At 39.3% G+C, this 72089-nt stretch overlaps 1 pseudogene; it reads left to right on the forward strand.

Annotated features, from left to right (window-relative positions):
* The first annotated feature begins 14371 nt into the window (after positions 1–14371).
* On the forward strand, positions 14372–44856 carry LOC144252118 (chromodomain-helicase-DNA-binding protein 1-like; annotated as a pseudogene).
* Positions 44857–72089: the final 27233 nt, after the last annotated feature.

A 72089-nucleotide genomic window follows, 5' to 3' on the forward strand; every position in this document is an offset into this window, starting at 1 on the left:
GACAGGAGCAGGTGCAGAGAGTGGTTGAGGACTGGTTTCTTGTTGTGTATTGAGGCTTTTTTTTCTCTATCCCCCTGGGTCCTAGGCAAGTAATACCTTTTTAATTCAGTTTGTATATTTCTATGATATCTTTGACAAAAATGTTTGTTTCCTTGTTTTTCAGGGTGACAGGAACACCAGGGCCACTTAGAGCCCTATATCACAGTCTCCAACTTGAACTCTTGAAGAGGGAGGTTCAAATGGATTCCCACTGGGGCTTCCCCTCAATTCAGAGTCTCCCCATGGATCTTTTCTAGATTTACAATCCTGTTCATCTGCTCTCAATTCTACATTCAAAAGTCATCACTGTAAGGGAGCAGAGATTCACCATGCATAAGCACAGGGTGTGGCCACACCTGCTCCTGTGAGTGACCTCACAGTGGGACACACAATATCCAGAGCCCTCTGCAGAGTTGTTGACAGCACTTTCTGAGACACACAATCAGTCACAGAGTAGACTTGCTACTCTGGATTCAGAGTGAGGCAAAATGGACAGTGGGGTCCAGACCCAGCTCATACTAGGACACACAAAGGTCGCAGCTCAGGCCCATCATCAAGGGTTCCTAAGGGAGGGCCTGATTCCATGTACTGTCTCTGAAACCAACCAGTTATCAGAATTTCTGCTGTCATCAGGTTGCAGAGACACAGGAGAGCTCCATAGTTCAGCACAGGGCAGCCTGGCCCATGTCACAGACAGAGCTTATGGAGCCTGATCCCTCCAGAGAGAAGAGCCTTTAGCAGCCAGAGGAAGAAGAGGAGATAACCAGGGTAAGGGGGCTCCCGGGTACTTTTCTGCTCTCAGCACTGTGTTTGAGCCCTCCTGCAGAACCATGAGGGACTTCTCCACAGTGATGTCCAGGCTGGGGCCTTCCACAGACACAGAGAATTTGAGAGACACTTTGAATTCCCCACAGTGATGCCGAGGGAGTGCTGGACTCGTGCAGCAGGACTCAGCTGTCCTGGGGATAGGGGAGAGAGCGAGCCCCCACAGTGTCAGGGGTCAGCAGGGAAAGTTCCACCTGGATGGTCAAGAGTAACCAGCACCAGAGGAAGACATGCTCAGGAGCTTTCTCAGCTCCATGCCCAGAAGTGAGGCCAGTGGGGCCACTGGCTTCAGAACCCTGAAGACACACTGTGCACAGAACCACCCTGACTCCATCTTGCTATGAGGTGATCTTGAGTCTGAGAAGCCCCCGGCCATCTGGCTGCTGGGCAGAGGCACCTAGGACAGTGCCTGGGTTTCCAGCCAATGTGGCTGGATTTCAGGATCACAGAGAGGGACACATAGGTGCCTACCCTATTGAGAGTCCAGCTCCAGTCTGGGTGAGGATGAGCATCACCAATATTTAGTTCCACAATACTCCCAGGCAACTCCTGCTTCACTTCATGAATTTAAATTATTGTGCCTTTTCCAAAAGATTTTATTTTTAATTGATTTTTTTTTCCCAAAAGATTTTGATTGAGAGTCATAACACTTTTTTTGTATACAAAATAGATAAGTTTCTAAGTAACTTAGAGTTTTATATTTTATATCAGTGGAACCCATTTCTGTTTCAATCAACAAAACTTTTATATTTTTAATTATTTTTAATATTTTATATTGAGCATTATCATCATCTTCTCAAATTATAATTTATTTTTTTCATACCAAATACAAATACAATGATTTTCTTTTGCTGTATATCCCTGATGTTTTCATGTATACCTAACTAACAATCATACCTTGTACAATATTGTTTTCATTGGTGAACAGAAGTGATTTTGCATTTGATAAACATAGAATTTTTTCATTAATTTTTTTTCCTTAGTGGTTGAGTTTATGTCTCCTTTGCCTCATTCAGAACTCAGAATTTACTCTGGGAATCTTGCTCAGCTTCTTCCTGAGCCCTGGTGGATGCTGAGATACCATTCCCTAAATATGGTACCCTTCACTTTCAGACAGTTTGAGTTCGATAGCTTAAGCCTGTTTTTCTGAGTAAAATGTTTGGACAAAGTTATATACATTAGATTTGGGATATAACAGTGGAATACATATTGAAACCCGAATAAGCATTCATAGTGTATGTTGTTGTGTTTCACACAACTTGCTGAGACTGCTTCATGTCCCTCTTGTCCTCTTTTCTGATCTCAGTGTCCTGTCTTGTTGGGCTTGGCTTGGATTTTATGTTAGCAGACAGGCATTTTGTTGGATTTCATGTGTTTTATTATAATTTATTATAATTTCAGAAAATTACTTTAACCTCCTTTTTTCTTTTTTCTGCTTTTTATTAAAAGAGAGAGACAGAGAGAGAAAAAATCTTTAATATTTGTTTTCTAGTTATCGGTGGGCACAACATCTTTGTCTGTATGTGGTGCTGAGAATCGAACCTGGGCTGCACACATGCCAGGCGAGCACGCTATCGCTTGAGCCACATCCCCAGCCCCAGACCTGCTTTTTTCTAAGTGTTCTATATATATCATCTTGAACCTTGTCCACTCTGTATGTGGAGATTTCTGTTGTATGGGGCCATCACTAGCATTTGGTTTCTGTCTTATGAAAACATTCCTTGGAACCACCCTGTGCTTTGATCCCCTCACATCTGGTTCCTGGCTCCTTAGATGACATCCAGCTCCCCTACTTCTTTCTGCACCTGAAGCTCTGTAACCTGATAAATTTTATTCCAGGCCGGGATTGCCTTAGGGGACTTGCTCTGAGCTTCTCTCCAGCCTGGCTTTGGGCTCACATGAAGGGCCCCTAGGGAGGCCCTTGTCTATCCCTACTGCAGTGGGGAGGTGGTCTTGGCCCACATTATCACCTCCCACCCACCACAGAAACCTGCCTCTCCCTGTTGCCACCTCCCTGTGATGCTTCTCCTCTGAGGACTCAGACTCTTGTTCTGGACTCTTCAGCCCAGGATGCTGTTCCTGAGGACAAGGAGGGGTGGTATGGGGAGTATTTCCCCCTTCTGTTCCTACTTTCTGTGAGGTTCCAGAAGAGCCCCTGGTATTGGATTGGTGGGTTGCCCTGAGTGTAACTGTCGCATGTGACAACATCTTTCATTAACTCACTTGGTGAGTCTTACTTTTTTCTCCAAGCATCATGTTCCCAATTCAGTCCATTTTCCAAGAAGTGACATTATTTATCTCTTTCTTGTTGTTGTGGGAACTCCAGTGGGCACGCAGGTCACATTTTCTCTGTCCACTCTTGTGTGGACAGCACCTGGCTGGTGCTACACCTGGCTCCTGGAGCTATGCTGGTATAACATTGGTGTGTGTGCATCACTATTCTCTGCTGATATTAGGTCTGTGGATCAGTACTGAGGAGTGGAAACTGGTCCCATAGTAGCTTGACTCCTAGTCTCCTGGGTCCGTGGGCTCTCCTCACCCAGGAAGGAAGTCCATGGTACAGGGTAGAGGAGATTATGGCTGCAGAGTCACTAATCAAGACCTTTGGTGACCAAGCAAGAAGCAGTTCTGATTTTATTGCACAGTTACCATGTATATATACTCAGGCAGCAGCTAAGCAATTTACAGGTAGTCACCAATATAATTTCTGGCCAACTTTCCTCCACAGCCCTGGTAGCCAGGTCAAATTTGCAATCAAACCTATAGTATGTTTGCTGTTATCCATGGACATGAACTGCCTGGGAAGGCAATTCCCCCCAGACATCCATTCCCAGGAGGTTCCCTCTACCCATCCTCTTGTTTCTGTTTCATGCTGTGAACAAATATTTTTCTGACCAGCAATGGAGGACCATGTTCCCTGCAATGTCTCTGCATTGTGATTTTATTATTTCAAATTGTCCCCAAGAATTATGTTTTATGAATCCCTGGGCTTCAGATGTGAAAGAACACTGGGATGTGCCTTACACAGAAAGAATGTGAGAAACAGAATTTTTTTTTTTCAATTGTGACTCAGAAATCTTGGCCAAGGCTCTAGTGTCAACAGGTCACCAATTTCAATCATCCATGAGTAGGAGGAGAAATCACCTGAACTGAGCATGAGGCCACTCAGGACAGTTCCAAAGGTTATGGGAGAGGAAGTCAAGGAGCCTGCAAGACCAAAATATTGGATCTATGATATTTTGATCATAGCTTAATGAAAGATCCATAAGTGAGCATGATGTTAATGTAGTAGATGGACATGAAATCTCAGGTAGGGCCAAGTAAAACACTGGGTGCTAGAACCCACCGGTTTACACCTGGATGAGGGGAGGAGAAAAGAGTGTCATGCCAAGGGTCTAGGTACATTGCTGTGATGGTCTAACTTGAAGAATAGCTTTCTAAATCAGATGATTTGCTAGGACTTGGAAACTACATATAATGGCACACCTGGCTTTTTGGATGGTGAAAACCTGGAGACCAGCAGGTCTTACCTGAGCCACCCCAATAACAAGAGGTGGGTGCTGCAGGCTCAGTGTTTGCAGGAAGTTCATGGTCAACACCACAGGGAATAAGGGGAGGAGCCCACAAGTCTTATTAGGGTGCTGTGCTCACTCAAGCAGGAAAATAATTCCTGAACCTCATCAGGAGGTCAGCAACTACACCTGCCCTCTCAGTGACCCACCTCACTATAGACAGTGTCCACTATTTTCTCCAAATGCTGGGCTGTGGGCAAGGCAGGTCTCACTGCAGGGATGCTGCACAGGGAGGGGGACTGGGCCTCCTCCCTCACCCAGCCTGCCCTGCATGCCATCCTGTCTGCTGTCAGCCTGGCTCTGCTGCTCTGGGGCACTCAGGGGCTCTGAGCCTCAGGCTGCAGCTGAGAGCTGCCTCTGCTCCCAGGACTCTCACCTGGCCCAGCACTTCCATCCTGTCCTCTCCTGGTGAGAGGAAGAGCTCAGGAATGTTGGTTTCTCCTCTGAAAGCCTTCCAGCACCCCTGAACCCAACTAATTTCCTCTCACAGGTAAAGCTTTACTTGGTTTCCAAGGAGGGACACACCTCAGGAGCACAGAGGACCTGGGCAGCCTGACCTCAGCCTCTCCAGATGTAAGAAAAGCCTCATCCACAGGCAAAGTCCTTCTCCTGCTCTGGGTTCAAAATGCCCTCTGAGCTGTGGGAGATCACAGCTCTCTGCTCACACAGGGCTGAGGTCTCTGGGAAGGCAGGAGTGTGTTCTAAAAGATGAGGCTGCTTAGTCTCTTCTTTAGCTGGTCACACCTTCCCAAGGTGAGTGTCTCCAGTGTCTGACCTGGGTTGATGCAGAGGTTGTGATTGCAGGTGACTGATAGCATGTGACTGTCCTTGTCCCCAGGTGTCCTATGCAGGTTCAGCTGCAGAAGTCAGAATCTGGCCTGTTGAAGCCCTTACAGACCCTATATGTCACCTGTCCTGTGTCTGGATTGTCCATCACAACTAGTGGTTATGGCTGGCACTGGATTGATCCTTCAGCCCTCAGTAAAGGTGCTGAATGAATAGAGTATATATAAAATAATGGTGGTACTAACTAGAGCCCATATTTCAAAAGCTGAGTGAAAGTCCAGAGACATGTTCAAGAATTAGTTTTTCCTGCAGCTGAACTCCCTGACTTCCCAGGACACAGTCATCTATTACTGTGCCAGAGCCACAGTGAGGGGACCTCAGTGTGAATCTATACATAAACTTCACTGCAGGGTGCCCAGGGCCATCAGGGTGTGCTCAGCAAGCTAAGGAGCAGGTTCGGAGGGAGGAGAGAAGAGTTTACCTCAGTCCTTGAGGCTCTTCCTCAGCCAGGACCTGCCAAGACACAATCTTGTATGGAAATTCTCTAGTTCATTACTGTCTCAGAATCTCATTTGCTTTTCCTCCTCTAGATCAGGCTTGTCTATAATTCCATTGCTCAGCATAGGCTACTCAACATTATTTTCTGATGAAAATTAATTTTATTAATATTTACTGCTCAGTGTATTTAATGTGAACTTTCTAAATTTATTTTTTCAGTACCAGGTATTGATACAATGGTGTCATAACCCTGAGTTCCATTATAACCCACTTTGAGTCTTATTTAAGTCAGGTTCTCCCTAAGAAGCCCAGGCTGACCTTGAACAAGTTGTCCTACCTCAGCATTCTGAGTACCTGGGGTTAGAGGTGAGCTCCACCACACCCAGGTTAACTTTATAAACACTTGATGCCATATCTTACCCTCTCCATTCTCAGCTGGATCCCCTTTCTCTCCCCATGATACCTTTTCATTCCCAATCTGCTCAGTGTACTTCCTGTCATGGATCAGGTCACAGAACACACTTGACAGCAAAGCCCACATAGTGGGCCAGAAACTTCCACCCCTGTGGACCCTTGACAATGTCTGGATTCAATTTTATTTTCACTTATGTTAAGAAAGCGTTTTGCAAGGCAACCAGTTGTTAGAAACCATTGTACCTGCCAAACCTCCAGTCATCACTCAACACCACCCATAGCAAGGAATTATCTGAACCAAATATCTATGGACTGAACAGAGAAGCAGTGACAGAAAGCCCTAAACCTGATCAATGCACAGAAATATGCATATTTAGAGTAACTTTGGTGTATGTGAGCGCCTACCTCTCATGATGAGGCTCTGTGACATCCACACTCCACACCCAGGGATCCAAGCTGTACATGGCCTGTGGACAGGGGTGAGAGAAAGGGGCACCCTTGGCAAAGACCCAGGAGGGAGAGTGGACAGCTCTGCGTAGACTGTGGGAATAACAGGTCAGCTCTGCCACTGGCCTCAGGACCCTGAAGGCACAGTTTGCCTAGTGCTGCTCTAACCCCATCTTGCTGGGAGATGACCCTGAGCCTGAGACACCTGGCTCCTGGCAGAGTCAGCTTGGATCCTGTCCAGGTTTCCAGCCACTGTGGCTAGATTGCAGGATTAGAGACAGGGACAACCTGGGCTGTGTTCCTGCTCACGTCAATGCCCATCCTGTCCTGAGAGTTCAGCAGCAATCTGGGTGAAAATGGTCATGGAAAATTGTTATATCCCAGATCATCTTAAGTTACTCCTGGTTCATTCCAGAAAATTAAGTGTTTTTTTTTTTTTTTTTTGTATTTGCCAAAAGACGTTGATTGAGTGTTATAACACTGATTTTGCATATAAACCTTATAAGTTGCTAAGTAGAGTTTTATATTTTATATCAATACAAGCCATTTCTCTTTCAATAAACTATATTTCCATATTTTAATATTTTATTTGAGAATTTTAATTATGTAATTGTGTTGCTTATTTTGGCATATTCATAGATGTATGAACAAAATTTATTGAAGAGTCTTTTGTTTCCTGCCTGTATTTTCTATATGAAATTTCTCTACCTGTCATTATCTTCTCAAATTATTATCTATTTTTATTTATACCAAATACAAATACAATGATTTTTCTTCTTCTTCTCTGATGTTCTTACATATACCTAAATAATAATCATAGTTTGTATAATACTTTTTTCATTGGTAAAGAAAAATGATATTGTATCAGATTAACAGAATTTTTTCAATTGCTTATTTTCTCAATAGTTTCATTTCTGTCTACTTTGGCTAACTGAAACATCAGGATTTGCTCTAGAGGGCTCACTCAGCTCCTTCCTGAGTCAAGGAGGATGCTGGGATCTCTTTTCCTAAACATGACACCCTCACTTTCACACAGTCTGTATTTGATTGGTTAAACCAGCTTTATTGGTGGGAGGTACTGGGGATTAAATTCAGGGACTCTTGAACAATGACCCACATCTGGGGAAGGGACTGTCCTGAGTTGTAGCCTTGAAACCACAGACATATTTGCCACTTGAGCTTCCAGATCTGAAACAAAAGGTGGCACCCCCTTTGGAAGACACCTTTGGTGGCCTCAGATGGCCCGGGGCCATCTCAAGCTGGGGATTGGCCATCTTGGCCTGCAGATTCCTTCACTCCACGTTCAAGTACCACCCTGCTCCATCCCTGGGGGGCCAGCAGGAGGCTGTCGCTGCACTGGGTGCTGAGGGGCATCCCACCCAGGAAATGCCTGGGTCAAGGAGAAAGGACAGGCAGGTTTTACCTGGTGGCAGCTGTGCCCTGGCACGAGTGAGTCAAGGACTCCTTCACCTGTGTACATGTTCCCACCTTCACCAAGAGCCCCAGCTGCCTTGATTTCATAATTGTCAAATTAGAATCACTTCCTGTCTCGTAAGGAGATGACTGTCCTTTTGAGAAGATTTGTCCCCTTTCAGGTAGCTTCTTCATTTTACCTATCTTGGGTGTCTTGAGTGGTTTTCAAAAAGTTAATGAGTATTTGTCAAAGCCAAGGTCTGTCCAGCATGGCTGCATGGATTGTTTTTTTCATAATCTGGCCCTTCCCAGTATTTAGGGTCCCAGGACAGGGGACAGCAGGGGGCAGCAGGAAAAGATCCCTACTGCCAAGGGGTTTGAGTCAGGACTGGGGTGCAGCCTGGCACTGCAACTCCCTCTGCGTTCCATGGGGCTGATGGGAATTCAACAACATGAACCAGAAATCCAGCTGTACACAAGGCAGGCGGGGAATTGGAATCTGAGGATGAAACCATCAACCCCAAAGTCAAAAGTACTTTGGAGAGTCTGAGAGGCCACGGAAGACCCTGCCTATGTGGACAACTTAACTCTCTGATAAGCTGTTAGAACTTTCGTTGGGCCGTAGCCTTTAAGTCTGATGTGGTATGTCCAGCCTTGACTCCATTTGCTCACAGCTTTCAAAACTCAGTCAATGCTAGCCAAGGACGATGCTGCATCCTGAAGCCACAAAATAAAATGACCACAGCTATCAGCTCCTGTGTGCCTGGTATATGTCACAGACGGGCTGACGTATCACAGTGTGTTCTGTAGTGCTCAAAGCCCTTCATGATTGTAATCTCAGCTACTTTGGAGGCTGAGGCAGTAGGATTGCAAATTTGAAGCCACCCTGGCCAATTTTGCAAGTACCCTGTTTCAAAACTTTGACAAAGCACCTGCCTAACATATACAAGGCCCTGAGTTTGATTCCCAGCACCTCAAACAAAACAACTCTACAGTTTGGATGTTATTAATGCTGTTACACAAAGAAACTGAGACTAGAGATGAATAACTCACACAGCAGGGCCCCACAGCGAGTGACAGGGCAAAGCCCCTCCTCTGACCAGGCCTGGCTGGCAGGTGCAGTAGGTGACGTCCCCTGCAGCCCATTCCTTAGTGTCCCCATTGGTGCTTACCCAGCAGGTACTTTATGATGGCTTGATTGTGTTCCCAGAAGTTGCTGAAGGTCCCCCAGCGTGAGTGGCCATCAGGCACGGGGTTGGCCTTGATGCAGCCCCCACAGGCATAGCTGAAGAAGACCTGGCAGGGGTCCACTGTGGGGTCCATGGAATTCAAGATGGAGCTGGTCACTGAGATGCAGGCCTCACTCAGGCACACTGGGGGTGTTCCTGGAGGGGTAAGGGAAAAAAGTCAGTGATGGGCAGGGAGGAGGGTTGGGGAGGGCAGCGCAGGTAGCCTAGGGCCCCCAGCACACAAGCTCCACCCTTGCCCTGACCGAACAGACTAGGAACTGGATAGTCACTAGACCCCGAACAAGAAAGGGTTCAGCAGCTTCATGATCTTCTGGTTTGTGAAATAAGACTTCTGCCCGTTGCCTAAAGTCCCTTCTGTGGCTTAAAAGAACCTAGAGCCCAGGTGCTTTTTTCTCTTTCTAGGGATTGAATCCAGGGGCTCTTCACCACGGAGCTATATCCCCAGCCTTTTTACTTTGAGACAGTTTTGCTAAACTGAGGGTGACTTCAAATGTCCTATCCTTTTACCTCAGCCTCTGACATAATCTGGGATTACAGGAGGGCACCAGCACACCCAGGGGTGCTTTTCCCTTAATCAACCCTTCCTCCACAAAGATTCTCTAACTTCTTATTATTCCCTGATGCTCAACACACTTATCCACTCATTCACACACTCAGCTACTCCACAAAATCAATACTGAGGCCCTTTGCCGAGTACAGAGTGTGTGCGAGGCAGGGAGACAGGAGGTAGTCCTTCCCTTCAGGAGCCGACCCTTTTCTGTTGGGGTCACACATGTTACATAAGCAAAGTCAAAACACACCAGGAGAAACTGCCACTTATTTACAAAACTAAACTGAACGTTGACTAGGAGCCAACTGGGAGATGCGGACATATGGTACTAGGACTCAGGGACAGGGAAAGGACTAGAAGAAGCCATTCCCTCACCAGGCAGGAGAGCTGCTTGTCCCAATTGGGGGGGGGGGTCGGTGGCTGAACAACCTGAAAACAAAACAATAAATAAATAAACAGAAACAACCTGAGAGGCTGGTTTGCCAAAGGTGTGAGCAAGGGCCAGACCCTGCCTCAAGGCTGTCTGATGAGCTCTTGCAAGGGACCAATCTGGCAGGTACCCAGAGGCTCATGGCCTGCCCACAGGAGCCACCCAGGCCACAGGGGGGACTGCTTCCTGAACAGGCTGGGCACCAGGACCACCACCTACGTTCACGGTCTTTCAACCCTTGCTCTAGCGTCAGATGCGGATGGGATATCCCTGAGGAAACTGAGGCTCTGAGAGAGAGAGCAGATCAAGGTCATCCAGCCGCATAGGAGAGCTGAGAGCCAACGCTGGCCTGTCCTGGCCCAGCAGCCCCAAGGCTGTGTTTTCCTGCTGTCCGTCTCCTCTTTGGTGGCCACAGCAGGGGTTGAAGTGGCCTGATTGGCAGGATTGGTTCTTTCATCACACAGGGAGGCAGTGAGCCCGGGTAACTTTGGAGACTGGTAGATCTGGGTTCAAATCTGGTGCAGAGACCTCCTGTAGGAGCCTGGGTTGGGGGCGCAGCTCGGCAGTATGCATCTGCCACCGAAGGCTGAAGCTAACCCAGTGGGCAATCTACCTACTCCCATAGCGTCCTTGAAATGCCCTTGGTGGCAGCAACATTTGGAGGCTTTCGCTTGGCCTACAGCCAACAGGGAACAGCTCAGGGGGCTTCAGAGTCTCCCCCAATTTATAACTAGAGTCAACAGAATTGAGCTTACTCCTGAGAGCAGAGTAGCCACCCAGGGCTCCAGCCAAGAACTCCAGGACTGACCTGTGGTGGACCCCCAGCTGCTCGCCATAGACGTCCTCAGCGGGCGCCCCCTGGCGGCTGCGCGGCGCTCCTACAGCCCTGAGCGGCGCTCCCAGGGTCCTCCGCTGCTCACAGGAAAGGCTGCGCACGCACGGCTCGTGGGGCGGAGCCTCTTGCAGCCAGATGGAGGGCCGAGTGCCGGGCTTCCAGGCGAAGGGCCCACCGGAGGCGGTGAGGACGCGAGTGCAGGAGCAGGACTTACGGCAGTGCTGCCTGACAGGTAAGTGGGCTTCAGGAGAAGGGCCGCCCAGACGCGCCACCTGGTGCACACCAAGTTTTCGCGAGCCGAGTCTCGCGAAAGGAGGTTTTCCTGCGGGCGCCAGGGCTTCCCCTCCGCCGGTAGGGGGTGGGTGGAGCTTGGCGCGAGTCACTTCCGGGTACCCGGGCGGTGGGCGAGGAAACGTGCCCGGTGGGGCGCGAATCCCGGGTCCAGGCGCTTCGGCTGTGCGGGTGGCGCTGGTCGGACTCGGAAGACGCACCGCCCCTTTGACTCTCCTGACGGAGCCTGCGCGCGCCGCAGGTGGCTGGCCGCTGGGTGGTTCTCCCCGCGGCGTTCCGGCCACTCACGCTCGCGTGGTCCTGAGAGGTCAGTCGGGGTCCCGTCCTGCCCTGGGGAGCCACTGCAGCGACCATCGCCGGCCTCCCCGCCCCGTTCCTCACGGGAGCCCGGGACCGTTGCGGCGCCTGTGGGAGGCGGAGTCGCCGTCAGTCGTCTCATGGAAGCGCTGGTGGAGCGCGGGGGGGGGGGCGCGGGGCGGGGGGGCGGCGCGCGGGGCGGGGGGGGGGGCCCGCGGGCCATGGCAGGACTTGGGGGGGCGCGCCCGAGGTTCCCGCCTGGAGAGCAGCGCTTCTCGGTGGAGAGCGCTCGGCCCGCCTCTGACTGTGGGGTCCCACCCAAGGTTCAGTGGCTCTGGGGAAACGAGGCGCCGTGCGGCTTCCCTCAGAGGGTGGTGGGCGGGTGGAGAGGGGCCTGTGCGCGGCTGGTCCGCCGCAGTGACCCGGAGAGACTGCAGGGGACTGTGGAGGTGGCGGGTCGCCGGGGAAGCCTTGGGAAGAGCAGTCGGGGTGTAAACTACCAGGCAGTGCAGGGAAGAGGGGGAACACCAGACCCAAGGGTAGCGACTGGTCATCCTGTTTGTTAAAGTAAGTGGATATTTTGGGAAACTGTTTGTGAGCTAAGATTTTTCTTTTCCTGATTCCAGCAGTCGTGTGTGTTCTTTGTAAAACATTTGGGGAAATAGCCTATGCCTTTGGTGGGTTCCTGGATTCCTGGTCCTGGAGGTAGATACCACCTTCATGAGCCAGTTCTGTGATCGTTATCCAGCAGTTGTACCAGGAAGCTAAACCGGGGGCTGCTTTTCCAGCCCTTCCAACAAAAAAATTTATGGTGACCTAATTCTCAATATTAAATCCTTTTCTATCTAACTTCTTTTTGGATAATTTTTTTTTTTTTACTTTTGCAGTCATCTTCTAAGTATTAAATATTGTTATATTTGTATAGTTTCATATCATTTTAATTAAACATGTTATTATATACTAATTATAGATTCACATGCAGTTTAAAAAAAAGTTCCCATAGAACCTTCCTCAGTTTCCCCAGTGATAATATCTTGCAAAACTTCTGTAGAATATCATAGCCCAGACATTGACTGGAGTTTTAGAACAGAGGTCTGACTCTGGAGAGCCAACAGATCATTTAGAACAAGAGGAAGCTTCAAACTGCAAGGCATCCTGATCTCACAAGAGGGAAGGTTAATCATGGCAAGGTCTTCTGGGCGGGAGTACCTGGACTGCCTCATTATAGTCACCTCCTCCTAATCATATCTGGTAAAGGGTCCATTTTCTAAAGGGTAACTCAGTATCGTCTCCCCACCTCCAGGCCCTCAACCTTAGTCAGGGCTGTAGAGTCCTTTTTGCCAAATAAGGTAACATTCACTGATTCTGAGGTCTGTGCATGAACTCTTTGAGGGTCACTCTTTATCCACCACTTCAACCTTTTACTTTTTTAAATATATATCTTTATTTTTACTTATTATTTTATGAGGATCGAACCCAGGACGCAAGTGCTCTTTCCACTGAGCTACATCCCCATCCCATCAACCTTTTACTTTTGACTATTTTATAGATATAATTATAAATATATATATATATATATATATATATATATATATATATAACATAAATATTTATAGTGTCTTGCCATTCTTGTTAAGTTTTAAACACCCTTCATGTAGCAGCGTCTCCATTCTTAACCCTGCTTCTCTGTTGGCGCACAGTGTAGTCCTGTTTTCATTTTGTCCTTTAGCAGGGGCAGTCTACAGCCCAGTTGTACTAGGTTGTGGGGAGGCCAAATAAGGTGCTGGAGACAGCATGGGAGACATGGTTTATCCGGGAAAACTTCTAACAGATCAATGACGGCTCCAGGAAGAGTTCCGTGGCAACAGACTGAACAGATAGCATCTGGGTCCCTGAAGGTACTTCTCCAAGCAGTACCTCTCTTGCTCCTGGTGTTTTGCCTGGTGGCTCTGGCCAAACAAGTGATATGTATCCTTTCCACAGAGCCCTCAGTTCTCTGCCCAGCCCCATTCAGGAAGGAGGCTTACATGTTAGACTGAGGAAGCAGTGACATCAGCATTAGTTTGTGTGTATGACCAGCATACATGCAAGAAAGTAGCTTTTTACAGATAACACTAACTTGCCCTAGTTCCCAGTGTGCATAGAGAAAGCCAGTGTCCTTCAAGATGATATGTATCTGGACTTTCCAGCCTAGGCTTGATTTCATTGGTCCCTTAATTTGCTAGGTTTTTGTAAACAGAAAGGGAGCATTCAGGATCATGATGTTTTACTGTCCCCCTTTTCTTTAAGGGACAATATAGCAGGAATGGCAGATTTAGATGAGTGCCATTAAGCAAGCATATGAATAGTCCATGTGTTGTTTGTCACATCACTTCCAGGAATACTTATTTCCAGAAAAGGACAGTGGCTTGAGACTGGGTATTATAGAACAAATCCTAGGCTGAGTTTCTCATCAATCAAGAAGATTATGTAACAGTGACTGGTTATTTCAGGGCTTTGAATGGTAACCCAAGTCTGCCCAAAAAGAAATTTGGAAATCAGCTAATGTTTGTATACATAGAATGTCCCAATAAAAGATAGAACCAATAAAGTCTGACATTAAGGGAATGTAAGCCATGTTCTTCATTCAAAGCCTTAGAGCTTAGCCCACATATGTGCTGAAATGTCTACTCTCTGGTTTTGCTCTATTTTTTATTTCTAGGAATTCATTTATGCCCTTATCAACTGAAGGGAGTCAACTGGCTAGCCCAGGGATTCCACTGTCAAAATGGCTGCATCCTGGGAGATGAGATGGGCCTTGGTAAGACTTGCCAGGTATGTTACTGTGAAGAAGCACTGTTTACCTACACCGAAACACCTCCTCACAACTCATTACCATATATATATATATATATATATATATATATATATATTTGTTTTGGTACCCCAGATTGAACTCAGGTGCACTTAAAACCTTAATCATACATCCAGCCCTTTTTTGTATTTTATTTGAAGACAGTGTCTCACTTAGTTGCTTAGTGCCTCGCTAAATTGCTAAGGTTGGCTTTGAACTCATGATCCTCCTGCCTTAGCCTCCGGAGCCAATGGGATTATAGGCATGTGCCACCACACCTGGCTTAATACCATCTTTAAGTGCTGTTATATATGTGTGTGTGTGAGGGTGTATGTGTGTGTGTGTATGTATATATATACTAGAATACGAAATGCTTAACTTTTAAGAGATCACAACCTTGGGATTGATTTTTCTAGTTGTAGGGGCAGTTATTAATTATATCATTACCTTTATATGAGCATTGACATGTGTCTGTGAGAAAAGTTACTTGAGTTACAAGTGCAGTTAATGGGCCCAGGTTTAGGGCTTTTCTCTGTGTGAAGCATGTGTACTTGCCCAAGGACCAAATTGACTGTGCTCCTTAGTAACACTATATGAAGTTAACTGTATTGCTTCTAATATTACTCTCTCTTTCTCAATGGGGGTGGGTTGGGGTCGGGCTGCTGTCCATTTTTCTACAGTGATAGAGAAATATGGAGGAAGTACCCTATGTTTTCCAAAATAAAACTTAGACTCTCTGACCTTAAAAAGGGGAGAATGAGATGTGGCCCCCTCGGGCATTGATCTAGTGATTAATGGTGGAGTGATGAAATTGATGCCTTGCCAGAATAATAAGCAATACTGCCCTGGGTTGACACATGGCCTTGGATTAATGGAAAATTCAGTCACAACACCTCTTGGGTTAATCACATAAGGATTACTTATCTGAAGGATACAAAAGATATCCTGGTATAATCACGATATATGTCAGAGGCAGCTTGATCAGAAATCAGGAAGATAAAAACTTTTCAATCCCAGGAAAGTTTCACCAGTGGTCACTAGAGAGAATGAGCAAGGGTCTCATCATCCTTTCAGAAGTTCAACTGTCCCCTCCAACGCTCACTATATATATAAACTTTAAGCTGGAGCAGTGGTGCACATGGTGCACATAGGCTAGTCTGATCATATGTTGAAGCCTCCTTTACTTAGGCCAGATGTACCTCATCAATCTTGGCATTATTCAGAAACACTGCAACCACTTATATAAGGTCCCCTGAGATTCATCACTTCTCTCTCTTGGGCAAACAAATCTGTTCCTGGTATATTCCTGAACAAGAAATATGAAACTAAAATCAGTTTCCTGGAGGTATCCTTCCTATAATCTCCTTTGTCTCAGTCATTGAAATTGTCCTACTGACTTCACAGAGAGCCAGCAAATTCCACTTGTCCTTTGCCTTTCCACCTCTACTTTAAATTCTCTAAAAATATACCAACTCCAAGTCTGTTTTGATAAAAGAATGTTTAGAAATTTTGCATCTACATTTTGAAGGATATTGTTTTGTGATATTCCTTTTTTATACTAATTTTGTCTGGTTTTAGTATTTGGGTAAAGCTGGCCTCATAGAATATATTGAAAAGTGTTCCTCTTCAATTTTCAGCAAGAGTTTATGTAAAATTGTTCTCATTTACGTTTTAGATGTTTGATAAAATTCACTAGTGACTCTAAATTTATTTGGTAGACACTTCTGATTTGTGGTAATAAAAGACAAACTTTCTCTAAATTGCTTCCTCAGGGAGCACTCAACAGAATGGTTTTAATCCAGTTAAGCCACTTATTAGAGGGATGCTCTGGGCACAATTTGGGCTGGGATAGTTAAATGAGAAAATCATTTCCTTTATAAGATTAATATGATTGTGTCAAAAAAAAATGAACTGCCACTCTGTCATCACAGCACTCTAACCACAGCCATAAGCAGCAAGGTATGTTTTACATCATTGAAGTTACAGTGCACACCTAGCCTATATGGTTTCTATTCATTAATGTAACATTGGCACTGTAGTTTTGCATTTTATTACATTCACAATCATTCAACTGGCATCGAGAATTTATAATTTGCTTAAACTTCCTATTGATGAGGAATCATGAGTTCCCCCTTTTTGGGGTTACTTAAATTAATTTTGATGTGAACACCTTTGAGCCTATAGTTTTCTCAGGATTTTGAATTTGATCCTTAGGGCATATTTTTTCCTCAGAAATAGCACAGTATTTGGGGATGCAAGCTCTTCACGTGTTTTTGTTTGTTGAGAGCAACTTTAGAGACATAAGTGTACTCAAACATGTCCTGAAGTATGCACATTTGGCTTTGCAAAGTTTCATTTCATACTCCTACTTCTTGTGAGAATGATTTATTGTCTGTTTTCTGCATTTGAATGTGTGTTATAGATATATGCATGTACAACTATGGCATATGGATCTCGCTATACAGTATGATTACAATGCACCCATTATGAAAGACCAAAGGTTGTATCTGTTTTGTTCACATATAACTTGAGCTTAGAACTTGAGCCAGTAGAAGGCACCCTCTAAATGGTTATAGAAGGAGGGAGAAAGTTGGGGAGGAAGGAAAGCACTCTCATCAGAGCAGCCGAGCCAAGGGCCAAGGCTGTGATGTGCGGGTACTGTTTGCTGTCAGGTCTTAGCACTTCTAGCTTAATAGTTTCAAAGTACTCCTGCTGTTTTCCAACAAGTGTATTGGTTTCATTGATTTTTGTTCTTTCCTGATGTTTTTCCCTTTGGTTCAGTTACATAAATATTGAGCCTCATTGCTCGTTAACTCTTGAAGTAATTGAACACCATCAATTTCCTTAGCAAAGTCACTGAGCTTACCTGATGTCGTTCTAAGAACGTACTAGTTTCCTAATACGTGGAAGATTGTATGGAATTTCTTTATAAAGCAAGTCATGTATAACAGATTGTGTTCTCTGCCTATGGTTGTGGGAACTTTATGGTTGTGTCTCCTGGAAAGGTGATCAAAACTGCCTGCTTTGTTTCAGACGATTGCTCTCCTCATTTACTTGACGGGAAGGTTAAATGATGAAGGACCATTTCTGATTCTCAGTCCTCTGTCTGTTTTGGACAACTGGAAAGAAGAAATGGAAAGGTACAGAGTAGATGTAGCTGAACTTGTATTGTTTATGTTAAGATATTTTTCTAGATGATGGATAAAAGATCATGAAGCAAAATCTTGTCATATTCAATGATTTTATTCCAGAAAGGTTGAACTGAAACAGTGTAGGCAAGACACAAGATCTGATAGGGGAGGATCCAGTGGGTGTTACTGTTACCCTTCTACAATTTAAAGGCTAGTACTTATTCTCAGTAAATTTTGCTGATGTAAAGGATAAACTGTCCTTCTCATAGTAACATAGGAAGTAACTAAAGTGAAAAACATCATTGCATTTTTAGTTAGCACAAGACCCTCTTAGACCTGATCCTTCTCCCTGCTTAACACAGACCTTACCCTGGGGTTTAACCATTATTCTAGGTATAGTTCTGTGACCAGCACCTAATGAATAGCGTCTGCACACTGCAGTCCGTCCATGACATGCACACACTATCTCATGGCTGTGGCATTTGGGTTCATCTGCTTCTTTTCTTGGATTTAGATTTGCTCCAGGTCTTTCTTGTGTAACATATGCAGGGGACAAGGAGGAAAGAGCCCATCTTCAGCAAGACCTAAAACAGAAGTCACGTTTTCATGTGCTGCTGGCTACCTATGAGGTATTCATTCGTTTCTCCTAACCTGGGTCCTTAGAAGTTGTAGAACCCACTGAATTGTATTGACTTTTTTTTGAGAGCACACATTTTTCTAGGAGGACATCCACCTTCATCACATTGTCAAAGAGGGACTGTGACCAAACGAAGTGCAGGATCACTGTGCTTCAAGGTAGCTAGACATATTTCCCTCTCTACTGGTGGATTAAGGGGAAAGCTTCCCAGAAAGTGGCACTTTAGCTGCCTCTTTGTTGATGAACAGGAGGAGGCAGGCAGCAGGGCAGAGGGTTTCATGTACAGAGGCATCATGTCTGATAACCGGGGGATAGGAATGCAGGATGCCTAGTTTCAGTCTTGTTTTAAATACTTATCTAAGTAAGTCCTTCCCCCAGCTCTTCTTGGCTACTTAATATCCAACTTGTCTTGTTTTGAAGTCTCTACTTAACCATAATTTCTATCTGTTTGTGTGATAGTGCTACTTAGAAATTGTGCTTAGTTTTTAACTTAGTAAACAAGTTAAAGGCTTAGATCCTGTGGTTTAAGAGAGTTAACAAGAAATAAGAAACTAGATTATTAATAATCAGAATTTATCAATACCAGTCTTTATTTTTTTAATTCTAACTTTTTTATTTTGGTACCAAGGAATGAACGTAAGGGTGCTTAACCACTGAGCCAATCCTCAGTCCTTTTTATTTTTGAAGACAGAGTATCAGTAAGTTGCTAAGGCTGGCTTTGAGCCTGCCACCTTCCTGCCTGAGTCTACAGAAGCTGCTGGGATTCAGGTGTGGGCCACCATGCCCAGCAATACCAGTCTTTTTAATGTGTCTTCCTTAATTTTTCAGATTTGCTTGAAAGATGCACCGTTTCTAAAATCGTGAGTATACTGTACCCTGTCAGAAACTGTGCTGAATGTGTGGAAGTCTTGTCTTGTCTTACGTTTTTTTGATACTTGGCCTCTTTCCTGATATGTCTGGTCTGTCTTCTTTGGGTCCTGTTGATGTATAGGCAGGCATGGTGGGAATTCTGTGATCTAACCTCTACTCATTAGCTATGTGTTATTGGGTTGGTTTCTTAATTTCCATCAACTTCAGTGTCCTCATCTGTAAACTGGGGGTAGTTACCTTTTTTACTTTGGATGACTGTTGTGACAACTGAGATTAAATCTACATGGTTGATGTTTAGGAGATTACTAGAGATTTTTATTACTAGCAGATTTTTATTGTTTTTTGGTTTTATTTTGGTACTGGGGATTGAACCCAGGAGTACTCTACCACTGAACAACATCTCCAGTCCTTTTTATTTATTATTTTTTTAAATTTTGAGACAGGGTCTTTCTGAGTTGCCAAGGAAGGCCTTGAATTTGTAATCCTCATCCGTCAGCTCCCAGAGTCTCCAGGATTACAGGTGGGCCACTGCATCCAGCCTGGACACTGGATTCTTTACACTGTAACTTGCACAGACACCTGTCAGGACTGCTGCTTGAGATTTCACTGTAGTATAGGAGCCTTTTCCTGGCAATTACCAAGCAGCAGTCAGTGCTGTAGAACTGACTATTTGGAAAAGAAGTTTGAAGTATACTTGTAATTTGTCCATTTAACTATGTCTTGGTACTGGGGATTGAACTCAGGGGCATTTACCACTGAGCTGCATGCCCAGCCCTTTTCATTGTTTATTTTGAGATAGTCTCACTAAGTCATTGGGATGGGACTCAAATTTGCAATCCTCCAGCTTCCCAAGTAGTTGTCATTGTAGGTGTGCCCCATCATACCCTGTGTGCATCTTTCATACTCAGAAGGTTTTGTTCTCAAAGGGCCTTATCAATATTTTAAATATTTTTTCCTCATCCAGATTGTTGTGAATGAGTTTCTGTTTTACTCTTACTTTGATGACTGGGCCCAAGATTTTATGATTCCATCCAGTATTTTGTTTTACTTAATTTACATTTAAATGAGCATATGATGTATTCCCTCTTTTCCTTTTTACTTTATTTCATTTTATGTCGTGTCACGTTATTTCATGTCATTTCATTTTATGGTTCTGGGCATTGAGCTGAGAGCCTCCCAACTGCTCTTCCACTCAGTCCTTCCCCCAGCTCTTCTTGGCTACTTAATATCCAACTTGTCTTGTTTTGAAGTCTCTCCATGGAAAGGGAGTTACTGGTAATAACCAGGAAAGTAAATTATAGAGCTGCCCCATGGTCTGTACAATAGAGGGGTGAGGAGTACAAAGATATCCATGAAACATGGTACTATCTGGCAGGTCTCAGAAGGTAATAAGATTGGGACATAAATGTTCTTGGGTACTTTAGGTAAATTGTCCCATTTTGGTTTCATGAAAATCCTAGTAGGCAGGGATTATTATTCATTTTACAAATGAGGAAATTAAGAGATTAAGAATCCAAGTAAGGCAGAGCAGACATTCAAACCCAGCACTTGGTGCTTTTGGCCTCTTTTTTTTAATGTTTATTTTTTTAGTTGTAGTTGGACACAATACCTTTATTTTATTTATTTAGTTTTATGTAGTGCTGAGGATCAAACCCAGGGCCTCGCACATGCTAGGCAAGTGCTCTACTGATGAGCCACAGCCCCAGGCCCTGGACCGTGTTTTTAAGAGAGTGTCTCTAAGTATGTAGAAGCATTGAAATGTCACCTTATTCAGCAGAAACACATTTTTATATTTCAGTCTGTTCTGAATGCATTTCTGGGTGGATTTAAGAGCCTTAGTAATAAAGGGACATTTATAATATTGACTCATAGCAAGAATCCCAACAACATAGTTGTTTCTTTTAGTATGTTTGTTAATGTTATATTTCTCCATTGCTATATTTTACATTCTGAAAATAGGCAATGTGATAAAATCTGCACTCAAGAGGTTTATGAAGGCCATTTAAAGTTGTATGTTATCACCATGAAATATTGAAATCTTTTGGACAACAGACAGTAGGCTTGTAAAATCTTGGATTGAGAAGATCAGGAGTTCCCTTGTTTGACTCTCCATTCTTGTGTTGGAATTCCCTCTACTTTTGTTTCTGGGAAACAATCTTTAATTTCCTTTGATGAGTGATTCAATCCACTTTCACTCATTGAACCAAAATCCACTTCACTTAGCCTTTTGCGTTAAATAAGCATTTTTAGATGTTTGTGTATATACATATCTGTGTCTAGTCCTTCCAAAGGCATCAGACCTAGTCTGTTTTGAGTGGAACTATACTATGGACGCTCACCACCTATGTCATAACCACCGTCCAACCTCATGGGTACCCTGTCTCCTTATAATCCTAAATATATCCCCTGCTTATTCTGCCCAGTGCTCTCCTTGGACTTCCTGCCCTCTCTTTGGATCCCCAGTTCAGTCTTCTCCTACTCCACTCTCATTAGCTGAGTGTCTGTCTCTGGCTCTCTTCCTCATTTTCTCTGTAGCCTGAGGAGGAAGGCTTCCTTTGTTTTTGTTGTTGTTTTTCTGCAAATATTTATTGAATCATGGTCCAGATGAGGCCATAGGGATAGAGAAGATTAAGACATTGACCTTGACTTTCAGGGGTGTGTAGTCTTGTAGCAGATGCAGACAAACAGAAACGAAGGCAAAAGGGTGGCATGTGCTCACCAGTAGGTAGAGTGCCAATGTATTTATTAACCTGCCCACTGCCTATACTGTGAGCCTCTGTGATCAGATTTCCCACATTTAATTCCTTCCCTCCAAAATTCCTCTGACAGTGCTTGTGGGACACAAGAACTGTGTAAACATATTTATTAAATGGTTTAAATAAGAGGGAAAAATGAGAGATGCTTAAAAAAGAGTTGAGTAAAAGTGAGGAAGAAGATGATATTATTAACAGCTAGTACTTATTGAGATTTACTGCTATAGTTTGGATCCTCTATATCTCCCAAAGGCTCATATGTTAAAATCTTGGTCCCCAGCATGAAACTGGTGAGAGTGTGTGGAACCTTTGAAAGGTGAGCCCTCATGGGATGTCTTCTGGTCATTCATTGAGGGTGTGTCCTTGGAATGGGTAGCAGGGATCCAGCCTCATCCTCTTCTTTGCTCTCTCTGTCCCAGCCTTGAGATAGCTGGCTTGCTCTGCCATGCCCTTCTGCCATGGTGTGCTTAACAGCAAGGGGGCCAGCTGATGGAGGACTGACCCTCCAAAATTGTGAGCCAGAGTAAAACTTTTCTCTTTATAAACTCATTATCTCAGCTACTTGTCACAGTAGCAGAAAGCTGACCAACACATTCATTATGGGTTAATTATCTTTCTTTGTATTAGTTTTTTTTTATTTATGTATGACAGCAGAATGCATTGCAATTCATATCACATATATAGAACACGTTTTTTTCATATCTCTGGTTGTATACACAGTATATTCACACCATTCATGTCTTCATACATGTACTTAGGATAATAGTGTCCATCACATTCTATCATCACTTCTAACCCCATGCCCCCTCCCTTCCCCTCCCACCCCTCTGTCCTATCTAGAGTTTGTCTGTTCCTCCAATGCTCTCCTTCCCTACCCCACTAAGAATCAGCCTCCTTATATCAAAGAAAACATTCAGCATTTGGATTTTTGGGATTGGCTAACTTCACTTAGCATTATTCTCCAACTCCATCCATTTACCTGCAAATGCCATGATTTTATTCTCTTTTATTGCTGAGTAATATTTCATTGTGTATGTTTGCCACAGTTTTTAATCCATTCATCTACTGAAGGGCATCTAGGTTGGCTCCACAATTTAGCTATTGTGAATTGTGCTGCTATAAACATTGATGTGGCTGTGTTCCTGTAGTATGCTGTTTTTAAGTCCTTTGAGTACAGACGGAGGTGTGGGATAGCTGGGTCAGATGGTAGTTCCATTCCCAGCTTTCCAAGGAATCTCCATACTGCTTTCCATATTGGCTACACCAATTGCAGTCCCACCAGCAGTGTATTTTCTCCCACATCCTCGCCAACACTTATTGTTGTTTGTATCCAGAATAGCTGCCATTCTGATTGGAGTGAGATGAAATCTTTGAGTACTTTTGATTTTTATGTCTCTAATTGCTAGCGTTGATGAACATTTTTTTTTTTTCATATATTTGTTGACTGATTGTATATCATCTTCTGAGAAGTGTCTGTTCAGGTCCTTGGTCCATTTATTGATTGGGTTGGTTATTTATTTATTTATTTATTTATTTATTTATTTATTTTAGTGTTTAGCTTTTTGAGTTCTTTATATACCCTAAAGATGAGTGCTCTGTCTGATATGTGAGGGGTAAAGATTTGCTCCCAAGATGTACACTCTCACAAATTGTTTCTTTTGCTGAGAAGAAACTTTTTAGTTTGAATCTATCCCATTTATTGATTCTTGATTTTAATTGTGGCACCAAAGGAGTCTTATTAAGGAAGTTGGGGGATAATCCCACATGATGGAAATCAGGGCCTACTTTTTCTTCTATTAGATGCAGGGGCTCTGGTTTTATTCCCAGGTCCTTTTTCCATTTTGACTTGAGTTTTGTGCATGGTGAGAGATAGGGGTTTAATTTCATTTTGCACGTGGATTTTCAGTTTTACCAGCACCATTTGTTGAAGAGTTTATCTTTTCTCCAGTGTGTGTTTTTGGCACCTTTGTCTAATATAAGATAATTGCAATTTTGTGGGTTAGTCTCTGTGCCCTCTATTCTGTACCATTGGTCTACCAGTCTGTTTTGGTGCCAATACCATGCTGTTTTTGTTACTATTGCTCTGTAGTATGGTTTAAGGTCTGGTATAGTGATGCTCCCTGCTTCACTCTTCCTGCTAAGGATTGCTTTAGCTATTCTGGGTCTCTTATCTTAGCAGATGAATTTCATGATTGCTTTTTCTGTTTTTATGAGGAATGCCATTGGGATTTTGATTGGAATTGCATTAAATCTGTAAACTGCTTTTGGTGGTATGGTCATTTTGATAAGATATTAATTCTGCCTAACCTAGAGCGAGGTAGATCTTTCCATCTTCTAAGGCCTTCTTTGATTTCTTTCTTTAGGGTTCTATAATTTTCTTTATACAGATCTTTTACCTCTTTCCTTAAGTGGATTCCCAAGTTTTTTTGTGTGTGTTCTGGGGTTTTTGTTTTGTTTTTGTTTTTGTTTTTGTTTTATTTTTATTGTTTTTGTTTTAAGGTTATTGTGAATGAGATAGTTTTTTTTTTTTCATTTCTTTGTAGAGGCTTTGTCACTGATATACAGAAATGCTTTTGACTTATGAGTGTTGATTTTATATCCTGCTACATTCATTTATTTACTAGTTCTAGAAGTTTTCTGGTGGAACTTTTAGGGTCTTCTAGGTGTAGAATCGTATCATCATCAATTAATGCCAATTTGAGTTCTTTTCCTGTATGTATCCCTTTGATTTCTTTCATCTAATTGCTGTGGCCAGTGTTTCATGTACTGTGTTAAATAGAAGTGGTAAAAGAGGGCATCCCTGTCTTGTTCCAGTTTTTAGAGGGAATGCCTTCAATTTTTCTTCATTTAGAATGATGTTGGCCTGGGGCTTAGCATAGAGAGACTTTATGATGTTCAGATATGTTCCTGTTATCTTTAGTTTTTCTAGTGTTTTGAACATGAAGGAGTGCTGTATTTTGTCATATGCTTTTTCTGCATCTATTGAGATGATTACATGATTCTTATCTTTAAGTCTGTTGATGTGATGACTTACATTTATTGATTTCTGTTGAACCAAACTTGTATCCCTGGGATGAATCCCACTTGATCATGGTGCACAATCTTTTTGATGTTTTTGTATTCTATTTGCCAGAATTTTATGAGAATTTTTGTATCTTGTTCATTAGAGATACTGGCCTGAAGTTTTCTTTTTTTGATATGTCTTTGCCTGGTTTTGGAATCAGGGTGATATTGGCCTCATAAAATGAGTTTGGAAGTGCTCCCTCTTTTTCTATTTCCTGAAATTAATTAAGAGTATTGGTATTAGTTCTTCTTTAAAGGTCTTGTAGAACTTGGCTGTGTATTCATCCAGTCCTTGGCTTTTCTTGGTTGGTAGACTTCTGATAGTATCTTCTATTCTGTCATTTGAATGTTTTTTTTAAGAGAGAAAGAAAGAGAGAATTTTAATATTTATTTTTTAGTTCTCGGCTGACACAACATCTTTGTATGTGGTGCTGAGGATTGAACCCGGGCCGCATGCAAGCCAGGCAAGCGCGCTACCACTTGAGCCACATCCCCAGCCCATCATCATTTGAAATTGATCTGTTTAAATTGTGTATTTCATCCTGATTCAATTTAGGCAAATCATATGACTCTAGAAATTTGTCGATGCCTTTGAGGTTTTCTATTTTATTGGAGTACAAGTTTTCAACATCATTTCTGATTATCTTCCTATATGTCTGTAGTGTCTGCCGTGGTATTGGAAGGAAGGCTTCCTTTTTATAGGCCAGCCTTTACACAGACGTTTGTTTTAATTTTTCAGGTATTGTCCTTCCTTACCCACTTTTTTGTTTGACACACTTAGTTTTACAAGTGCAAAAATAATGCAGTGGGATTCCATAATGTTTACCAGTAAAATTAAAAACTGGTAAAGTCTTATAACGCCCACTTTATTATCTTTTGCATGATTTTCACATTTTTAAAAGGATATTCAATATTTATACCTTTTTCATTATTGTATTTTGCAGCTACCATTTATCATTTTATCACCTATTATTAGATAGTTTATTTTCATTTTTTTGCTATTTTAAGTTAATACATCTAGAATATCATCCAATCTTTTTCCATATTTTGGATTTTTTTAACAGCTTTTCACCAGTAGCATCTGTTAAAAATATGATTCTAGGACTGAAACTTCTTGAGAAATTGCTCTCGTGATATACTATACTATAAACATGCTGTGGCAGCAGCCCCCAGTGACCTCCACGTTAACAAGTCCAGTGGCTGCATCATCCTGGACATCTCCGTGATCCTGTTCACCACTCTCCCATTTTAAAGTCCTACTCCTTTAGCTGCTGTGACATCGCTGTCTCCTGATTTTTCTTATGGGTTTGAATCTCTGCTCTGCCCTTATGATCTTGACCTAGTTTCCTATCCTTTCAGAGTTTTAGTGTCTTTGTTGGCACGATTATGATTACTTGTCTTATTCCTTGGATTAAATTGCACACAAAGCCACAAGCACAATGTCTGTTACATAGTACAATATGATAAACGTATCCTTTCATTTCTGTCTCCGGCTCCTTACTTTCTGCATAGATCTCTCTCATCTGAGGGGAAAACAAAGCACATGGTAACCTTTCCAGATAGGAAGGTCACGATGCCAGGTATGCTTCTAACAGAGTGGGCTGTTAGTCTTTCTAACACGTCATAATTGTATAGTAAGATGTGGTTGTGAAATATGTTTGAGCTACACGAAGCTGAAAGTTTGGATTTTCTCTCACAGCTTCTCCTGGAGTGTGCTTGTTGTGGATGAAGCCCACAGATTGAAAAGCCAAAGCTCTCTGTTGCATAAGACACTCTCAGAGGTAAACTCAAAGGATAGTCTTAGTTTTTACACACCCCCCCTTCCTTTTTTAATAGACTTTATTTTTTAGAGCAAGTTAGGTTTACAACAAAATTGAATAGAAGGTACAGGGAGTTCCCATATATCCCCTGCCCCTTTACAAGCCTTGCTTCCCCTATCTCAGCCTCTCCCTGAAGAGAAATGTTAAAACTAATGAAACTACATTGGCACCGCAGTGTCACCAGAGTCCGTAATGCTGGATTCACTCGCTGTTGCGTGTCCTGTGAGTTTGAACAAACAGGTGATGGCATGTTTCCACCCTATAGTATCATGCAGAGCAGTTTCCTGGCTCAGAAATCCTATACCCATCTGTTCACCATTCCTTCTCCCCTCTAACTCCCCTTTAAAACCACTTAGTTTAGTCTATACAGAGCCAACTAAATTGAAACTTTATTATTATTATTATTATTATTTGTTCTAATTTGTAATATATGACAGCAGAATGCATTACAATTCACATTACCCATATAGAGGATAATTGTTTATATCTCTGGTTGTACACAAGTAGAGTCACACCATTCGTGTCTTCATACATGTACTTCGGATAATGATGTCCATCTCATAAATTAAAACTTCTGTATTCAGACTTCTGCAGAGCTAAATAAACCTATTTGGGAGGGCAGTGACAAAAGTAGTATTTAATATGGCTAATTACTATTCCTTTCTCTCTTATATAGAAGATAACATTTACTAAAATCCAGTTATCAAATGAGTCAGACCCTACCCCAATAAAATGCATTGTATTTTTGGAGATGTTTCAACTCTGTTTTGAGTGCTTTTAATTTTTCTCTCTTTTTTTTTTTTTTTTTACAAATAAAGATCTTATACTCCTGTCTGCAGTTGTAGATGCATTGGATATACCTTACGCCTCCCCCAATTTACCTATTTAGAAACTTACCCTTCACATGGAGTCATGAAGAGACCAATTTCTTACAGCATATTGCCTTCAGTCTCTGGTCTGTTGTATTTTTAGTATGATACACTTGATTGCATTCCCTTCTCTTGATCTCTTGTATCATTCAGCAAAGTAGATGAGAAAGATCATTGTGGCCTGGAGCTGCCCTTGTTTCTGAGAAGCCAATGAAATGTGAAGTACCTTCTCCTTGTTAACTTGAAAATTTGCTCATTCATGAGACCACACTTGTTAATTTCTGAGATAATCAAAATTTGGTCCTCATCCTATAATAAATCACTTAAATTTAGAGGTCATTTAGAGGAAAATCTTAGACCTGGATTATCTATTTAATATTTATTGGCCTAAAAGTTGCAGTGTTTTTACTGAAGATATCATCATTTTTATTAGTTTCAAATATTGTTATCCCCTGCCTGGTAGGGCATCCTCTATCTGTGCTGTCCTGTTTGCCTTCTTTTTAGGGACCCTTGGTTACATGTCCTTCCCAAGAGTTTGTACTCTATATTTAAAATAATACACATGCATAGGATGTGACTTTTCCACATTACTTAATTCTGCTGGTGTAAGTTCTTATTAATGTCAGCTCAGAGGTTGACCTTGCTTGGCCTGATATCTGTTGTTACTGTTTTTCTCCCTTCATTAGTCTCTTATCCTCCGTGTTCCTATCTGTTTCTCAGTGTTTTTCCTTTTTCTCTTGGAAATGCTGGGGATTGACCCAGGGCTTCATGCATGCTAGGCAAGCGTTCTGCTGGTGACCCACATTCCCAGCCCTGTTTCTCAAAAATTTACAGAATCCCTTTTTATGTTGGACTGTCCATAGCTTACTATCCAGAAACATCTAGAAATCTTGATATCTTGACTCTGATATATTGCAAAGTTTATGAACAGACATTGTATCAGTGTAAATCTTGCTGTTTGCTTGTAGCAGAGAGGCCTGATGCTATAAATAACTTTGGCTTCTCAAACTCTTTGAATGAATGTGTTTACTCAGATACTCCCGTTAATTCCCCCATGTAGGTTATAACATAGTTTGACTCCTCACATAGATTGCATTTAGTAACCCTAGTGAATACTCATGTAATACTCAAAAGTTTACAACGCGATGTTACTTACATGCTTACAAGAGTGTCTTCTTACAGATTATTATCCCCTCCTTATGGTCGAAACTGGAGAGGTATTATTTCTCACATTAAATAGAGTGTACAACTTGAACCTGAGCCTTCTGATTTCATTTGCCTTGGTTCATTGTGTTATATCATGTCCCTCTGTGTTCAAATAAATGTTGTGATGGGTCGCTTGGTTTTGCTTCCCAGTGGTAGAGATTTTTAATTGTGTTTATTTACATATTCTAGTTCTCGGTGGTCTTCAGTCTCCTGTTGACTGGAACTCCTATCCAGAACAGCCTCTAAGAGCTCTACTCTCTCCTCAGTTTTGTGGAACTGACCTGTTTTCCAAGGAACAGATGGAGGATTTTGTTGAACGTTACCGGGATATTGAAAAAGAGTCCAAATCAGGTTAATTCCCATTCAGCAAATTATCCCCAAGAGATCTTGACACAGAAACTTCCCTAATGCATAAGAGTTGCAGATTGAAAAGGAAGAGAATCAATAACCGGAGAATGCTTTCCAGGGAGAAAAACCACCACAGATATAAGGCAGATGATGGTCCCTCGTGTGGTGTCCACTTGTCTGCTATCCATGGCTCTTACTTGTTTGTTACATGATTCTGCAGTGAGGATTATTGGTTCACTTTTGGAAAAAGTAGAAAGTACCCACTGATATGTGTGCTTTTTTAAAAACCAACTTCTAATTTTTTTTCAATTTTTTTTTTCTCTTTGTGGTATGGAGATTGAACCCAGGGGTGCTCTACCACAGGGATACATTCCCAGTCCTTCTGTAAAAAATTGGAGACAGGGTCTTGCTCAGTTTCATAGGCTGGCCTTCAGCTTATCATCGTCATGCCTCAAGTTCATGTTACCATGCGGCTTCAACTTGTAATTTATAAAAATTATAGACTTTGTTAACTTTCCATGCCACTTGCCAGTGCGGAAAAGTAAGTGCATGCTATAGACCCAGACTACTGTTAAGAATTCTGCAACACTGCTGTTTTCTTTTAACCAGAAGTTTGAGATGATTGGGATGTGTAAGGGAAAAGGGAAGCCTTCATTCGTATAACCATAGCTTTTTCTTATACCTTTGCCACTCTGCCTTGTGAAACATTCCCATAATATCTGAATACCCTAGGATGATTGTCCAAAACAGATGGCAGGGGGCCACCCAGTGATTATGTGTGTGCTGTTATATTAGAATGTTCAATATAATCATCAGGGAAATGCAAACCAGGAACACAATGGGAAACCTCCTCCCCCCGTTAGAATGGTTATTACAGACACCACACGCTGGCAAGGCTGTGGTGGAAGGGGAACTCTGAGACACCCGGGTGGGAATAGAGATAGTACGGCCATCGTGAAAACCACGATGGCGTTTCCTCAGAAAACTAAATAGAACTGCTGTACAATTCAGCAGTCCCATACTGGGTGTATAGTCGAAGAAGGGGATCGACACGTCAAGAGATGTCTGTGCTCCTGTGTTCCTTGCAGCACTCTTGACAGTACCCAGAGTGTGGAGCTCACCTTTTATTAGCAGATAAAAAGGAAATGTGGTGTAGATACAGGTTGGGATGCTCTTCAGCCATAAGAAGGCATGAGTTTCAGTCTTTTCCCAGGCTTGGGATAGGTTGTAAGGTACTGTCCTGTGAGGTGGGGTGGCAGCATCGAGGCACCACTCCCCAATGACTCAGCGACCCTGAGGGTAAGTAACTGATACCACACAGTGCTCTGTGTTGTCAGTTGTTTAGTCACAGGCATTCAGCACATTACATGAAGTCTTCACAGTTTTTCATAGAAGAGGCTTCGGGTTAGATTATTTTCTGAGTGGACTAATGTAAGTGCTGAGCACATTTGAGGTAGGGTGGGCTGAGCTGTGGTTTGTTAGGTCCGTTCAAGGCATTTTTTATGTCTAAGATATTTTCAGTTTGTGATGGGTTTATAGGAATGTAATCCCTTTGTAAGTCCAGGAGCATCTGTAACTGTGAAAACTTACTGTACTGACCTAGAATGCAGAATTAGCATGAAAATGAGGAAAGTGAGTTGCTCCATGTTCTCTAGTAGTTCGGCGCCTCTGCTGTATTTTTGTACCACACTCTTTTATGTTTTTCCTTCTACAGCAAGTGAACTTCACAACCTCTTGCAGCCGTTTCTGCTGAGGAGAGTGAAAGCACCGGTAGCTAAAGAATTTCCCAAGAAGACAGAAGTAGTGATATACCATGGCATGTCAGCATTGCAGAAAAAATACTACAAGGCTATTTTGATGAAAGACCTAGGTATTCAGAGGGCACTTGGTCCATTAAGAAACTAAATGGGGATGTGATTTTTGTGCAGGGAAATATTTTATGATTACACTCACTTTGTGTAGCAAGAATATAAGGTAGAATTTTGTATTCTGAATGATATGCCAATCACCTGACGTGGAACAATAGCAGTGTTAAGTGTAGCTCAGACGTGGTTGTTGCATGATGGAATTTCCCTTTTTCCTCTTGCATGGTTTTTCTTATGCCTGCAATATAGCAAACACTTTTAAGTGTCTACTCATGGTTTTTATCCTCTATTTGTTTTTTTTCTCCCCTCTTAAAACCACAATAGCACTTAAAGAAGAAATTTTAGAAGTTTACAATTGTTTTAACAAAGCACTGCTAAGTTCACCTTGTAGACTTCCTTCTCAAAACAAAGTGAGGAGTAAGAAAATCCCATATTGGTATGATTTTAATTCTCAGTGCAATTGACTGCCATTTGGGAGGTTAGTATAAATTTGAGGGAAATACTATGAAATGAGTAAGGTTATGTTTGTGTTGTGTTTGTGTTTTGATTTGTTAGTCCCTTTTCCTCTCTGTCTTCAAATTTTCAGATGCATTTGAAAATGAGATGGCAAGGAAAGTTAAACTTCAGAATATCTTATCCCAGCTTCGAAAGTGCGTGGATCACCCGTATTTGTTTGATGGTGAGCCAGTGTCCTGTTTACCCCCATTATTTTTCATTAGTTCTGTAACCAAAATCATAGCTGGACTCTTCAACAGAACTGCTGCATTTATGTGTCTACTCTGCTTCTTCTCATTTTCTCTATATTCATGATATCTCGTGTTATTCATACTGAAGATTTCTTCACATGTCCCGTAATATCCCTTAAGCTGCTTTCCTTTTTCTCTCTTAATGCAGGATCCATGGCATTTGCCTTGGCTCTACTTTTCTACAATCTAGAAATGTTTCTAAGCTTTTTTGGAGGGCAGGGAGCTTTTCTTTCATGATAGTGGAGAGGAAAACTGGCAGCTTTACAGAATGGGTCATAATGGGGAATCATCTGACCCTTCTTCAGGATTGGATTTCCTTTCGTCTTGAGCCCTCTCGGTCATTACGCCCAGTTCCCTGTGTTCTCTGTGATGCCCAGGCATTGTCAGTTCACGTTTCGTTAACCTCTCAGATCCCTTGACACAGCAGATGGCTTCCTCCTTGGGACGCTCTTCACTCAGCTTCTGGGGTAGCAGTTTTTCCTGCCTTTCTTCCTGTCTGCATGCTCCTGCTCTGTGCCCTTTGCTCTCTCCTTTCATCCTAGTGACTTCTGTACATGTCCCTCTAAGCACTGCTCTTGTTGCCACAAATTTATGTGTAGTGTTTCATTTTCATTCCCATTGGGTTTTTTTGATGCACTCTGATGGGCGATTCTCTGGCCCTGGAATTCCTTAGTGTAGAAAGATTGCAAAAGGTCTGCTGTACTTGTTTTAAGGAGTCTGCCAAGTACCATTAGGAGCTGTTTAAAAGTTTAACAGAACTTTAATCAAGTGCACATTAGAACTTCTTTTTTAAGGGAGAAGGGGCATTAGGAACATAGATTTTGAAGGACATCTTCCAGAATATTCTGACTGCTGCCTGTACCTTGAGAATCACTTTTATACACACCTAAGCCTATTTCTTGATTTCTTATCTAGAATGAGAGCCTTAGAATTTCCTTTGTGGATCTTCTTGATCTCTGGCATCTTCCTTTCCCTTGGTTTCCTAAAGAGTGAGTTTGTTTCTTAGATAAATATTTATTAGACTTTTTGGATGTGCCAGGCTCTGCAGTTGATATTAAGCAAATAATTAGAAAATGCCTCGAATAGGTGAGACTGAAGGGCCTACTGCATTAGAAAGAGCTTGGGCTCTCTCTGTTGCCTACCTTTTGGGTTTTCTACTTAAGAATTTTGCCCTGACTCAGGGCACACAATTAGGATTGGGCTCTCTGCTTTCCAGGTGTGGAGCCAGAGCCTTTTGAAGTTGGAGACCACCTGATTGAGGCTAGTGGGAAACTTCACTTGCTGGATAAGCTGCTGGCATTCCTGCATTCCAGGTAGGAATAGGTTGACATGTACTGCTCTCAGGGAGTGACTGGTTCAAACCTGAGTCATTACTTACTGATTCTTGAGTTCTTCAAGAACTTACTGATTCTTGAGACTGATTCAAGTTCCCTTTTTTAGAAGCCTGGAATTCAGGGCCTACTTTCTCTGCAACTGTACACCCACCCCATTCCATCTCATCCAACCCCACTCCTCCACCTTTATCCTTTCTTTCCTGAATTCCTACAGCATTTAGGATCCCAGTCCAGGACTTGGGAAGCCCTACCTTACTCTGCTACCTTGTTGATCAGTGTATGTTCACCTCATCAGTCCAACTATGTTGGTTGCATCCACAAGGACGAGTCAACATTGAGCATTTCTTTTAAAATTGCCTGCTGCTTCCTGGAATTGAACTAACACATAATAAAGGTTGAGTAAACATTGGTTCTTGTTGATCTTTGGGATTTGATTTAAACTCAAGGCGTAGTTGGGGAATACTCTTTCCCAGAAATGCAAGTTGGGTATCAGAAGATGACATTTGGTTAGTGTTCAGCAACCTGGTATCCAGCATGTACATCTTCATCACCACAGGAAAGGGGGAGTCTAGGAAAAGACCAGAGACTCAAGAATTTCAGAATTGTGCCTTTAGGATGATTGCCCCAGGTGTGGCCTGAACTAACCTAAAACTTCAGATTTGTCAAAATTGCCCAGTCTTTTGCAAATTAAATAATTGCATGTCTTGGTGCTGGAGTTGTGGCTCAGTGGTCGAGTGCTTGCCTAGCTATCCCATGCGAGGCCCTGGGTCCAATCCTCACCACCACACAAAAATAAATAAATAGCTCAGTGACTAAGCACTCGCCTCACATGCGTGAGGCAGGAGATTCGATCTCCAGCATCACGTACAAAAATAAAAATAAATAAAGTTATTGTGTCCATCTACAACTAAAGAAATTGAAAGAATAAAATAGATAAAGGTATTGTGTTCAACTATGACTAAAACGTAAATATAAAAAAACTGTTAATAATCATAATTACACGTCTTACTGTATTTTATGGCCTTTGACATATCTACCATAAGTGTGTGTGTTAGAGATGGAGAAGAACCTATAGATACCTTCCATCCAAGTTTTTCATGACCTTGAAAGGTCAGGCCCAATGTCATATAGGTAGTAAGTGGCAGAGAGAGATAAGAATCGAGGTACTCACCTTCAAACTCAGTGCTTTTTCCAACAATTTGGGGCTAGAGTCTGGCCGATGTTCTCCCTAACTCTTGGTCTTACTCTCCTGGCAACCTTAAGGTAAGTTCGTTTTCTTAAAAAAAAAAATTGTTTTGACAGCATTGTCCTTGTTTGTTCAGGCAAATTTAAAACAATGTCTGATGATAAGGGCTGTCACCTTGACTTTGTTTCTTCTACATTATTTTGAATTATCCTTTCCTTTCTTCACTCTCTATATGTAAGTTTCTTGTGTACCATGGTGGATTGCTTCTGTAACATGATGCTTCTCGACTTTTCTAGATGGTAATGACTTGTACCGCCAAGTAGAGAATAGCAGTAGATAGCCTTCCATAGCTCTTCAGGATCTTGGGGAGTGGGTGCACACATATTTGTACCTTGCCTTTACTCTTCACATGTATATTTATTTTACTATTGAAATGAAACTTCTGTTTTCATTGAGTGAAGTGATATTCCGGAAAGAGGCTCCTTGGTTACGCCAGGGCTTCCACACTCCCTGGTGAATTGACAGGTGCCCTAGGACTGCTCTGAGGGATGCAGGTACATGTGGAGGCACTTTGTCTTCTTGTATAAAGTATTCAGAGTTTCTGAAAAAGTTACAGGACATTGATATTTCTACTTTAGCATTTCCCTTATGTGTAAAGTTGTCCTCTTTGGTCATGTTGCCTGAGGGTCACTCCCCATAAACACTACTAGAGTTGGCAGTTTCTCCTTTTCTTCTTCTTGCCAGGGGCCATTGCGTCTTACTCTTCTCTCAGATGACCCAGATATTGGATATTCTCCAGGACTATATGGACTGCAAAGGTGACTCCCCTTGGCCACTACATCATCTGAGAGTCATAAGGGGTGTGGGAAGGTTACCGAGGATAAGGTTAAAGACAAAGAAGGTGAAAAGGCTGAGGAGAGTGAGTGGTGTGTGAAGCAAGATCGACAGCAGGGTAGAGACGCATGGGCAGAAGTAACACCCACATTCTCACCAGGTGATGCAGGTGATGGGTATGGAGCAGACGTTGTGAAAATGTTGAGTGGCTTCAAAAATGTGTGAGTCGAGTTTCAGCGACAAACACTTGCAGCGTCTCTCGACAGCTCAGCAGTTGTGTACTTATGCAGGATTAGTAAGAAAGGGAAGATAGATAGTATGGAGATCCCACAAATCAAGCAGAGGGAGGGTGAGGGTAATTATTTCTGTGACAATAGGGAATGTAGGCAGTTACTTGAGAACTCTGCTTAATATATAATAAAATTGATGTGGGATAATGGGACAAAGCTTGAACAGGGGTTGATTTTTGAGCCTGTGGGAGAGTATCAGCCACAGAAATAAATGTTTTAAAGTTTAGTTGAGAGTGGTCTCTCAGATCCACTTGATGCCCCCCAAGTACTGCAGTAACTGGACACTTCAGCTATTGGCACATTGAGGAATCTCGAGTGCTAAAACATGACTTGAGATTATAATTCCCCTTCCTGACCTGATGCGTGGTGACAAGTGGAGAGCCCTAGAGCTTCGCTGAAAAGCAGGTGCTGGGTCATCAGGCAGGCTCCCAAGTGCTTGTCTTACTGCTTGCCTAAGTCAGGATTGTGTCTCAGCAGTCACCAACTGCCAGCGTGTGGATATTTAGGGTGGCCTGGGAAGAGTCAAAACCAAATATTAACTCTGCAAATGCCAAAGACTTTGGCTGCCTATGGTTTTAAAACCCAGGATAGTGTGTTATGGTGATTTGTGATTTTTTGGTGAAGTGATGAATTGTTCCCCTAAATTTAGATCTTTCAGACTGGCGTTGTGCCTCAGTGGTAGAGCCCTTACCTGGCATGTGAGAGGCACTGGTTTGAATCCTCAGTACCACATAAAATAAGAAACAAGATCAAGTTATAAAACAATTGAGATCTTTCCCTTGGGCTTTATTGAAAGTAGGGCAGGCCTGGGTGTGGAAAGGATAAATAGGCATTGGCTTAGGAATGACTCGATTATTTTATTTCCTAAGAGTCCTTGCAAAGAGTAAGGACCTGTGTGTGGTTGTTGTCTTCCCTACGTAAAGGCTACAGCTATGAGCGTGTGGACGGTTCTGTGAGAGGCGAAGAGAGACACCTGGCCATCAAGAACTTTGGACAGCAGCCCATCTTTGTTTTTCTCCTGAGCATCAAGGCAGGTAAGCCCATGGGTGTTGAGGAAGCAGACAGTCATCACACCACTGGTAGGTTTTCCCCTAATTCTCTGAAAGGAGAGGTTCTTACCAAGGAGTATTGAAAAAGGAGAGAATCGAAGCACTTACGTAGCCTAATACTGGACTTCTCGTGTGGAGCTCTTTTCTGTTCAAACTGTGAAGCTGTGATCTTGAGAAGGGAGGCTGAAACCTGGGCCTGTTGGAAAGTAATTCTAATCCACTTAGACCACTGACTGGGAACATCCTGTTTTGTTTTTAATTTTGGGGAAAGTTTTATTCACATTCATTCATTCTCCTTCCCAGCCATGAATTTGGAAAATAAGATAATCTCTTTTCTAGTTTCCCTTCCTCCAGGAGTACCTCTGGAAGAGTGTTATAAAGTTTAATTTGTTGTTTAAAATGTGACTAGACTGAAACTGACAACTATTTATAATTATTATGGTATTGTCCATATGACTTAATTATAAATAAATGACACTTGTGGTTTTGCCAGTTGCTTTCACATAGTATTAAATAATTTGAAATCGGTTTGGGGAAATGGAATTTTTCTTACATTCTGAATCAAAAAGCCCTAAATTAATTTTGAATTCATAGTCTGAGTTTCATGATCTTCTTTTTTTGATGATAATCCTGATGGAATAGATATAGGAACACAAACAGGAATTGTGTCCTTGATGATAAAGAGATTAATGTCTTCATGGAAAGAAAGGTCACCCATATGTAGAAAGCACTTAGTAAGTGCTTTGTACTATATGGGTCTATAAAAGAAGTGTTAGATATGACCCTTGAGTATCAGGAGATCATTTCTCCAGTGTGTGTCTTACCTCTCTCTTAAAGCCAATAACAAGATACAATCAGATTCCTTTGGTCCAGTCTCTTCCCAGGTCATATACCACACCCTGTCATTCAGTCCCATTGTCTCATGATTAGTCTTTGGGGAAGCTCAAAGGATCTGGTCAAAGGCATGGTCAGTGTTTGGAGAGGAATTCCATTTATGTGTTTAAGATTGTTTTTTTTTTTAGAGGGAGAGAGAATTTTTTTAATATTTATTTTTTAGTTATCGGCGGACACAACATCGTTGTTTCTATGTGGTGCTGAGGATCGAACCCGGGCCACACGCATGCCAGGCGAGCACGCTACCGCTTCAGCCAGATCCCCAGCCCTGTGTTTTAAGATTTTATTTTTCATATTTAGAGAGCAAATAATGTTTGAAACATCTAAAATTAGTTAATCTCCTTGGAGGCCTCAGAGTAGATTATCTAGGAGCTGAAGCAGTCCTGGACATTAGCCTTTTCCACTCACTAACTGTCATACATGCCATCATGTTGTAGCTATAGCTGTGCCGTGTTTTCATTTAATGTTTCCTTCCAGCTTTCCACGAGGTTGTTACCACATATTGCCGGCAGATGGCATCGATAGCTTAGGAATATGTCCCAAACAACAAAATGCAGCTTAAAATATCATCTTTGGTGAAGAAGGGCTGCACTAGCCCCTATTAACTCAAGAGAAAGACAATTCTTTTTTTTTTTAAACTTTTTTAGTGATGACAAAGCAACTTTATTATTATTTTTTTTTTAGAGAGAGAATTATTTATTTTTTTAGTTTTCGGCAAGCACAACATCTTTGTTTGTATGTGGTGCTGAGGATCGAACCCGGGCCATACGCATGCCAGGCGAGCATGCTACCGCTTGAGCCACATCCCCAGCCCAAGAAAGATAATTCTTATGGAACACAAACACATTTTCAAATGAGATGACTGCCTCGATAGTTAGCACACAGTGGATAAAAAGGTTGTGGAGCCTGGCACAGTAGTGCATGCCTACAGTCCCAGCTACTCAGGAGGCTGAGGCAGGAGGATGGCTTGAGCCCAGGAGTTCAAGGCCGGCCTGGGCAACACTGTGAGACCCTGTCTCTGTCCCAGGAGTAATGACCTCAGGTTCTGGAATATGGGATGGAATCCTCACTGTTTTATCTTCTAGTGGTGCAACTTCAAATAAATCCCTTAATCTAGCTGTTTCCATTTCAGCATCTGCAAAATGAGAATAGTGCTAGCAAGGACACAGGGTTGTTGTGAGGGTTAAAAGAGTCAATGCATGTAAAGTGCCATGAGCAGTGCTTGGCAGTAGTAAAGTAGAAGTGTAGCTCTTATTATTGGGTATAACTTAGCCTTTCTCCGTATTCAGTCATTAGTATTTCTTTATTCCAACTTTGATTTTATAGGAAGACTTCAATGAGAATGTTCCTGCCTGGCTTGTCTTACATCCAGCCGGGAGTTAGTAGTCCTTGTGGAAAGGAACCCTTCATTCAGTTCTTGGAACAAGCCCTTTTAGGCCTGTTTTAGCAATGAGCTCCAATGACCCTGGCTAGAGTATGTTCTCTACAGTTTCCACATTTATCAAAGAGAAGCCTGTGGTTTGCTTCTTAGTACTCTAAATTCTTGAACGCAAAGTGCTCTTTTGGCCTTTTCCTGCACCATTGGAGAAAGACCAGAGAGTTGTTGCATTGAGTGTTCTTGTCTTGAACTGATTTTATGACATCTTCTTTGTTCAGTGTGGAAACCAGTACAGGAAGACACTCTCAGGTTTTCTCCACTCAGAGGCAGGTATCATCTGCTCTAATCATAGCTAGCGTCAGGTCTTCCTACCTTGTTGAAGCTGCAAGTATGGTCATGTGTGTTTCTTACTGCCCACTGCAGACCTCTCGTTGTTTTAAGATACATTTTTAGTTGTAGATGGGCACTGTTTTAGTCAGCTTTTTCACCTCTGTGACCAGAACCAACTGTGGAGGAGGAATGTTTATTGGAGGGCTCATGGTTTCAGAGGTCTTAGTCCATAGAAGGCCGACTCCATTCCTTGGAGCTCCAGGGGAGGCAGCATCCTGGCAGGAGTGTGTGACTGAGGGTAGCAGCTCACATCATGATCAGAAAGCAGAGAGAGAGAGAGAGAGAGACTCCATTGTCCAGATACAAAATATATACCCCTTAGCCATGTGCCTGATGAACCCCTTCCTCCAGCCACACCCACCTGCCCCAGTTACCACTCAGTTAATCCCATTAGGGATTCATTCACTGATTAGGTTAAAGCCATATCCCAGTCATTTCTCCTCCAAACCTTCTTGCATTGTCTCACATGTGAGCTTTTGGAGGACACCACATCTAAACCATAACAGATGATACCTTTATTTTATTTATTTTTATGTGGTGATGAGGAAGTAACCCAGTGCCTCACGTGTTCTGTCACTTGTGTTCTATCACTGAGCTACAACTGCAGCCCCCAGAATTCTTATTTTTGGAGCTGTTTTCTGAAAGAAATTGTGTCCTTATTCACAGACTGTTTGAAGCAAAATCCAATCAAGGTTTTCAAACAAATATTAATGTCTTGACGCAATTAACTTAAGCATCCTTTTCTTCTGCTTACCTCTCATTCTGTTATATTTGATAATTAAATTTTCCCAGTTCACGCAATGAAAGGTGAGGTAGCACTTTTGACCACTGTAGGGTGGTCAAAACCTGAAGTTTGGGGCAGAAATGTCAGTTTGAAGGATGAAGCCAGTCAGTTGGACTGATTTCAGATTTTCAGTAGGACCCAGTCCTGCCTTGTGTGTTTTCTAGTTCCTTATTTGTGTGTTGCTGATCATGCTCCTTTTTTGTATGGTTTTCAGGTGGAGTTGGCATGAACTTAAAAGCAGCAGATACTGTTATTTTTTCTGACAGTGATTTTAATCCTCAAAATGACTTGCGGGCAGCTGCCAGAGCTCACCGAATTGGCCAGAACAAGTGAGTGAGTTAGACATTGGCACCTTTCTGCTCTGTTGGCTTGCAGCTGTGGATTGGGGAGGAAGGTGGACCGTGTAGTCCTGACAACAGTGCCACGTTGGAGTTAGAGACCACTGGGTTTGAACCCCGTTGTGCTGCTGGCTTGTAGAGTCATGTTGGGGGATCAGTGGTCACATGATCAGTTCAGACTCACTTTGTTGAAAAGAACAGTTAAATTCCAAAATGATTAGAAGAAACTTAGAATTTATTTAGTTCATGTTTCTCACGTTAGATCCTAATTCAGTTTTAAAATGAAGTTAAAGCCAGTGGGTGCACATGCCTATAATCATTATCAGCATGGGAGACTCAAGCAGGAAGATCAAGTTTAAAGCCAACCTTGCAACTTACCTAAACCCTGTCTCAAAACTTTTTTTTTTTTTTTTTAAGGCTAGGATTATAACTTCATGGTAAAGCTCCCCTGGGTTGGGTTCCCAGTACCACAAAGAGGAAACAAAGTTGTGTTCAGCTACCCTTTGACTTGAGGTAACATTCCTTGATCAGTGTGGAAACCAGTACAGGAAGGGGTTATCCTAGCAACAGATGAAGGCCCAATAGTGGTCACTTCGTCTTCCTTCCTCTTCCTCTTTTGGGGAAAAGTTCAGGAAGAAGTTGAGGCCAGATTTCTCTAACAAATGCTCAGGTCCCAATGAGCAGTGTCCTTTTCATTGTTCCTGAATGTGGCATTTGGTTCTGCTTCCTTTTGGGTGTATTTTCCTGGCATGCTTTTTCCCCCAGCTTTGCAGACTCCTAACACTGCTCTCATTTGACTCCCGTACAGGGCTGTGAAAGTGATCTGGCTGATTGGCCAAGACACTGTGGAAGAAATAGTTTATAGGAAACCAGCCTCCAAACTGCAGCTCACCAACACGATCATAGAAAGAGACCATTTTACTCTGGGAGCCCAGAAACCTTTGGCTGATCCTGACCTCCAGGTAAAATGTGTTCTTTATTTAGAGTCTCATGATTTATAACCAGTACTCTCTGAATGAGAATGCAAATAAAAATGACCAGCATTAACCACCCATTGTTGCAAATTACACATTTTTTCATTGGCCTAATTCTTACCCTCTCAGTACCTAACTACATGCAAGGTGCCATACAAGCTAAAAATGAGGGTGGCATTTAAAGGCGGAGAAAATAGAATAAAGAGAATGAGCTTTGAACCATCTAACTTGGATTGAAATTCACATCTTATCCCTTATTGGATGTATGACTTTGAGCATGTAACTGAACATCATGGATCTAATCTCTTCATGGCTTCTACAGATGAGTGTGCCACGATTTACCTCAGAGAGTATTTGTTTAAGTTCTTTTTTTTTCTTCCTTTTCTTTTAATCAGTGATGATTAGTTCCATACCTCCTCCTTAATCCCAGACCCTTTGAGTAGTGACTTACAGTACTCATTCCATACTCAGAGATGAGTGAACAAGATTAGGAATTCAAAATTATGCCATAAGATATAGGGATGAAAGCACTAGAGTTAATTTGTTGAAGAAGGAAAAATTATATGGGAGTCAAATGCTGTCTTAGAATATCCTAGAGAGCTCTCTTTTGGTAGGAGGTTTAGAGTTATTCCTTAGCAGCAGCCTTTGAGGTAAAATTGAACCTATATTATGATATACCCCAGGTCCTTCTGAGGGATTAGATGCAAAGAGATCAACCCCTAGTATCTAGCATGATTCAGGCATGAAGAGAGTAATAAATGTCTGAGAAAAGGTAGTAGCTGTGGGAAAGTCTGCTGTAGGAAACTGCAGAGAAATGACAGGAGTTGGCTCTTGTTTTGAGGCAGGCAGTGAGAGAGAGCAAGTTCCAAGATGGCTTTAAGCCTTTAAGCCTGAAAGATGAGGGTAGAAAGTAGGAAGATAGGGATAGAAATTAGAAAGATGAAGATAATGTAGGCTTTAGTCAACAGAGTTTGTAGTAAAAATCAATATACATTGTTGTTAGAGGGAGACTCAGAAAAGAAAGGAATTAGAAAAGTTTGCAAGAAAAACCAGGCTTTAAAAGGATCAGCTTATCAAACAAAAAATTCAAGAGGTATGTGAAAGGGAAAAAATTACACAGTATTACAAGCAGAATCATCAAATTTACAACTAGCCCAAGCATGAGTTTAAAAATGGCAGTTTTCTCACATCTGTATCTTTACACATCAGCATTGCAGACAGGGAAGGTGCTGTTTTTGTTAGGGAGTCACTGACCAGCAGAAAAGGGTCACAGATTTGGGGGTACTAGAGCCTGAAAGAAGAACCCTAGGTTTTGTTTGTTTGCTTGACTTTTGTTTATCTTAGAGAGTAACTGGAGTCTTTGGCCTTTTGTGTTTTGAGTCTTCTGCATGCTCTTCTGTCATGGTGGCCGGGCAGGCTGTGCATTTTATTTTCACACTATTGAAGAGGCAATTTCAAATGGAAGGTGAAAGCTTGAGAGAGAGGTGCGTGTACGCTGTAGGTGTCCTTCTTCACAGGACCTTGGGAGAGGAGCTCATCATGGGCTGTTGTGAAGGCACAGGCGTCAGGAGTTAGAGGAGACGCTTCCCCAGTGGAGGGAGCTCCAGGCATTCAGTCAGGGGTTTCCCTGTGACATTGGCTGCTAGCACATCATTGTGAAATGCACAGGCACAAACTCTGCCATGGGACCAGATCCTGGGGCCAGTACAAACTATGGGCTGGTGGAGAGGACCTCGGTGGGACTTCCTGCCCAAGCCATGGCAAGAAATCACACTCTGGTTCTGTCTTGATTCTTTCCTCCCCACCAGACTGTGAGTTATTTATGGTTGCCAGGAACAAGGGTGATAACTCACTGCCTTGGCTCAAAATATAGTAGGACATTTTTTTTAAGTTATTAAAAGAATCTAATAGTAAAAGATGTGGTTCTGGTTTGATAAATCTAAGCAGTATAGAGCAGTGAAGTCCTGAAAAAGGAAAGCAGGTTCCTTGTCTTAGAAGGAGAACACAACAGAAACAGAGAACAGATAAAGATGCATTGAACACTTATTGAATGCTTACTGTGTGCTAAGCATTGTGTGACTTGCACTTTTTCCAGTTGTTTCAGAAGAAGAATAACAAAAAAATCAGACGTTGTCTTTACCTCCATCTTAAGAAAGTTTCCAAACATCAGATTCATGACTCTAATCTGAGCACTCTTTAACTTCCAACTACATGCTCTTAGTTACTATAATAAAGTGGTTTTCATTTAAAAAATGGGTAGTTCCTTAAAGACACGTTGTGAGTGAGCAGTAGCGAGGGAAGCCAGGAGACATAGTCCAAGGAGTGAAAGAGGGAAGGGTCCCAGTATGGACTGAGCCTCATCATAAATACTTGGCTTTCTTCTGTTTTGGGTACTAAATACCAGAGCCATTTGGCTTGGTTTTATATATATATATATATATATATGTACACCAAAGTTAAATATAAATATAACAGTTATGGTTTTGCTTAGTTTTTGTCATAGTTTTCATCTCGGGTATTTTCAAGCTAAAGTTTCCAAGTTACAGAATAGGCAATCTAGAGATAACTAACCAAATCTAAAAGGGCAAAATGAAAATGAAGTCCCATGATGTGGATCCCAATTGGTTCAGAATTCCTAAGAGATAGTACTTAGGGAGGTGGAGAGTTGCAAGTAGCAAATGAAAGCCAGGTAACACTATGTAAGATTCTGGTTCCTGTAGCCATAGGAAGTAGGCTGAGTATATCTCCTAGGGGGAGCAAGAGGGCAGGATGGGGAGTGCCGCAGGACTATCCAGGGAGATTGAAATTGAGAAAGGGCTTTTGGGTCTGGTGATCAGGATGGTTATGGTTTTGCCAAAGTGGATCCCATAAAGCACTGTAGTAGCAAAGCGGCTTGGCAAGGACAGGTGGCAGCTCATGGTGAGATGAGGTATTCAGTGGCACCTTCTCTTTATAAGAGTTTGGCAGTGGGAGAGGTAAGAAGGTAGCCAACAGGGTCTCTGACTTCTCTCGGGACTGCTGGAAGTGCCTGTAAAAAAATGCTGGTGAGAAGTGCTATAGAAGATGCTGGGAATCATTTTATCTGCCCCCACTCCTCAAAAAAATTAGAGGCCAAAAATTTTTTTTTGGTATTGTAAATAATTGTCAAAGTCAACATCTCTGATCATCATTTATCACCTCTCTGCTTATTCCTCATCCAACTCCAAAACAGCCTGGCAGGTGTCATTTGTGATGGAAGAGAAGAAAGTCCATCAGGGAAAGAATTACCTGGTATCATTTAGACAGTTAGCAAGTCATACATCCTCATCTGTGTTTTCATGAGAACTAACTGGATCTCTCGTTTTCTTCATTCAAGTTGAGTGACATACTGAAATTTGGCTTGGATAAACTGCTGTCTTCTGACGGGAGCACCCTGGAGGAGGTAGGCCTGGAGTCCATCCTGGGAGAGACAGAGAACAGCCAGTGGGCCTCTGATGCCCTGCCTGCAGCTGGAGGAGGGATCAGAGAGCAGGAGGAAGGAAGTGAGTTGGGGTTAGGTGAGCCAGTGACTCCATCACCTCAAGCTAGGGTGTGAGTGAGATGTGTCCCCACGGGAAGTCCTGTGTCCTGCTCCGGGACCTTTCTCTCCTACCCAGCCCTGTAGTCATCTGATGACATTCTTAAGGCTTCCTGGTCCAAGAACTACCAGAGTAATCCTTGTTCCCTTGAAGCTGGACTTTGAATCCAAGTGATGATATTAATGTTTATGGTCCTGTCAGTCTCAAGGATTAAATTTGAACCTTTTCTCCCTTGACGCAGACATCTTCTCTGGAGTTTATTTGGTAAACCTCCTATCTTTATGATGGTGCTTTTCACAGTGATTCCTCTTCTCAATAGTAGAATGTTTTTTTAAATTGCAACTGATATTTATGGACATTTATTTTGTTCATCAACAGTACTGACTATGTCATGTGCTTTAGGTCGTTTAAGACCCATGAGGTGGGGGGCTGGGGTGGTAACTCAGCGGTAGAGCACTCACCTCGCACTTACAAGGGCCTGGGTTCAATCCTCAGCACCACATAAAAACAAAAGTAAAAATAAAGGCATTGTATCCAACTTCAACTAAAAAAATACATATTAAAAAAAAAAAAGACCCATGAGGTGTAGGAGATATTTTGTCTTCCTTTTTCTTTTTTCCCAAATTTGGTGTGTCTGTGTCTGTCTGTCTGTCTCTCTCTCTCTCTCTCTCTCTCTCTCTCTCTCTCTCTCCATATATATATATATATATATATATATATATATTTTTTTTTTCTTATGATTATTTTTAAAATGACTCTTCTCCTGTATCAGCAAGAGGGAGTCAATATGGGCTGGTGTGAGAGGGTTTTACTGACCTTTTTAAAAAATTTTTATTCATATATGACAGCAGAATGCATTCTAATTCTTATTATACATATAGAGCAAAATTTTTTCATATCTCTGATTGTATACACAGTATATTCACACCCAGTTCCTGTATTCATACCTGTACTTTGGATAATAATTATCACATTCCACCATCATTAATAACCTCATGCCTCCTCCCATCCCCTCCAACCCCTCTGCCCTATCTAGAGCTTGTTGTTCCTCCCATCTCCCACTCTCTATCCCACTATGAATCAGCCTCCTTATATCAAAGAAAACATTCAGCATTTGGTTTTTTTGGATTGGCTAACTTAGCATTATCTTTTCTAACTCCATCCATTTACCTGCAAATGCCATGATTTTATTTTCTTTTATTGCTGAGTAATATTCCATTGTATGTAATGTTAATTTAATGTTATTTATTCTTTAAGATTATATTAGTCATATTATTTTAATATTAAACATGGGGTATAACTCTATTAGTGGTTCCTTTTTTCATAATGTTTTAAGAAAATAAAATTTTCATTTCTATTATGGTACAAATACAAAAATAAAATGAGGCATTGCCTTTTTTTTGTTCTTTATATACATTAATTGGAGTAAATATAAGCAATATTTTTTTTCTTTTTCCTTAAAATTTAATGCTTTCTATTCATGCTTTACCCTACTAAGTTCAAGTGAAGGGAAGAACTTCGAGTTGCTAAAACCAATTGACAAAATTTCTTCTTCATCTTTCTTGAACTTGCAGCTGTGATTAATATTGACTATTCTCACTTAAGAATATTGTCTTCTTTAGACATCTGTGCACTGTGTTTTTCTGGTTTGGGGTGGTGTTTCTCTTCAGTCTGCATGGCAGACTGATCTCTCTACATTTAAACATTACAGTTTTGGGGGAGCAAATCCTAGTGTGATTCTCTAATCTTTTTCTTGGTCATTATACCCACATCTATAGTATTAATACTTATTTGCAGATAACTAACCAGGTTTACCTCTAACTCAGTTTTCTTCAATAAATTTCAGAACTATAATTTGATATTTCCATTCATATGTGACAAAGGCATCTTTATTCTGAATGCTTACTTTAGTCAGCTTTTACACTGCTGTGATCAAAAGACCTTACAAGAACAATGTATAGCAGGGAAAGTTTATTTTGGCTCATGGTTTCAGAGGTTCAGTGCATGGTAGGCCAACTTCATAGCTCTGGGCTAGAGGTGACACAGAACACCATGGTTGAATGATGTGCTCAAAGAAAGCAGTTTGGAACATGGCAGCTAGAAACAGAGAGAGCACTCCACTCACCAGGAAGAAAATATATAAGTCCCTAAGACATCCCCCCAGTGACCTACCTTCTCCAGCTACATCCTACCTGCCTTTAGTAACCACCCGGTTAATCCATTTGAGTGGATTAAGCCACTGATTGTGTTACAACCCTCATAATCTAATCATTTCTCCTTTGTACTTTCTTGCATTATCTCACATATGTGTTTTTGGGAACAACAGATATCCAAACCATAGCAATGCTTAAAATGGAACTTTCCTCCATCCAATGAAATCTGATCCTTTCCCATCCTTCTCTTTATCATTGAATGTTGATGTCATTCATTCCGGTTTCACTGGCCAATTACCTAATTCATCTTTGAAACTCTGATCTCTCATGTTTGCTTATGCCTAAACCATTGGCATTTGTTGTGGATTTTATCCCCAGATATCATTTCATTCAATTTTTTTCTTCTCCTCTACAATTACCCAATCTAGTTTTTTCCATGAGCCATACAGCAGCCATTTCCTTCCTGGCTGCTCAGAATTGCCTGTTCCCCCTTCCCTCTAATCCATTCTCTAAAATTTATTCAGTCAATTTTGAATTTATGATCATCCATTTAATCACTTTATTACTTTATCTTGGCTGTTAGTAAAAACAAGATAAAAAGAAGCTAAATAAACAAGGCCTAGACACTGCCTACCTATTTTGTCTCATCTTCCATCATGCTTTTTCTGACTTATTACTTTACTGACTTACTTTTGTATAAATAGTCCTTGCTTCTTTCCACTTCAGGGCTTTTGCACATGCTTTTCTATTTGTCTAGAACCTATGCTTCTCTATTTCTCTTTTTTTCACCTAGATAACACTATTTTCCACTCACAAGGCATCAGAGTTCCCTGATAAATGAAATTTTCTTACTACATAAAATCAGTCTATAACACACAGCACTGTTAGGATTCCAAATGTTTGTGTGTAATAATTCATACTAGTTGCTCAGAGCATATGATAAGTTCCATGAATCCTCAAATATTGTGCTCATCATTGTTTCCCTAGAACCAAAGTTTTCTCAATATTTGGAGTAAGTTCCTATTTAACACTTTAATGAAAGCTGTCATTAATAGCCATTTATACATATTAATATATATAATAATAATAATGATAATTTATAATTTATGAATATTTTTTACAACAACAAAAGTATTTTAGTTCTGGTTGAAGCTTAACCTATGTAAGTAAGTAAAATTGCTTTTCATCAATTAGGTTCCCCCTACCCTTCTTTGACTTATTATATTCCCTTTTACTCTAGAGTATTTTGGTTGATGGTTTATATTTTTACTATTTTTAATCCATGTCTTTTTTCTTTTCTTCATCTTTCTTTGTGAGCTCTCAAAGGACTAACCATATAAAATATATAAAGTTCACTCTAAACCAAATCCTAAAACAAAAACAATCCTTTTAGAAAATAATGAAAAGGCCTGAAAGGACATATTGCAGAGGAAGATATAAGGATGGCAAATAAGTACACAAAAAGATGTTCAATATCACTAGCCATTAGAGAAATGCAAATTAAAAATACAATGAGTTTTCACTATGCACCTATTAGAATGGTTAAAGCTTAAAAGAAAATAAATGGAGACAATTCTAAAAGCTGACAAGGATGTAGTAAGATTAAATCTTTCATACGTTGCTGGTGGAAATATAAAATGCTCCAGTCACTCTAGAAGACAATTTGGGAGTTGCCCCTAAAATTATATATGTAATAATCATATGACTTGTGCTCTTGAGCATATATCTCAGAAAATAGAAATTTATGTTCACTCAAATCCTGTTCTTGAATGTAATAATCAGAAAATGAAAACAACTCTACTGTCCACAAATGGATAACTTTTAAAACATGATACAGCCATACCATGAAGTACTACTCAGTGCTTTTTTTTTTTTTGGAGGGTGGGGGGGGTACCTGGAATTCAACTTGGGGTACTCAACCACTGAGGCACATTCCCAGCCCTATTTTGTATTTTCTTTAGAGACAGGGTCTCAGTGAGTTCCTCAGTGCCTTGCCATTTCTGAGGCTGGCTTTGAACTCAAAATACTCCTGCCTCATCCTCCCAAGCTGCAGGGATTATAAGCATGCACCACCACACCCAGCTCCAGTGGATCTTAGAAGACAAATGCTGAGTGAAAAAAATATATCGATATATTATATACTGTTATTCCTTTTATTGAACATTGTTGTGATAAAATTACAGATATTATAAACAGATTGCTGGTTGCCATGGGTTAGGAATGGGGAAGGAGGTGTTCTATATAGTAGTACATTGATTATAAACTCATTATATATTTTGTTTTGTTACATAAAAATCAAAGTTTTATTGTTGCATGGAACTGTTGATACAGACACAAAGAGACACAAATGAATGCAGATATATCTGGTAAAATCTGAATCGACTCTGGGTTTTACAGATATTATGCTATAGTTGAAGATGCTGACAACATTGGGTAAGGTAAGCTGGAGTTTGCACAAACCAGCTCAGCATATTTTTTCAACTTCCTGTGAATCTATAATTATTGCAAAATAAAAGGGTTTTAAATGCCAGCATACAACCTTTAACAAGGCCTCCATGTCCTGAAGCCCTGTGTATCATTTCCAGACTTAATCAAGGGATAAGCCTAATAAATTAATAAGTCCATCATTCAGGGTAAAAAGGATGGTTTAATGCAGTCCACCAGACTATGATCCATTTTTATTATATGGGAACATGCATCACTTATTGAACAAAATGTCATGGTGATTTAGGCTATGTTCTGTATGTCTGTATAAGGTATTGTGTTTCCGATTGTTTATGACCGAAAAGTCTCTATGGGAATAGCTGGCCTTTTAGAAGTTATAGTGATATGTAGGTATAGTAACTGGACAGTGCCTGAGATTGACTTGGGTTTTAAACTGGACACAACCTACCAAGTCAAGTAATTCTGCCAAACTGATATTTATTTAACTAATATTTATTGAGTGCTTACCTTATTCTTGGCACTCAATTTACCATACATACTTCCAGCTGTCTTTCATGAGCAAATTAGGCAAAATAATGCCACTTTACATGTTACTTATTGTTAGTATTAAGACAGGTGGTATATTAATTGCTTAGTGAATGTCAAAATATTGGGGATGATTTTTCCCTTGCATGTTTATTATCAATAAATATCTAATTCATATAACTTCAAAAGATAAATATACATTTATATCCAAGTTTCATAAATAGATACATAGAACCAAAGGCAATCTCTGATTGAATGTTTGTTGATAAGTGTGAATGAATGGTCTCCTTGTATTTAATCTAGTTTTAAATAAATCCATTCTTGTAAATGCTGCTCCAATCATATTTCTAAAACACATCAGATTGTGTGCCTCTAGCCTACTATAGACAGTCTTTTTGCTGCAGAGTAAAATCCAATTCCCTAGTATACAAGGTCTTTTAAAATAGCCCATCTGCTTTTGTCTCTTCTTTATCAGCTATTCCCCACCACAAACACTTCCCTCTAAACATATAAAATTACTTATGATTGCACAAAAAGTCTTGCCTATGATTTGTTCCCACTTCTTACAATATTCTCACCAGAAAATCACCATATTTCTTCCACTAGAAACTTCTATTCATTGTTTTAGTGTTTGCTTATAGAATATTGTTAAAAAGCATCCCTATTCCAGGTGCATGGCAAAAATTTATAATCCAAACAATTCAGGAGGCTGAGGCAGAAAGATTGCAAGTTCAAGGCCAACCTCAGAAAATTAACAAGACCAAGTCCAAAAAAATATATATTATTTTTTAAGAGGCAGGGATATAGCTCAGGGGTAGAGCATTCCTAGGTTCAATTCCCAATACCACAAAAAAGCATCCCTAGATACTAACTACTCAAGGTCAGAATTTGGTGCTCCTGATATTTGTTCTTATTGCAAACTGATTGGTAGATAATCCCATGCAAACAATTAAATCCTCTATTGTCATTTTTTAGTATTTTTTTTGTAGTTGTACACAATAATTTTATTTATTTATATGTGGTGTTGAGGATCAAACCCAGAGCCTTGCACATGTGAGGCGAGCACTCTACTGCTGAGCCATAACCCCAGCCCCTCTATTGTCATTTTTAGGATATTTCTAGGCTACGAATTCCTTTGCAACTTCGGGGGAAGGTTTGTGCTTGTTATCTGTGGGTTCCTTGTGCCTAACAGCTTGTAGAAACAAACACGAATGATTAAATACCAGAACATTTATCTAACTGTGATTTTGTTATCAAATCACTATGTATTTGAAACTCAGACATCATCCAGACTGAAAAGGATTTATGTCTAACAGTGTGTGTGCATGGACACACACACACACACACACACACACACACACACACACATACACTAACTGGGATAATCCTCAGTACATTTTTTTGTCCTGTTTAGTGTATTAGAAACAATTTAAAGCTCAAATTAAAATATTGATTGGTTAATCTAGATGATTCATGAAATCAGTGTTCTTTGTATCCTTATAATTTGTCTTATATTTCTCAAAATAAATGTCAACATTTTTTTAAAAAACCCTTGACTTATGGAGATTTGTATAAGAGGCTACAAAACTAAGCTATCTTTGCAGATGTCAAACAGGTAGGAAGTGATAGAGAGGCAGGGGCATTAGAAATTGGTGCTCTCTTTGATACTGGGTATCTGAGGACATTTTCACAAGAAGGTGAATAGTTAGCTTGGACTACCTCGAAGATAAGTGTTTGCTTGTGCTTGAGCTATTGTTGGAGGTTTCCAGAAGGGGACTTAGAATGGAATGTTCACTCCAGAGAGTATTGAGTTTCAGATAGCAGCTTTCTTGGTCTCATTTTCCATCCTGGAGGTTGGCCACAATGATTGGAAATCTTTCATCTGTGTTAATCTGGGATAGAGCCATTTATAAAAGGAAAGTTAGTTGCTGGGTAAATATGTGTGCATAAGCATGGAACCCCATTACACATATGCCCAAATCCAAGGTGAGAAATAGTTATTGAATGAATCATACAAATGGAATTGAAATGTCTTTTAAAAATAGGTTCTACTGAGTCAATATAACAGTCAATCTAACTTCCAAAAATAGAATTATGTAATATCACTATTGCACTAAAATGTTTATATACATTTTTATCAACCCTTGAGTGTGAACTATGGTTTATGTTTTATGCTTACATGATATTCATGTAATAATGAATTTTCAAATACTTGTGTCTTAAACTCCTCCTCTTTCTAGAGCATTACAGAAACCTATAGAGTTGAAGTACATATACATTTTATGAGAAAAATAGCTCACGTGATAGTATTGCTTTACTGAAACAACTGGCCTTCTGACCAAATTTTAAAATAAAATTGACTTTCTATGAACTAATTTACTTCCTCTATTTTATCTTCAAGTACATTTGTTAAAATATGTTGTGGGACATTGTGCCAATCTATTTTGACTTATAATTTTTAACCAAAAAAATCCCACATTTCTCATTTATCCATGATAACTTTTATAACAGACCTATAATAGTTTTTTATTAATGAAGGCATACATTATTATATTATCTTCAACTAAAATAGATTTTTTAAATATTTATGTGCCAAAAGCAAAGCACTAGCCAGTGAGAAGATGATTGAAGTCTTACATAATATGTTGTGTCTAGATGAAGTTCATGGCATTTTCTGTGTTGGGTTTTTATTATTGAAATACAGGGTGCAATTTTGAAAACTTAAAATAGATACTCAGAATGAAAAATGGTCCAGATCATAACTTTTCTACATTAATATATGAATACACAACCAGTAAAACTTCACATCATATACATCCACAGGAATGGGATCCTAATTAGAATAAGTCATACTCCATGTATGTATATAATATGTCAAAATACACTCTACTGTCTTGTATATCTAAAAAGAACAAACAAATTTTTGAAAAGGTAAAAAAAAAGAAAAATGGTCCAGACTTGAATTTCATTTATTTATTATTAATTTTTTATTTGTTTTAATTAGTTACACATGACAGTACAATGACCTCGACATACCATACATTTGAATCAGATGGGATATAATTTCTCATTTTTCTGAGTGTACAAGTTGCAGAATCATATTGGTTATGCAGTCACATATATACACCCAGTAATAATAATGTCTATTTCATTTTACTATCCTTCTAGACTTGAATTTTAATTTTTGACATCTGCAAATCAAGTTCTATATTTGAACAATTAATTTCTATATATCTATTCTTTTATAATAAATGATGACAATAAGAATAACACTGTATATGTGCATATGTGTGTATAACTTAATTTTATAAAAGCTGACTAGGGAATACATCACCATTCCCACTTGAAAAAGGTGGTAAATGAGATTATATTATTTGAAATAAGATTTGATTAATTATATTGCCTCTATTGCTAGATTCCATCCTAGAAGTTGCCTACCATATCTTATGTGTTTATATTTTCACAAACTTCCAACTGCTCCATTTTACTAGAAAGAAATTCAATATCTATGTTTTAAACTAGCTAAATAATATTTAAAGGTGATTTTGATTAAGTAGGAATAAATGTCCTTTGTTTTAAGCATTTGATAATGACATCTATATTGGGGAAATAATAAAGAAGTAGAAATAATTTCATGTAACTTCCAAAAATAGAATTATGTACATGTATAACCAGAGTTTTAAAGATATGTGCAATAGATTTAGACTACAGACCAAGTGCATAATTCATTTGAACTTTGAGCTTTTTTTTAGTAGTAGATGAACAAATACTTTTATTTTATTTATTTTTATGTGGTGCTGAGGATCGAACCCAGGGTCTCACATGTGCAAGGCAAGTACTCTGCCACTGAGCCACAATCTCAGCTCCTGATTGTGTCTTTTAACTGTTCACATTAAAGTATATTCCCATATTCAAATACCCTTTCATAATCTTGAGTACTATAATAAAAACATAGCCTTTGTAATAGAAGAACAAAAAGGATACTAATTGATGAATGCCAATTATCCTTCCAAATGTAGGAAAACAATGAAATTGTATACAAACACTGTGATTATAGAGTCTCTTTTATCAAGTAATAAAATCAATTGTTATAAATATTCAAATAGTTATATATCTGGTGTGGTTACATTAGCTTCAGAGTATTTTAAAATGTTAATTCTCATTAGGTCAAAAGGGAATGCGGATTATATACATAGAGGGAAAGAACAACATCTGACTGCTTTTCTTTTGTTACAATTCATTTGGACCCATTGTGGAGAAATATGTTTTCTCAAGATGAAATTCAACTTTCACAGTACCTGTGAGTGTACCTGTGTTTGTTTAAATATAAAAAAGAGAACAGGGGTCCAATAGTGTGAGTTGTAAGATAAGGATATTATCTACCTGTAATGGTTAACTTTGGAGATATGAATCACTTTTTATTACTGTGCATTTAACATTCCCTTACATTTATTATAAGATTTGCCTTTAAAAGAAAAAATAATCTATTGCTTAGAAATAATTTAAAAGTAAGCAGGATCATTGCTATATAAATCAGAATTTTAAATGAAGGTTTTTAAAGCTTTAGGATATATTTCCCTTCTGGCTTCAATTTGAAAACTGATAAAATTTTAGATCACAGTACATTTAATATATCTAAACAATGTTCATTTAACAGTAAAACCTGAATATTTAATTTCCATAGCTGAGAAATTCAGTATTTGAAATTAAATTGCCACATATTACTAGACATTAGTCAGAGATATTGTCTTTTAGCATCTGTTACATCCTCTGTTCTGAGGTAGGTCTGTATTTCTTGTTATTAGTGCTCAATTGATGAGTACAAATATGCATGCAACCCCAGAGCATAGCATTCATTTCATTGACTGCCATTACATCTTATTCATTGGGAGAGTGTCATTTAATGTTAATTGGAATGAATGTGAATACTTTCACATTCTTAATGAATTTGCTTGTAGAATGAAATCAAACATGTCTGCTTTGCTTTGAGAATCAAGCATCTTCTTTCAAACAAAAGGGAAAAAAGGCCAAGGAGGTGAAATGGTGCCTTTCGTGCTCATCACAACATGGGTATTTTAGTTTTTAACAAGAAATAAAGCCTTCTTCAAATGCAAGAAAACTGTTTTTTTGTTTGTTTTTTGTTTTTGTTTTTGTACTAGGGATTGAATCCATTTCCAGCACTTAGGGGTGCTTTACCACTGAGCTACCTTACCTAACCCTTTCAATTTTGGGTTTTGAGATAAGATCTCACTAAGTTGCAGAGAGCCTGACTTAAATTGTTGAGGCTGACCTTAAACTTGTGATCCTGCTGCCTCAGCCCATGGAGTCCTGGGGTTACAGTCATGTGCCACCATGTCTGGCTTTCCTTACTCTTAATTGCAAGAGTATTTAGAGTAATTTGCGTATTTTTCCTTTTTTTTTAAGCAGGGATTGAACCCAGGGGCTCTTAACCACTGAGCCACATCCCAAGCCCTTTTTAGTTTTTATTTAGAGACAGGGTGAATCCCTAAGCAAATTAGAGAGACCCTGTCTTAAAATAAAAGAAAAAAATAAAAGGACTGGGGATGTGACTCAGTGGTTAAGCACCCTTGGGTTGATCCCCCATACCAAAAAAGAAAAAAAAAGTAAATATATATTGTCAAGGAATGTTTTTACATCTTAGAATATTTAAAGAAGCTTCAGACCTCTTTGTAGGTGACTGATAATATCTGTAGAAACAATTGCAAGTTATATAGTACTATGGCAGTAGAGGTACTCCTCATGAAATAAATATGTTGCATTTTTGGTTCATTAAGATGTGTGCTGTTGTACATGGTGCATCTCTTTTGCTTAGAAAAAACATGAGAATTCATACCCTATTTGAATCAAATGTATGATATGTCAAGATCATTGTAATGTCTTGAGCAACTAATAAAAAAAAGAAAAAAACACAAAAAATTCCAACATATTTAGGAATATTGTACATTCACAAACACATACTGAATTTTAGGAATCAGTAAACATTAAAAATGAAAAATTGATGAAAGCATAGTTCTTATATCCCAGAAAGTTGAGAAAATTATAAAAAATAGTAATTCTGGAGATTGCTATCATGCAGTTTGCAATGGCAGCATGTAAGAAGGAGCACAGTCCAAAAGGCAATTCCAGAAGTCTTCAAAAGGTGGTTGAAGCTGGGTGTGGTTGTGCATGTCTGTAATCCCAGCGACCTGGGGGGCTATGGCAGGAGGATTGAGTTCAAAGCCAGCCTCAGCATTTTATCAAGGGCTTAAGTAAATTATCAAGACCTTGTCCCAAAACAAAATATAGGGGCTGGGGTTGTCTGTAGCTCAGTGGTAGAGTGTTTGCCTAGTACATATGAGGCACTGGGTTTGATCCTCAGCACCACATAAAAATAAATATCTAAAATAAAGGTATTGTGTCCATCTACATAAAATATTATAAAAATAAAATGAAATATACAAAGGACTGGTGATGTGGCTTGGTGGTGAAATACCCCTAGGTTCAATCCCCAGTATCAAATTACAACAACAACAGCAACAACAACAAAAAACAGTGAGATTTGATTTAATAGAGGATGATAATTTGCCATATTAAGGCACAGAGAATAAATGTAGTATATTTAGAAAATTAAATAAGTGAGCATTAATCATATAATCTCAATGATAGGGTATGGCTAAAATATAAGTTGGAATTAGATTACGAAGAACACACCAAGAAGCTATAGCCACACTAAGGAGTTTGGAAGGTAGTAAATAACTTTGTATATGTAATTAATGCAATTCTGTACTTATGTTTTAGGCCTTAGTATATAGACTCTAATACCATATTGGTAGATCATGAATTAGAGAGATATGTGGGAGTACAACCCCAAAGCAGTAGTTCCCGATAAGCTTCCTGTAAAATCACCTAATGACTAACAAAACAGATTGCTGGGATCTATCCTCACTAGATTTGTGCAAGTCCCCAAAATTTGAATTCTTACAAATTCCGAAGGTGATAATGATGTCCCTGGTTCAGGGTTCCCCACATGAAAAAACCCTGACTTAGAGCAGTGTTTCTAGGTTTTATGTTAGAAACACACAGGGAGCTTTTAAAAGTATGGAAATTTAGGGCTAATTCCAGATCAATAATATCAGAATTTAAGAACACACCAAGTATAAATTGTATTGAGAGATACTATTCTAAAGAAAGTTGTAAGAAGCTTATTATAGTTATATCCCAAATATGAGCCATATTAGGTCATTAGGAATGGAAAAGTTGGACTGAAACCAAGAGAGGTTAAAATATTTCATTAGTAAAACTTAATGAAATTTAGCTAAGTAATGAGGAAAGGAGAAAATTATTGGAGTACCACCATCATTCAGTAATCTGCAAAAATGACAAACACAAATAGAAAGAATAGATGATGTATGTTCTCTAGGGCTTTTAGAAAAATTGCAATTGCTCCTATGGCCACATACAAGTGAATCTACAAGAAAGATGAAACCAAGTGAATGATTATTATTTAAAAAAGGGATGCCCCACAGATGTTACCATGACAAAACTGGAAGAGTCTACAGTATTACCCAACATGCTGTTGGCATTCTTGTAAACCAAGAAGAGAAAGATTCTTGCCAAGAGAATATATGTATTGAGCTTATTAATTATACTAAAGCACAGATAGCTTCCTGAAAAGCATAAAAAATAAGCCAAAAAAGAAGGAAAGAAGCCAAAGAGAAAGTGACCTGAATTACCTGAGAAGCATAATTTGTGAGAAATGATGGAAAGGAGCATGAGCTTCTGGAAACTATTCCCTATGAATCCATAGTATAAAAGGTGGGGGGGGGGAATGAAAGACCTCTGGACTATAAAAGAAGAAAGAAAAAGAAAATAAGGAAAGAAAGGTAGTAGAGAGAACTTACTCCTAGATTTCTTTTCTTTTTTTAAGACAGTTATAGTTGGACACAATACCTTCATTTTACTTATTTATTTTTATGTGGTGCTGAGGCTCGAACCCAGTGCCTTGCACATGGCAGGCAAGTGCTCTACCACTGAGCCACAACCCCTGCCCCTGACTCCTGGATTTCTAACTATAATACATACAGGTTTATACTACATAGGCTTATACTTATTACCTTTTAAAAATTTGGCAGAAAGAATATTTATATGGTAAATGGTATTTTACACATACCCAATAAATTATGTAAGTAATAGGATTTAAGACTAGTAATCTAAACGTGTAATTTAAGATTTTATTAGTGTGTCCAAGTTTTACATAACTCTGGGATTTATTTTGACACATTTATATATACATTTAATATAATTTGCTCCATTTCAACCCCCAGAACTACTACCCCCTTCTCTCACCCACCCCATCCCCTTCCTCTATTTTATTGGTTCTCCTTCTATTAGTTTATTTTTAATTGGGGCATTATAATTATACATACAATTGAATAATTATAATGTATTAAAGCATTCACATAGCATAATTTGGTGAAGCTCATTCAGCAGTTCATCCTCGTTCTCATCCTTCATCCTTCCTACTCTAACCCCTTCCATTAATCCACTATTCTCCTATTTTCATGAGATCCTATTTTTTAAAAATGCCTCAGTTCTGTCTAGCTTCTGCATATGAGATAAAACATTCAACTTGATTTTCTGAGTCTGGCTTATTTCACTTGGTATGATGGTCTCTAGTTCTGTTTACCACCAAATTTCATTCTTCTTTATGGCTGAGTAAAATCCCATTATGGATATACACCACATTTTCTTTGTCTGGTCATCAATTGATAGACATCTAGACTAGTTACATAACTTGTCTATTGTGAAGTGAGCTGCTGTAAACACTAATATGCATGCATCATTATAGTATGCCGATTTTAGTTCTTTTGAATAAATATCAAGGAATGGCATAGCTGGGTCACATGATGAGTCCATTCTTAGTCTTTTGAGGAATCTCTATACTGCTTTCCAAAGTAGTTGTAATAATTTGCAGTCCCACTAACAGTGCATGAGTGCAGCTTTTCCCCTCACATCCTTGCCAGCATTTATTATTTGTATTCTTAATGATTTCCATTCAAACTGAAGTGAGATGAAGTCTCAGTGAAGTTTTGATTTGTGTTTCATTGATTGCTAAGAATGTTGAACATTTGTTCATAAATTTCTTCACCATTTGCATTTCTTCTTTTGAGAAATACCTACTTAGTTTATTGGCTCATTCATTGGTCACTTTGTTTATTTATTTATTTGTTTGTTTGTTTGTTTATTTATTTATTTTGGTGGTAAGTGTTCTGAGTTATTTATATATTCTGTATATTAATCTCCTATCAGATGAGTAGCTGGCAAAGATTTTTCTCATTCTGTAGGCTCTCTTTCACATTCTTTTATTTTTTGGGGGGAAGTGCCAGGGATTGAATTCAGGGGCACTCAACCACTAAACCACATCCCCAACTCTGTTATATGTACATTTTGGGGGGGGTACCAGGTATTGAATTCAGGGGCATTTGACCTCTGGGCCACATCCCACACTTATTTTGTGTTTTATTTAGAAGCAGGATCTCACTGACTTGCTTAGCACCTCACAATTGCTGAGGCAGGCTTTCAACTTGAGATCCTCCAGCCTGAGCCTCACAAGCCACTGGGATTATAGATTTGTGCCACTGTGCCTGGCCTATCTCTTTCATATGCTTGTTTCTTTTGCTGTACAGAAGATTTTTAATTTGAGGGCATCCTACTTATTGGTTCATGGTTTTATTTCTTAAGTTTTAGCAGTCTTATTAGGGAAATTAGTGTCTGCACCAATATGTTGGAGTACTGATCCTATTTTCTTCTAGCAGTTTCAGTGTATCTGGTCTCATTTGTTGGTCTTTGATCCATTTTGAGTTGATTTTTTTGTGTGCAGAGAGAGAAAAAAATCTATTTTTTTCTTTTACACATGAATATCCAGTTTCCCCAGCACCATTTGTTTTTAAAAACGGCTATCATTTATCTGGATACAGTGGCACATGTATGCAATCCCAGCAACTCAGGAGGTAGAGGCACAGAGATTGCACGTTGGAAGCTAGCTTCAACATATTAGTAAGATGCTGTCCCCAAAATAAGGGAATGTTGCTCAGTGGTAAAGCATTCCTGAGTCCAATCCCCTGCTTCCTACCCCTACCCCATACCCCCAAAAGGCCTATATTTTCCAATGTATGTATTTTGTTCCTTTGTCAAGGATCAGATGACTATATCTATATAGTGTAGTTTCTGTATTATCTTCTATTTCATTGGTCTTTTATAAATACTAACACCATACAATTTTAGTTACTATAGCTCTATAGTATAATTTGAGATCAGGTATTACAATACCACCAGCTCAGGATTGCTTTGGCTATGCTGGGTCTTTTATTCTTTCATATGAAGTTTAGGACTTTAGTTTTCCAGTTTTTTCTTCTCTTTTCCTCTTCCTTCTCTTTTCTTCTTTTTCCTTCTCTTGTCTGACTATTCTGGCTAGTTTCAAGGACTGTGTTTCAAGGACTATGTTGAATAGGAATGGGAAGAGTAGATATCCTTGTCTTGTTCCTGATTTTCAAGTAAATGTTTTCAGTTTAGGTACAATATTTAGCCATTTCAATACAGCCAAGCGTATGATTCAGGAAGGTTGTATGGTTATGAAATGAGGTCATAGAAACTACACACTTACATACCTCATCAGAGTGTGATATCCAGTATACAGAGATGTCATCATAAATCTTGTCTGAAGGCTTAGTTCGGAATAATTAACATACTTTAAAATAGTTCATTTATACCATAGTATTAATGGTTAAAAATAGACCAGAATGTGTCCTCCAACAGAGGAGAGAAATTAGAATATTCATTGGTTAGGGTATTCACAATTCCTTTACAAAGGACTATCTTTAAGTTGAAATAAAGTTCTCTGTCTTGATCATGGTTACCATCTTATAGAAATATTGACTAAGTGTAAGTTCCTAAAGGAAATTAGAATTTGGGTATAATTTACATTACTTAGAAATCCTTTGCATTGAAGACCCTGATGATTGCAAATGAGCATAGGAGAAAATCATTCCTTCAGAGATAGTATTACAAAAAAAAAAAGCAAGTTTACAATTAACTTTAACTTGTGCATAAGAAAAAAAGGTTTTTTCTCATATAGACTGATGTTGTTTCCATGTACATGCAAGTGCATGTATTATCTGGACCCATCTGACTACTCTTGCCTCTTCTAACCAATCTGCTTTCCTCCTACTCCCATCACATTGGCCAAAGGATCCGTGTGCCCCAAACTGCCATGTACTCATGTTGTAAGGGAGAAGTCTTCCTAAAGTGACCCTCCCTTTAATCCTCTTCTCCTTAACATTAACTTTCTTAATTAAAATGATTTCATCTCCAAAGAAATCCTTTCCTAACCCTTTCTCCCCGTCTTCTTTCACTTCATCAAGTTAACTAACACTTAAAAGTATTCCCATGACATAACTTCATCAAAATGTACAATATCCTTTCCGATATTTTGTCAACTTATTTCCTTGAGTATTATAGTACAAATACATTGGTATGTTTGATTTATCAATATTATGGTGATAGTGTTATTTTATTATTATGCTTCCTACCCCTACCCCATACCTAGAAATGAGCACAGAACTTAGCACAAAAGTCCTTTAGCTAGTGCTTCTTCAATAAATAGATGAGTATTTAAAAGCATGTGAGGGGCAGAGCTCATTCTAAAACAATGATTGTAGTTAACCATCTTTTTGTGGTTATAGTTTAACCATTAATAATAACTATAGATTCATTTATTTATATTTGTTATTTTACATATGTATACACGTGTGTGATTGATTATAAATCCTAATATATATATATATATAATATATATATATCCTAATAAATATTATAAATTACAGTATATAATATGTTATATATTATATATCCTAATATATATTATATACTATAATATATATTATATATATTATGTCCTTATCAAAAAATAAAATATAGGAGACAGAGATTACATTTACACCCCCATTTAGTTCTTATGTGGACCCTTCATCTGGATCTAGGAACCCGATTAATACAAGTTCTAATTAACAAGAGAAAGCATAGAAGTTTATATTACTTTTACATATATGTGGAAATCTTCACAAGACAGTGAGGCAAAGCATGATGTGTTTATACTTTTAGCAAAAACAACAATATGTTTGTGAAGGAACTTTACCAAATGACACCAATTCCTTTCCCCTGGAGGGTGGGGGGTGGGTAGGTTAGGCTCCCACTAGCTGCTCCAGAAATATTAGAGTTAAATTGGCAATAAAATAGTATACACACACACACACACACACACACACACACACATACAGATTTAGTCAAACTTTGTTAGACTGGCTGGGGAGGTGGATTCTACACTCAGCTATCATGATGTCTTCCAAATAAGAGGGAATGGTCCTTTAGCCTTTATTGTCAGCGTGAGGAAGCTTCTCTGATTTTAGAGAGACCACAACCACAGTTTGTTTTAGGAATGACAGGACAAATGGATATTGGGACTAGTGTGGTAAATTCTAGAGATGTCCCTAAGAGATGTATGTGGGGTGGAGGGTGCGGGGAGTTGGACAAGCTAGTGGAAGATTAGGATCACATCTGAGTTTGTTTATTCAGGTTCACTGAAGCCCCAATTACCAGTCTCTGGTCATCAAGTCTAGTTCCCAGGGTTGGAATGGGAAGAAACTTTTTGATTACTGCATATAGGGAAAGACTGTCCAAATGGCCCTTCCTGCAGTTGTATTTCCTCAAGTGATTTTAACTTAATCAATATATAATTTGACATATTCTGAAATAGCACATTCTGAACTCCTTTGAATGATGGTCTCTGTTTAAATATAAAACATTTCAAGGAGTGTATTATTTTCCTAAAGCTATCACAGCAGACTGGGCACCTTAAGCAATAATTTAATTTTCTTGCAATTCTGAAAGCTAAGTGTCATTGGGTTGGTTTTTTTCTAAAGCCTCTCTCCTTGGTTTGCAGACAGCTGCCTCCTCCTTCTGTCTTCACATGCTATTTCTTCTGTGCATGACTGTGTTATTACCTCCCCTTCTCACAAGGACTTCAGTCAGATTGGATTAAGGCCCACATGAATGACCTCATTTAACTTAACTTCTTAAAGACCCTATTTCCAAATATAGTCACATTCTGTGATACTGGGTTTAAGAGTTCAGCATATGAATTTGAGGAAGAAGCAATTCAGCCCACACCAAGGAGTTTTAAAAAAAAAAAACTCATAGTTTTGAGAGCAAAAGAGATTGATATGTGAGTGGAATATGGGGAAAAGGAAAATGACTCAGGGCTTTGCTGTTCTGTTCCCAGTTTTCCTCTGATCCAATTGGATCCCTGGGAAAATGTCTTTAGATCTCCACTGCAACTAGAATTCAGGTGCTTGAGAGTCTGTTTTTTTTCATCTTTGAGTTAGTGAGGAGTGCTGATGGTGTGATTGAAGTGCAAATCAAGCCTTTATGCAAGGTACAATAGTAATTTGTAACCAACAAGACACCAGAGGGCAAAAGAACTATAGGAGAGTAAAGGAAGGTGATCAGAAAAGAACCAGGGGCTGGAAGAGAGGAGGATAAAAAAGGAGAAATTAAGGTGTACATTAAGAAGACCTAAGATTTTAAAAGGTAATAGATAGGGCTAATGGAAACCTGGATTTAGGCCTATAGTTTTGCTTTTTCACCAGGCTAACCGGCTATGGTAAGAAACAAGGGCATATCATCACATCTGGAAGTCACCTGGAGAATATTTTCCAACCACTAGTTTTGCAGATGTGGAAAGTGAAACTTTAGTTCTCATAGGTAGATACAAAGTTACGCTCAGGTCGTTCCCAACCTGTGATTTTCATGTCATACCACATTGCCATAATAAGTTCCATAGTTACCAAAATTCTGTGGCATAAAATGGCCAAGATAGTACCTTACTTCAATGCATAATCATCACCACAGCACTTATAAACTGTGCATCCTAATCTTGCACCAAAGACAGTTTAATGATAGATTATTTTTTAATTATACCAACACATTTTTTTTCTTAAAAATCTTCACATAATTGCCACAGCAAACATTTGGAAGAAAAAAAAGAAAGAAAGAATCTGCAACAATATGCAGTGAAACACAGGTTATCTTGTGATGCTTCCATAAATCCATTATGGCTACAGCATCATAAAGTTTGATAAATTCATGTGACTCACAGCTCTATCCAATAATTGTATGTGTGTATGTGTGTGTATATGTATACACATATATGTACATAAGTAATTATGCATGTATGTGCCTCTAGAGGCATTGATGTATATTATAATATACATGTTTAGAGAAATCATGTTTATTTAAAAATTTTCTTTAGCATTCATCTTTATATCTACCTATTTTTATATATGTGTTTAAAACATGAACATCAACTACTTTTATAGAAGACAAGGCTACAAAATAAATTTGTGACAAAACCATCACTCCCACACTTGAAACAGATAAATTTCAAATGCCATTCATGACTGAGCCTGTCTTTGTCCTTCTTACATCATCTTTTCTTGGACCTATATGCCAAATCTTTTAGCTATACCAAACTACCTTTTTTATCTAGAAAAAAGTCATCCTCCTCCTTTCTCTTCTCTGCATTCATACATACTCCTTCGCTTTTCCTTTTCTTTTTGGTACATTTTATTCTTTAGTTTCCTCTTTAAGGACATGTGATCCGACATGGACAGAGTTCCGTGGAGTGATATTGGAGATTTGTACTTGCATATCTCTAAAACAGAAGGTATCCTGTCATAAGTATTATTTGCTAACACTTACTCTTATTTATTACCATTTACTATTATATTTCTACCATCAAAATGCAGAATGGTAACCCTTGCATTGTAAGAACCACTGATGCTATATCAGACAATAATATTTATAAAATAGTTATTGTGATTAACATAGGAATGTACACTTATTAGAATATTTATATTTTTGAGTCATATTTCTACTCTCAGCAATAACATTGATAGAAACAGTGTTATAAGTAGTGTAGATCTATAAATATTCTAATATGTGTATGGGGATTAAATATTCATTGATATTAAGTAAATTTTTAATTCATACAGATGATTGTTTTGGAAATTAGACATAGATTCCTTTTTAATGCGTTTTTTTCGTACATAAATCATACTTTGTTAAGTTCAAAAACACTTACATGGCTTTCATATGCATGTTTAAACTGAATGGAAATGAAAAGCAAAATGTTGTGAATAGGTGATAAGATTTTTTAAAACTTAGTTATCGTATGTTCTCTTTTAAAAAATATTTTTAAATGGACACAATACCTTTATTTTATTTGTTTATTTTTTATGTGATGCTGAGAATCAAACCCAGTGCCTCACATGTGCTAGGCAATATTCTACCACTGAGCCACAACCCCAGCCCTCATATGTTGTCTTTTTATTAAACTTTTGGAATAACTCATTAGCATTATTCTGAGAAAACCTGAGATTTGGAACTCAAGTATTTGAAATTCTAGACCTATAGAGAATTCAAATAGCTAAAATAATATTTCATGCATCATAGCAGTGGATGTATCTAGGATGATTATACCCTGTTTTACTTTAATATTCATATTTATATATTTATGTATTTTCTAATATTTTTCCAATGAGCATTTTATTAAAAAATATTATTTTTAGTCTAAGATGAGAAGATAGGCTTCAGTATAGACAATTTTTTTTAAGAGAGAGAGAGAATTTTTTTTAATATTTATTTATTTATTTATTTATGGTTTTCAGCAGACACAACATCTTTGTTTTTGTATGTGGTGCTGAGGATTGAACCCAGGCCGCACGCATGCCAGGCGAGCATGCTACCACTTTGAGCCACATCCCCAGCCCTAGACAAATTTCTTTTAATAATTTGCTTAGATGTTCTTGAACTATTATCATCCTGGTCCCATTTCATGGAAGAACATGACTTAACCATTCTCATATAAGTATGCATTATAGTTTCTTTGTTTACAACATTGATATGGTATGTCTTTGCCAGGAATATTGAGTATATATTTGAACTCTGCTGGCCTATTCTCTTCTCCCATGAATTCAGTGACAATAGAGGTCATGTCTTATATATCCTTGTATCTCTTATTGAAAAAGTAAATCTCAAACCCTATAGAAAATATTGAATTAAGAATTCACAATGACTCAATAAGTAAAAGTAACAGAAGGAAAGCCTATATGTAGTCTAGGCCAGTTATACAGAGGAAATAGCTCAGAATGAGCCAGGAATTCAATAAGGAATCAACATTATTTGGTATTAAGTGGTTGGTAAGTTGTGGGAGATGAGGAAAAGGAAATAGTTGTTAACAGACACCATAGTAATAACCCCCCCAAGAGTTCTTTATGGAATATAATTCCACATGGACTTTTTCCCTCCCCACACCCGCAAAAGAGACGTCTGAAATTATATAATTTAAGGAAATGCTGTTATACATCCTCCTCTTACTATTTCATAGTGCAATGCATATTCAACATGCTTTGGAATTTTTGCAGTAAAGACCTTTCCCTAACTTTTAAAATCATTTTCCACACTCACCTGACCTTGGAACTCCTTGACATGCAGCCAACAACAACAACAAAAGAAAACGTTTACTTTATGAAACATATTTGGGGATTTTCAATAATACCCAATCAACCTGAATTACTGGTGAAATGAGGAAAGCATGAATAGAAACAGAAATACCAGGAATAGGATCAAAATTGGAGAGCAGTAAGAAGAGGGTCATTTGAGACATGGAATTGTTGCTGGAATATCTAGATGGGTCTATAGTATAGGTATTTTTGTGTTAGAGGACTGAAGCTAAAGAGTTGAAATTAGAAATATTTGGGTGTCATCCACATAAAGATAATAGTTAAAATTATAAAACAAGATTCCTAAGTGAGGGAATATGTGATAAATTAAATGATTAGAGAATACTAGGGGAATGTGAATGTATGTGCTTCAGTTCTCATAAATAGATTATATGGAAATAATCACCCCTATGTTAGAAATGAAAAATGTGAAACACAAGTTTACTTAGTTTTCTCAAGGTCATATAACTAATCAGTGGCAGAATTGAGATTTTGAGCTTTGCTCTAAAAATTGCTCCTGAGTGTTGGTATATATATAAAATTTTAAAAAATATTTACAGAGGTAAAATAACTGTAAACTTTATAGGATTACCTTTTATATTTACGTGTTTCTTTGGAATATAATAAATTTTTATTTATTGGCCTAAAAGGAAGGTATAATGGATTATTTTTGGCAAACAATGCCCTCACAAATGAGAGACACTTCTAAACCAGGCTGGTCTCTGCAAAATACTGGCTCACTGAGAATAAGTCCTTGCAATTGCATCTGCCATTTTGAATTTAGTTTAAAATAGTGGGGATAAAATGAAATTAGAAAATAAAATGTTAATTTCTTTCCATTGTTTTATTTTAATGTATTTTTAAATAATTATGCCACACAATTTAGACTATTATTTCGTCTTTTCTTATAGAGATGAAAGCATTCTGTGAAATCAAGACTTTACTTTTGGTTGACCTAGAGTCCTTGTTCATTTTATAACAAATGTACTTTATATTACAAAGGTGGATTTCATATATGTTAGTTCACACCAAACTATCATTTTTAAAAAAGAATAATGTATTCTTTTTATAGTTTTGATAGCAATACCTAATATTATAATATAAATATGTGCATGCACTTTAGTTTACAAACTGCAAAGAGGTATGAGCAAAAGACCAGATCTAATATAGAATAACTTCTTCTATCAAAATCCAGATTTTCACCTGGAAATGACTACTAGCACAGAATAGGCTTAGTGAAATGAAAGACAGATGTTGAGCACTATCCTATTCATTTTTTTCCACTTCTTCAATGTAGATATTAATGAAGAGAATTTCAGGGCTTCAATAACTGAGGTATAGAATTTGTGACATGAGAGGGATGAGGAAAGCTACAGAAATGTAGAAATTTGAGCAAAGTGATGAATTACACAGGTAACTTGGTGATCACATGAAATATAACAGAATCAGGGCATCCAAACAAAGTTGATATGCTGGTGGAACCCTGGTACAAGTATAAAGTCTCTTGTTATCCTTGTACATGCTCTTGTGACACTGCTGAGCTTTGGCTGATTGCCTGCTCCAAACCGAAAAATATCCCCACTTCATTCTTTTGTAGTGGCATCCAGAGGCACAGTTGTGTGGGGCTTGGCTAACTTTTTCCTTGGCTTTTACAAATAGCTGAGAGTTGGTGGGCCTGAGCTTGCACCTGTTGAGACAGCAAGTGATGAGTTTAGTTTTCAACACTGCTAAAGGTAATTTCAGACTTTTATTCCAGTAATCACCAGACCCTAGGAAATTTTCTCCTTTCCTACATCCCCCTCCTTGCCCATGGGAATGGACACATATGTATTCTCAAGCCCATTTTAGAGTGATTGCTACCAAAGGATTTTTTTTTTAATTATTGAAGCAATATATCCCTGTTTGAGTGGTTATTTTGAATTGCTTAATTTTGTAGATATTAAGAGATTTAAAATATACTTTTGGAATTATTCAGGAAATAATATTTTCATTCCCACAGATACAAATACAAAGGTACATGGTTGCTCCTTACCTCAATATATAAAAAGTGATTTCTGTGTTCATTATATTATAGGATATTCATCTTTAGACTACAATTTGGACTACATACATTTGTACAGAAAAACTTATCCTTAATTTAAAAAATGGTATGAATTAAACATGGGGTTTTTGTTTAAGGTTCAGGTCTAACCCTTATTTAAATGCTATTAACTTTATTAGATTATTTTATCATAATCTTCAATAGACTGATTTTATTTTTTTAAATATTTTTTAGTTATACATGGACACAGTATCTTTATTTTGTTTATTTATTTTTATGTGGTGCTGAGGATCGAACCCAGGGACTAACACGCGCGAGACGAGCACTCTACTGCTGAGTCACAACACCAGCCCCTGGTTTTCTTTAATAGGTTTCTTCATTGCTCACACTGGTGATATGAATTAAATTGCATGATGGCTCATACCTGTAATCTAAGCAGCTTGGGAGGCTGAAGCAGAATGATCATAAGTTCAAAGCCAGCCTCAGCAACTTAGTGACTTAGTGAGTCCCTAAACAACATAACAAGACCCTGTCTCAAAATAAAAAAAAAATAAAAAGGGCTGGGGATGTGACTCAGCTGTTAAGCACCTCTCAGTTCGATGCCTGGTACAAAACATTGTAAATATTAGCTAATGGTTGCATCCTCTAAATGTATTAGGGTAGAACTGATGTTTTATGTGAATTAGAAAAATAGTAGTGTTATAACATCAGTTGCATTGTATGCTTTTCCCTGCTCTCCTTTTTCTTGCTAATATTAGCAAGTGATTAAATCACTGCTTCACAAGTTTGCCATTTGACTAAGAATCAAAAATCAGATAAGTAGTTTTAAACACTTTAATGTAAAAAAGGCAGTATCTCTTAACAAATAAAAATAACCACATATTTCTCTTTCTATGAATCTATCAAAGATTGGCTTCTGTTTTGGACTGTGTTCAGGATTTTGTTTTGTGATATTTTTTCCCCTTTCAGAGCAATACATTTTGGGGTATGGTTTTCTGACAATATTTTCCACAGTAATCAGTGGTTTAGCTGTAAAAAGAGGATAATTATTGCATCTGGGGAATACACATTAGAAAGGATTTGTATTTCTGGTTCATATATAGGTGAAGAAATACTTTGCCAGATGGGCATTTATTTATTTATTTTCCTGACCAGAAATAACAGGCAATGTGTAAGAAAGAGTAGAAAATATTGAGTTGACAGTCAAAAGCAGAATCTTACAAAGTTTGAATGTAGCCAATGTGCTGGGAAGTTTTTTTTTTTTTTTTTTCATGACTACCACATACCATTTTTTAAAACATCTGTATTTTGATGTTTATACCAAAGGGAATTACATCTTTTCATGTGCTTTGGTTATTATAAAACCCCTGCAGATAATAAGGATATACAGCAAATATTGAACACATACTTTGTGCCATATGCCATGGTGAGAGCTTTATGTGCTTTATGTGAGTAAATTTTCAGTACAGGACTGTGAGGATGATCTTATTATTCCCATTTTACAGATGAGGTATTCTAAATGAGAGGGAAACTTCAAAAGCCAGCATTTTGCTTCATTGCAAGCACTTGTGTTTATTCCCCCATGGCATTACTATCTCTCTGGGATCAGTGGTTGCCTATTCAAAGGTTTACGGGTATCATAATAGCTTTGCTCCTGAAATCAGTTTACAGAATGGTATACACTGATTGATATAGAGACCATTCATATCTTTCATTATTTCTGTGGCCTGGGTTCATAAAGATTCTTGATTGAATTCAACTTACTTTCAGATTAAAATGTCTTTGGTCATTCATTCTTCAGAATTATTTCATTGGATTTGGTGATTTTTTTATCTATATGAAACTATCAATCATGGAATCTTACTTCCTCACTGTTCAGAGGGGAACATAAACTGATGAAAGGCAAACAGAGTGAAGAAGGAGGAGGAGTAAGTGAAAGGGATGGCAGGCATAATAAAACTCTAATTAGAGAGATAGAAGAAGATCTTAGAAGATGGAAAAATGTACCCTGTTCATGGATAGGCAGAACCAACATCATCAAAATGGCGATATTACCCAAAGTTCTCTACAGGTTCAACGCAATGCCAATCAAAATCCCAACGGCATTTCTTGTAGAAATAGATAAAGCTATCATGAAATTCATATGGTAAAACAAAAGACCCAGAATAGCAAAAACAATTCTAAGCAGGAAGTGTGAATCTGGAGGTATAGCGATACCAGAGTTCAAACTGTACTACAAAGCAATAGTAACAAAAACAGTGTGGTACTGGTACCAAAACAGGCAGGTGGACCAGTGGTACATAATAGAGGACACAGAGACCAATCCACAAAATTACAACTTTCTTATATTTGATAAAGGGGCTAAAAGCATGCAATGGAGGAAGGATAGCATCTTCAACAAATGGTGCTGGGAAAACTGGAAATCCATATGCAACAAAATGAAGCTGAACCCCTTTTCCTCGCCATGCACAAAAGTTAACTCAAAATGGATCAAAGAGCTTGATATCAAATCAGAGACTCTGCGTCTGATAGAAGAAAAAGTTGGCTCCCATCTACATATTGTGGGGTCCGGCTCCAAATTCCTTAATAGGATGCCCATAGCCCAAGAGTTAAATACAAGAATAAACAAATGGGACTTACTTAAACTAAAAAGTTTTTTCTCAGCAAGAGAAACAATAAGAGAGGTTAATAGGGAACCTACATCCTGGGAACAAATTTTTACTCCTCACACTTCAGATAGAGCCCTAATATCCAGAATATACAAAGAACTCAAAAAATTAAACAATAAGATAACAAATAACCCAATCAACAAATGGGCCAAGGACCTGAACAGACACTTCTCAGAGGAGGACATACAATCAATCAATAAGTACATGAAAAAATGCTCACCATCTCTAGCAGTAAGAGAAATGCAAATCAAAACTACCCTAAGATACCATCTCACTCCAGTAAGATTTGCAGCCATTATGAAGTCAAACAACAATAAGTGCTGGCGAGGATGTGGGGAAAAGGGTACACTTGCACATTGCTGGTGGGACTGCAAATTGGTGTGGCCAATATGGAAAGCAGTATGGAGATTCATGGGAAAGCTGGGAATGGAACCACCATTTGACCCAGCTATCGCCCTTCTTGGACTATTCCCTGAGGACCTTAAAAGAGCATATTATAGGGATACTGCCACATCAATGATCATAGCAGCACAATTCACAATAGCTAGATTCTGGAATCAACCTAGATGAATGGATTAAAAAAATGTGGCATTTATACACAATGGAGTATTATGCAGCACTAAAAAACGACAAAATCATGGAATTTGCAGGGAAATGGATGGCATTAGAGCAGATTATGCTAAGTGAAGCTAGCCAATCCTTAGAAAACAAATGCCAAATGTCTTCTTTGATATAAGGAGAGCAACTAAGAACAGAGCAGAGAAGAAGAGCATGAGGACAAGACTAACATTAAACAGAGACGAGTGGTGGGAGGGAAAGGGAAAGAGAAGGGAAACTGTATGGA

The sequence above is a fragment of the Urocitellus parryii genome, unplaced genomic scaffold (genome assembly GCF_045843805.1).
Source record: "Urocitellus parryii isolate mUroPar1 unplaced genomic scaffold, mUroPar1.hap1 Scaffold_37, whole genome shotgun sequence".
Taxonomy (NCBI): domain Eukaryota; kingdom Metazoa; phylum Chordata; class Mammalia; order Rodentia; family Sciuridae; genus Urocitellus; species Urocitellus parryii.